At 40.2% G+C, this 69,586-nt stretch overlaps 13 protein-coding genes across 13 annotated transcripts; 8 read left to right on the forward strand and 5 right to left on the reverse strand.

Annotated features, from left to right (window-relative positions):
• Nucleotides 1–3,806: 3,806 nt before the first annotated feature.
• On the forward strand, nt 3,807–4,289 carry K441DRAFT_676128 (uncharacterized protein; the record flags this gene model as incomplete). The annotated part of the gene is made up of 2 exons (XM_067650918.1): nt 3,807–4,125; nt 4,180–4,289. 2 exons carry the CDS (start codon nt 3,807–3,809, stop codon nt 4,287–4,289), a joined length of 429 nt encoding a protein of 142 aa, XP_067505719.1.
• A 342-nt stretch (nt 4,290–4,631) lies between these two features.
• On the reverse strand, nt 4,632–6,250 carry K441DRAFT_657595 (Thioesterase/thiol ester dehydrase-isomerase). Its single transcript, XM_067648211.1, has 3 exons — nt 5,982–6,250; nt 5,489–5,858; nt 4,632–5,329 (listed from the first exon to the last, which is right to left on the reverse strand). The coding sequence occupies exons 1-3, from the start codon at nt 6,099–6,101 to the stop codon at nt 4,839–4,841; spliced, it is 981 nt and encodes a 326-aa protein (XP_067505720.1). The 5' UTR covers nt 6,102–6,250; the 3' UTR covers nt 4,632–4,838.
• Nucleotides 6,251–7,302: 1,052 nt separating this feature from the next.
• Nucleotides 7,303–10,393, reverse strand: K441DRAFT_56938 (kinase-like protein). The gene is made up of 2 exons (XM_067643860.1): nt 8,988–10,393; nt 7,303–8,935 (listed from the first exon to the last, which is right to left on the reverse strand). Exons 1-2 carry the CDS (start codon nt 10,238–10,240, stop codon nt 7,522–7,524), a joined length of 2,667 nt encoding a protein of 888 aa, XP_067505721.1. The 5' UTR covers nt 10,241–10,393; the 3' UTR covers nt 7,303–7,521.
• A 158-nt stretch (nt 10,394–10,551) lies between these two features.
• On the forward strand, nt 10,552–11,530 carry K441DRAFT_695209 (uncharacterized protein; the record flags this gene model as incomplete). Its single annotated transcript, XM_067652793.1, has 2 exons — nt 10,552–10,639; nt 10,735–11,530. The coding sequence occupies exons 1-2, from the start codon at nt 10,560–10,562 to the stop codon at nt 11,528–11,530; spliced, it is 876 nt and encodes a 291-aa protein (XP_067505722.1). The 5' UTR covers nt 10,552–10,559.
• Nucleotides 11,531–12,642: 1,112 nt separating this feature from the next.
• K441DRAFT_553466 (nuclear localization protein) lies at nt 12,643–14,337 on the forward strand (the record flags this gene model as incomplete). Its single annotated transcript, XM_067643183.1, has 3 exons — nt 12,643–12,688; nt 12,742–13,732; nt 13,782–14,337. The coding sequence occupies 3 exons, from the start codon at nt 12,643–12,645 to the stop codon at nt 14,335–14,337; spliced, it is 1,593 nt and encodes a 530-aa protein (XP_067505723.1).
• A 698-nt stretch (nt 14,338–15,035) lies between these two features.
• Nucleotides 15,036–16,995, forward strand: K441DRAFT_553805 (uncharacterized protein; the record flags this gene model as incomplete). The annotated part of the gene is made up of 6 exons (XM_067643198.1): nt 15,036–15,114; nt 15,170–15,262; nt 15,318–15,472; nt 15,521–15,659; nt 15,725–16,353; nt 16,435–16,995. 6 exons carry the CDS (start codon nt 15,036–15,038, stop codon nt 16,993–16,995), a joined length of 1,656 nt encoding a protein of 551 aa, XP_067505724.1.
• Nucleotides 16,996–18,509: 1,514 nt separating this feature from the next.
• On the forward strand, nt 18,510–20,023 carry K441DRAFT_553288 (uncharacterized protein; the record flags this gene model as incomplete). Its single annotated transcript, XM_067643180.1, has 3 exons — nt 18,510–18,851; nt 19,046–19,327; nt 19,400–20,023. Coding segments are annotated over 3 exons (1,248 nt in total), but the record flags the coding sequence as incomplete, so codon positions are not given.
• Nucleotides 20,024–21,565: 1,542 nt separating this feature from the next.
• On the reverse strand, nt 21,566–23,965 carry K441DRAFT_57073 (glycoside hydrolase family 13 protein). The gene is made up of 8 exons (XM_067643939.1): nt 23,369–23,965; nt 23,078–23,303; nt 22,644–23,016; nt 22,556–22,579; nt 22,480–22,500; nt 22,189–22,408; nt 21,853–22,117; nt 21,566–21,759 (listed from the first exon to the last, which is right to left on the reverse strand). Exons 1-8 carry the CDS (start codon nt 23,718–23,720, stop codon nt 21,729–21,731), a joined length of 1,512 nt encoding a protein of 503 aa, XP_067505726.1. The 5' UTR covers nt 23,721–23,965; the 3' UTR covers nt 21,566–21,728.
• Nucleotides 23,966–24,455: 490 nt separating this feature from the next.
• K441DRAFT_686167 (uncharacterized protein) lies at nt 24,456–25,388 on the forward strand (the record flags this gene model as incomplete). Its single annotated transcript, XM_067651964.1, has 2 exons — nt 24,456–24,497; nt 24,726–25,388. The coding sequence occupies 2 exons, from the start codon at nt 24,456–24,458 to the stop codon at nt 25,386–25,388; spliced, it is 705 nt and encodes a 234-aa protein (XP_067505727.1).
• A 1,746-nt stretch (nt 25,389–27,134) lies between these two features.
• K441DRAFT_487817 (uncharacterized protein) lies at nt 27,135–27,311 on the reverse strand (the record flags this gene model as incomplete). The annotated part of the gene is made up of 1 exon (XM_067641955.1): nt 27,135–27,311. A coding segment is annotated over one exon (177 nt), but the record flags the coding sequence as incomplete, so codon positions are not given.
• Nucleotides 27,312–27,857: 546 nt separating this feature from the next.
• Nucleotides 27,858–28,541, forward strand: K441DRAFT_715167 (uncharacterized protein). The gene has a single exon (XM_067653967.1). It carries the CDS (start codon nt 28,030–28,032, stop codon nt 28,345–28,347), a length of 318 nt encoding a protein of 105 aa, XP_067505729.1. The 5' UTR covers nt 27,858–28,029; the 3' UTR covers nt 28,348–28,541.
• Nucleotides 28,542–32,443: 3,902 nt separating this feature from the next.
• K441DRAFT_676136 (carbohydrate-binding module family 13 protein) lies at nt 32,444–32,955 on the forward strand (the record flags this gene model as incomplete). The annotated part of the gene is made up of 2 exons (XM_067650919.1): nt 32,444–32,885; nt 32,945–32,955. 2 exons carry the CDS (start codon nt 32,444–32,446, stop codon nt 32,953–32,955), a joined length of 453 nt encoding a protein of 150 aa, XP_067505730.1.
• Nucleotides 32,956–33,446: 491 nt separating this feature from the next.
• On the reverse strand, nt 33,447–33,656 carry K441DRAFT_657611 (uncharacterized protein). Its single transcript, XM_067648212.1, has one exon. The coding sequence runs from the start codon at nt 33,638–33,640 to the stop codon at nt 33,452–33,454; it is 189 nt and encodes a 62-aa protein (XP_067505731.1). The 5' UTR covers nt 33,641–33,656; the 3' UTR covers nt 33,447–33,451.
• Nucleotides 33,657–69,586: the final 35,930 nt, after the last annotated feature.

Genomic DNA, 69,586 nt, shown 5'->3' on the forward strand with positions numbered 1-69,586 from the left:
AGCCACTTTCTTATATTCCCTTTACGGGTAATAAAGAATAAGCTTTATACGGTAGAACTTAGGATACTATAAATAGGAACGATCGCCGTTATATTGCGGAAAGTACGATATAACTTAAGGCCTTACTCTTAGCCAACGCTTATAAGTAGAGTAATTAAAATAGAGTAGAAAATTAAGGAAAGTAACGTCCTCTACCCTATCTAGGCGGCGCTTATATTTCTTATAGTTGGATAGTCCGCACCCTCTTAGTTGCCCATTATTAAGCTTATACGTAGCGCTTTAATTATCCTCCTAGTAGTAGTCTAAAGTTACTATATTCCTAAAGCCTTCGTAAAGGGGAATATTAAGAAGTAGATAGTATACCTCCTACGCTAACTAATCGCGTTTAGTAATAAGCTTATTTATAAACCTAGCCACGACCAAACTAAAGGTATAAAGGCTATTGGCATGCGGCTGTACTAATTAAAGTAACTCCTAGTAGAAAGTTAACTTCTTCTCTTCCTTGCTACAATACTTACCTATATAGTTAACTATTATTAATACACTTATAGCGGGTAACGTATTAATATTCGCCATCTTATTATTACGCTATAGACAGAACGTCTAGTGATATGGATTTTAATCCTTTAATATAGCGGCCTTATTACGGAGAGAGCGTAGAAAGTAAAAGCGGCACTCCTTTACTCTAGTAGAGCCTTTTTTTAATCTTAAGTAGTAAGATTCGGTGTAATTATGGTGCCGTTAAAATCGATTAAGGTAGGTAGTAAGAAGCTTACTAGTATTAAGCTGTTTTTTATAGCTAAGAGTAGAAGGATATTGGAGATTAGGAGGCCTAGATCGATTAAAATTAATTACGGATATAAAAGTAGCCTAATACTTAGTAAAAGCCGCCCTTAATTTAATAGCTAATAGATCTGGCTTTGGGGCTATTAAACTCTATAAAAAGCTATATATATAGCCGCTACCTCATACCTACCACTTATATTAGGACTAAAAGTTAGTGCTATTAAATAGGCCTATAAGCATGTGCTTCCTAAATAGATTAAAGCGGTAATATAGCTAGTAAGTAGTAATATACGGATTATTATTAAGATTCTAAAAAGTAATCCGGTAGCGCTAAGCCTTATTAGCAGCCTTATATTTATTAAATAGAGGCATATAAGAGTGTAGATTATACTAATATAGATTAATAGCGCTAAGTGTAAAGAATAGAGACCCGCTCTTAATATTCTTAGTATAAGCCGTAAGCTTATTTCTCTTCTGCCTCTAGTAAGGTCTAGTGCCCTTAAGGTTCCGTATATACTGTATAATCTTATTTAGCAACTAGCTACCCCTATTACTATTTATAAGATTACTAAGCTTATCTAAAAATAGACTATTTTTATCTAATCGGCTATAGAGGAAGCGGGTGGCGTTAAGGGCTTGCTCTCTTATAATCCAATTAAACACATAGTAGTGAAATAAGGGGTGGCGGCCAAACCGACTATCCTAATACTTAAGTATATGCTTAGCGTACGCAGCTAGGGTAACCATATAGCTTCGTGGTATATTAAAATTGGCTTTACTATAAGGAAATAGAGTAGGAAAGGCGCTACGCATAATAAAACTAGCTAATTATTTAGAGAGAGGTGTCTGTTGCATAGTAGGAACCTCTAGGCCCGCTTATAGGTCTTATTAGTATTAAACCTCATAACCCAAAAGCTCCAATTTATTAAGGTTAGGCACTAGATTAGGAACTAAAATATCTAGTATATTATTATTAAATTCGCCGTCTAGTATATTACTGCTAAGCTTAGTAGGTAAAGGATTAACAGCAAAACGTTGTATAGGAGCAGTAGGGTAAGCCGTTAGGCTACTAAAATTAGACTCTAACTTATTAATATAAGGTAGCTAATCTAATATAGAGCTATTTTTGGGTAAGCTAGTAAGCTAAATACTATATATTTTAACGTCACGATAATTAGGATAATTAACCTTTAGAAAGTAAAGCTACTATACTATAGTAGAGCGCCTTACAGTATACCGCTTAGTAAACCGCTGACTTAGGTATTTACTACCCTCTACTGCCGTAGGCCTCACGACCAGTATATTAAGTTTAGTAGGTAGCCATAGCAGCTACCTCTAGGTCTTTAGTATGTTCTAGCTAAAGCAGCAGATATAGCTAGTATAGCGATATTACTAGCCGCGTATACACACGACTTGCAGATAAACGTATACACGCGTAATTAGAAGCTCCTCTACCGCGGTAAGTATAGGTAGGAAGCTAGGAATAGGCCCCAAATTAAGCCCATTACTTTTACCAAATAGGGGGGAAAGGGTTAAATATTTAAGGCTATCAGCGTCCTTAATATAGGCTTTATATATACCTATATTATCACCCTCTATAGCTAGGCCCATTTAGAACCACCGCTCCTTATAACGGCTGCACGTCTCTATATATTTAGCCTATAGTATACTCCTAAACTTCTTAATTCGCTCCCAATTAACAGCCGAAACGGGTAGTGGTGTGGCCGTAGTTGGAGTAGGTATTGGCGGTAGAGTAGGTATAGAAGCTAGTTCCGGCAAGGACATATTTAGGCTATCTAGAGTGCCTCTTCTACTGCACGGAGCTTTATCTATAGTATATAGCGGAGGAGTAGGCAAGTGAGCTTTACCCCGCCGATTAAGAATGCAATACTCCCGTTATATTACCCTAATTATCTTCCGCCGTTAAGCTATTTTAGGGGTATCTTAGCTATTCTGGCCGCAAGGCAGGAAGGCGTTCTCAGTATTATTTTTAGGTAGAGTAGTTTGCTAGCGCCTTATAGGACGATTCTTAGTAGTAGAACCTAACTCTATAAGAGCTCTCCGCTTATTTAAATTATATTTAGAGGCCTAGAAAAGTAAGCAGAAGTAGAAGTAGTATATAGGGAATACGCGCCTTTAACTGACATAACTGGCACAGCTTTAAAAGCTTTTTTAAAGGGCCATCTTTAACAAAGTTAAGGCGGGGCTTATAGATACAGCACTTACTGCACTTAATTACAGTAAGGTCTGCCATATTTACGGCATATATAGTGGTATTAATAGAGATATCAACAAAGACGTCAACAAAAAGGTACGTGTATAATATTTTAATGTTCTAATATTTTGAAGTTCGTCACGTGAATTCTGCCACGACTTACCGTCCGCAAGTTTTTTTGAACCAATCAGAAGCTGGCTTGGCAAAGTTTGAATTCTAGGACCCGAAAATATAGACCACTCGTACCTCGGGTCAATAAGCACCGACGACTATATGACCACGCCAGGGGTCGCAGATGGAACTGTTTTCTTTGTTAGAAGAGTTTTTAAACACCATCTTTGGACGAGATACATACTCTCTTGATTTCCGCCACTACATTGCGTAGATCGTAGTCAAGCACCTTGCCATGGGCCACCTATTGTCACTGTTAGTTCTCTAAACACCATCCAACTGCAGCAAGATGCTCCTTACGTGGCCTAGAATCATCATCTTTTTAGATGATTGGATCATTAGATTTCGAATGTGTATTGGCAAACAAAATAGTGGGTTTGCAGGGGTTTGAAAATTGGAATCTAGGTGCCTAGCTGAAACTACAGAGCGTAAAAAGTTTTTACGACGTGACGTATTTCAACAGCTACTCGCCTCTCCTGGTACCTACACACGAACAACTTCCAGCGCAAATTCTACCCCCAGCTACAGCTTCCATCTAACGCCCACAAATCTTTCTCCGACTCTTTCTCCGACGCCTTCTCCCATTCTACCTCCAACTCTAGCTCAAGTCCAAGCTCTGTCACGAACATAGAGAATGGCATCGCAATCCTCCAAGCGACCCTCTGAAGAACCCCACTACACGCAAGGTCCTGCTAAACGGCTTCACCGAGCTACCCCCGAACCACTACTAGGTCTCCCGGCTCCTGCAAATGCACCTTCCATAACGCCGCCATCTACTCCGCCCTCCAGCTCCTCCGATACTCCTGCGACTAACATTTCGTCTCCCGTATGCCCTGCAACGCCAGAGACGCCATCAAAGGCCGCCGATCAGTGGGTGCCAACAACAGAAGAGGTTTCTAAGATGAGTTTAGAAGAGATTCATGCGTATATGAGGTTAAGGGGTTGGGAAATCCGTATGCGAAGCGCCTCCTCTTAGTTGTCATGGGTGTATACTAACAGTATAATAGACATATGGGATTTTTTCCTAGATGACAGTTCTCCAGATATTGAATACGAAGATGCTCTATACCAACAGGGGTTGGGTAAGGATAGCGGTGGGGAACTCCTGGAGTCTTAAGTATTGTTAATGGTTTATCTGTTTGCTATATAAAGAGATATATAGTAATAGGCATTAGGAGTCACTCACACTACAAGGGCCGTATGGATTAATAAGCACTATGTCCTTGTTGTAATAATTCCGTTATGGCAATTGGGTCCTTATATATCTAGACTATCCCAGTAATACCGTATACTGTGGGTTCCGAGCAGGAAAAAAAACGAAAGTGGGTACACGCCGCTACGCAAGAGTCGTGGATTCGGGGACAGAAGTGTTTTCGGATGAGACCCGCTTGGTGTTCTTCGCGTTTTCTAGCGGGCCCAATTCTCGGAAATGTTTGGTGTGGAGAAGGGTGAAAGAGAAGCCGATGGGAAGAAATTTGGCAGAATACCTTTGCTCTGCTCGCAAATAATCATTTTTTGCCCCAAGCAACACCTATACCAGAAGACTGACATGCTGTTACTGGTGCCGTTGAAGCAGTAGACCACCACCAACATATCAAACTATAGAGCATACCATACCACTGCTTGGATATACAGAAGTCTCGCAACTTTAGCGCCCCACAGCTCCTTACAACATCGCCGGCACATTCCCAATAGCCTTCCCCTTCACCTCTCCTAACAGCCTCCCCTTCGCACCGTCCACACACCTCACCAGCGCCCTCCCATTACTCAAGCACACCTTCCCGCCGTCGACCCTCGTGACGAATCTCACTTCCTCAAACCCATGCTTATCCGCCCCGCCCATCTTCCACATCTCGGTGACCAGCTTATCCCCCGGCTTGACGGGGCTCGCGAAGCGGGCCTGGAACTCCTTGATGTTAGCCGGGTCGCTGCCGCCGAGACATTGCAGGACACCGTGGGCGGTGCAGTTCCACGAGAACAGGCCGTGGATGATGGGGCCGCCGAAGCCCATCTTGGCGCCGGGCTCCGGCGTCGCGTGCAGCGGGTTGTAGTCGCCGTTGAGGCGGTACAGCAGCGCGGTTTCCGGCGTCGTCTGGAACGCGTAGGTCGCGTCCGGCTGCTTGCCTTGCGGCGGCGGGTAGTTTACTGTTTTGGGGCCTGGGATGATGGTCGTGTTAGCGTGTGCGTCCAGTTCAGTCCAGTCCAGTATAGTCCACTCAACCTCTCCCCTCTCCTCCCCCCTTAACCCCCAACCCGCTCATCCAGCGAACGCAGAAAGCGAAGAGGAATACAGCACATAGAACCAGCGCAACCTACCATTCGGCCCACCCCAGCCCCCCTGCCCAACATAAAACCCGCTCCCAACCGCCCGCGAGTAGACCTCGCCGCTCTGCGCATCCACAAGCGTCTGCTCCGTCTCGACCACCGTCCCCGGTTTGCCCTTGTCGTACACGCCGATGACTTTGCTCCGGATCTCGAAGCGGCGGCCCTCGGACGACACGGGCAGCGGCTTGAGGAACGTGATGCGCCGCTCGCCGTCCAGCGCGCCGCGCGTGTCGAACTTGGGCACCCCCGCGATCGGCGTGCTATTCGAGCGCGCGTAGAAGTCGACTACTTCTTGGTCCGTGTGCTTGAACGGTAGGATGATGGGGTAGGTCGGGAACGCCGCGAACGACGGGTGCAGTTCCTGCCGCGGACCCGGGTCGTCAGCGTCTTGTGCGTCTAGCTAGTGGGGGCTGGCTGACGGGGGAAGGCTCGGGCTCGGGCGAGGAGAGGACTGGGGAGGGATGGGGGAGATTCCTGGGCTTACGTAGAGGAAGTGCAGCTCGTCAGATGTGCAGCCGATGCTGGCGGCGAAGAGGAGGAGGTCACGCTTCAGCCATGTTACTGGGAAGGTGGGGAATTCGAAGCCGGCGCCTGGTCCGCTCATTTTTAATTCCAATTGCGTGAAAGATGCGATGAAAACACTAGATGGTAGTATACGTATGTATAGAAATTCGAAAGGAGAACTAAAAAGACTATATACAGTGTAAATAAGTAATCCAGCGCGGGGAAACTTAATCCGGGGTTAAGAAGCTGAGGGCCGAGGGATGGAGCTTTGTGGGCTTGCCGAGGTCTACCTTTGTGATGCCAGGTTTGCCGGCTCGAGCTTCATGTTTGAAGCTTCAAGTGTCTTCTAGTTGAAGTGGTGGCATATCTAACTGTAAATAAGTGTTTGATGTTACATTTAAGGCCATGGCCATCCCGGTAGAGCTCTGGAGAGCTTCTCAATTAGTAGAATCAACAATGTTGGTTGGAGAATTCCGTCTTAACAAGTCATTATGCAAAACACTAAAGCTTTTGCTTTGACCGCCGTTTTTGCTCCTCAGTCCTCCATCTAGCTCAAATAGTTTTTCTTAAGAGTCTATGCTCGGTAGGGGTTAAGGTAAATCCATTGGACGGGTACATATAATGAGACTTAATAAAAATGTCTAAACTTCATTCGCCTTAAGCGGCAGACCTGATCCTTGCTGCATAAGCCCTGTACAATCCTGGGGTTGATGTAGAGTCATCGGCAGTTCAAGGCTATTGATTCCAAGTTAAATATGAAGATCAAAAGCAAAATAACCATGATATCATAGAGTACCATTTATTCATTGCAATATTTACAGATTCCCCCATCCTGATTAACCATTTAAGCAAGACGTGATGGCATGCGTACGTATGAATATGCTTGGAACACATGCACAAAGTGTAACAGCGAAATGGGCGCGAAAAAAAGGAGACCCTCATGCCCCATCCTATCCCGCCCACGCAATGCAATTCGTAGGGAAAACATGAAAACGCCGAAAAACCGAGAAAAACCAACTGATATGGCAATGCGATCCTCCATGAACCAGATGTGATGCAAAGCTCGGAATCAGTCACTACCATTGGCGCTGTGAAGGAAAAGACACATGTAGAGAAGGTAAAGAAGGGCTGCTTACAAGCCAGCCATGGATCTCCGAGCTCAAAGTAAACCACCCAAATCAATACTTACATGTTGCTTCCTGTCTCGCGAATTTCGTAGAAGATATATACCCTTCGAGGCGAAGGCCGGTCGTTTGCCACTGCTGATCTTGGATCTTCATCGCATCCAGATAAAGGGATTGTACATCGACCGAGAACCCAGGGTATCCAGAAAGAAAAGGTTAGCAATAATGAAACCTTCCAACTTCATTACAGCAAGAAAAAGGAAAAATAAATCGGATCGTCGAATCGTTATCAATGTCCGCAGCGAAATAAACTTTTGCCGACGCAAGAAAACGCCGTGAATACGATGAGATATGCGAGTGCAAGTGGGCTCCGAGTATCAATTTGCCATTGTCTGCTTAAGCATCGTGCTTGAAAATACTGTCGTCATGTACAACACCGCTCATCCGATCTCCTCTGTTAGCGAATGGCTTCTCCCAGTCGGCGTCCTCCTCTTTGTCGTCCTCGTCCATACGCTCGAGGTCGTTGTCTCTGTTTTTGAAATGCTGGTCCATGGCGCTCTCATCAACGAAGGTGAAGCCGGCAAAGTTGGCCTGCATGGTGGGAGACAGTGGCGTTGAAGCGGGGTTGACGCCCGATGCGAGGGCGGCGGCACGCGCGTTCAATGACCCGCTGCCGTTCAAAGCGTTGGTAAACTCCGGGTCGAAGTTGGACACGTCAAGCTCCGATTTGAGTTTTGGCTTAAAGGGCGGGACCACGTTCTTCTTTGTAAGCGCATCCCAGTCAATATCGGCGAAAAACGGGTGCGCCTTGAGCTCCTCCGCGTCGCGCGTCGCGCCCAACCGATGCTTCGGATTCCGGTTGAGGAGACCTTTGACGAAGTTCCTGCCCTCGGTGCTGAGTGCGTCCCGTGGGAATCTAACCTTGCCGAATGCGATGTTCTTGTACATCTGCTGCGTGTCTTCCGCGTAGAAGGGACTCCATCCGCAACACATCTCAAACACCAAAACACCAAGAGACCAGAAATCCACCATCTTGGTATAGCCGTGTTCGTCCAAAAGGACTTCTGGCGCCAGATACTCAGTTGTACCGCAGAACGTGTTGGTTGTTGCATTCTCCGTTAGGTTGGCCTTCGACAAGCCAAAATCACATAGAGCGATATGCCCCTTCGCATCAAGCAAGATGTTCTCTGGCTTGAGGTCTCGGTAGACAATGTTGTGTTCGTGAAGATGTTGAAGGGCCAAGATCAATTCGGCGATGTAGAACTTGGCCCGAGCTTCGTGGAAACGGCCCTCCTTCTGAAGATGCCAGAAAAGTTCCCCGCCAGACATGTAATCCGTAACTAGGTATAAATCCGTAGGTGTTTGAAACGAAAACTTCAGGCCAACAATAAATGGCGAGTCGGCCATGGCTGTACGCACGAGAATATTCCGCTCGCCAAGAGTATGTGCAACTTCCTTCTTCTGCACAATCACCTTCTTCGAAAGGACTTTCATGGCATATATGCGGCGTGTATCTCTCTTCCGTACCTGGAAAACTTGGCCAAATGTACCCTTTCCGATAAGCTTGAGAATTTCAAAGTCTTCCGGTCCGTAATGCTTCTTGTCCGTCTTCTGGAAATTGATTCGCAAATGGATCTCGCCCGTTACGTAGTCTTCCTCGCCATCACGCGGTTCGAGTGTGAACCACCCATCATAGGGCTTCTCGTATTCAACTAGATTCGGACAGAAACGGACATGGCCCAGAAATGCTTCTTGATTAGATCGATCGTAGATGGATATATCGATCTCGGAGTGGTCACCAACAACATCACTGATATAATCGTTAGCGTAGCTTTGACGAACGTATGAAAATATGAACATACAATATTGCATCATGCTCCCATTTCGGATCGGTCACTTGTTTCAGTTGACCGTTCTCTTTGGGATCTGAGCTTATACCGCTGTTGCTGCTTTGCCTACTCCTCATAGGGATTGCCATGGACCTGCCATAATCGCTGTCGGTGCGTTTCATCATAACCGCACTATTACCACGTCCTAACCCATCACCCAACTTTTTCGGTGATTCTTCATTCCTCGGACCTTCTGATATGTATTCTGCCCATTGGAATTGACATACGACGTAGGGATCTACGCTTGGACGCAAGCCTCGGCCTTCGGATATCGAGACGGAAAGTTTGCCTTTTGGAGGACCGACCGTGGCACCGCTCGTCTCTTTGGGTTTTCCGTTGGATGTTTGCGAGGATTGTGATAGATTTGAAGGAGGCACTTTTCCTTCTTGCGAACGTGTTCTCGGCGTTTGCGGAGGGGTGGCCTGATCTCGCGATGGCGAATTATCGCCTTCAGTTAGCTTCTTGACTTTTCCAGCCGACCTTGAAGCCGACGAATGCCTCGAAGCAGAAAGTGGAGTAATGATAGGACTAGGAGGGGTGGTCGAAGGAAGACGAGAAGCTGGATTCGAGATATGTGCAGCAGGAACAGAGGATGTCGTAACAACAGCTGAGAGAGGGGTTGCCACTGAATATGTATGTCTACGTGCTCTGGGTGGGGGAAGTTCTAGGATGCCTTTCTTGTCTTGTGCAGAAAGTGCACGAGTCGGAGAGGCATGGCTGGAACCGCTTGCGGTTTTCTCGTCCTTGCTAACCTTGCGCATGGACGAGGACGATGATGTCGGAGGGGTCGGGTATGAAAAAGAAGGTATGGGATATGCAGAGGGAAGTCGCTGTGGTGCAGGGCTCAAGCGCTCATGGGGAAGCAGTGGCGGAGATTCGTAATCACCGCTCAAAACTAAGCTGGGAGAGCATGGAGCGGTGAGCAGTGCATCAACACTGAGATTGAGGCTTTCGTGATGCTCCTGCCCTGTACTCCCAGCTTCTGCTCCGTGTGCAACGGGTGTGGACTGTGCGGGGGAGAGGCTGCTCGTAGACTTCGGACTGGGACGTAGAGAATCACGAACCTGACCAAAGTAACTGTGAATTATGCCCGGCAGGCGTTTGTCGGTCAAGTCCGGACGTGGCGTGGCGGCGCCGGGTGGAGTGGAGCTGTTGGAGCCGATCTGGTCTTGGACTTCGTCGTCACTGGCTCTATTGGGCGGACGAAGGGAGTTAGCAAAAGGCATGATGAAAGCAAGCTGCGAGCAGCTGCGAAAGAGGATGTCGAGGATGTGGAGAGTGAGGGTGTAGAGGGTGTGGAGGGTATAAAGGATATAGAGGGTGTCGAGCACGGTTATCTATTTCAGGAAAGTCGAATGACACCCGCGAAAGCCTTCTGGACTTTGGTCGCTCGCTTGTTGGGCGATCGAAGCGAGGCGTTTTAGAAGGCTTTTGCGATCCAAGATTTCCCCTCAACCCTGGTCCCCCTCTTTACCGACATACATAGACATCGTGGAGGTGAGACGCAAGAAAATCAGGATTCGGGCACGAGCTTACCTCTGCATCATGGCCTGCCGGAGCAGGTCCGCTGCAGTATGTGGATTAACCCCACCGTGGGCCGTCATGGCGGATGCAGCTCCAAGCCAGTAAGTGGGGAGCAGACGGAGTGAGGGAGGGATTGGAGCGATGGTAGCTGCTGTGCCAGATGAGCGCACTGAGGCTGTTGAGAGGGTTGGGACAGCGCTCGAGGACTTCCACGAGGGAAAAGGCCGCCGGGGCCTCGAATTGCCTTCGCCTGGGCGCGAGGTGCTGGTGTTGGTGCTGGTGCTCAGGCGACGACGGGGCACAGAAGGCCTGGGAGCTACGCCGGTGTCGGTAGTCGAGAATCCAGTGGCAGTGGAAGGTCGACCATCGGTGACGGTGCCGGTGCCGGTGCCACTGGTGCTGTGGTAGTGCTGGTGGTGCTGGTGCTGGTGAGGGAAGGTGAAGGCAGAGTTGTAGCTGAGAGAAGATGGGACGAGATTTGTCGCAGAGCGTCGGGCGCAGGCGTCCTTGATGGAGCGAGCGTCTTTGTTGCAGCCAGGACTGGCACTTCGCAGCGTCATGTTTTGCTCGGCTGGTGGACGACTCTTAAAGCACGACAAGCGCGATGCCGCAAAAACCAAAAACAATGCAACGCGCCCTATTGGCCCCGGGTGCAGAACGGTGCAAAAAGTCTGCTCCCAGAACTTTCTCGGGCCAGTTCTCGCAGTGGCCGCTCTGGTCGCTCTGGTCGCTCTGGTCGCTCTGGTCGCTCACTCAACGTAGCTCACGTCCCTTTGGTCCGCAGCCAGCAAACACAGCCGGGCTTTGCGATCGACTGCCGCTTTGGGGAGTCCCGCTGGTTGGGCTGTTTGGGCGTGATGGCGTCTCACACCTGGTCAGCCTGGGGCGGCCTCTCGTCGACGAGGATAAGGAAAAAACTCAGAAAGCACGAGCAAGGGAGATGCAGCTGGATGCAGGATGCCAAAGTGAAGCCCTTTTTGACTCGACATTGACTCCTCACCCTCTTACTTGCCCCCAACGCGCCCCAGCCGTATATCTTTCCAAGACCGTTCACCGCTCCTACTGACAGTTGCCACTGGTCTACAGCTGCCAAACCACTTCTCGCTCTCCACAACCCCGTTGCCGCTTAATCTTCTTCCGCACATGAAGCGATTATTCCGCAGTGCTCGAACCATGGCTCCCACCCGTCAATGGCTCCGATCCGCCAACGTTGGCCGATATTCTGCCTTGCATTCCCGCCGCGGCTTCTCTAAACCGCCACCCACACCATCCTGCCCTGATTTGATATTGTCGTGATTGATGTTTTCCTTCGTCGCCTCTTCGTGCTGTGCCCACACAGGGCAGAAGACGGCCACTGTGCTACCCTCTGCCGTCATCAGAGCTGATGCGGCCTCATATCTACCCTCAGCTGTACACTATTGCGGGTGACGAAGCTGATGCTGACCGGATTCAAGTGGTACAAAACCGTCATTGGAGGTTATGTGCTATAGATACAAAGTTGGCCTTGGCAGTCATGCCGTTGGTCGACTCAATCTGCTTTGGTAGATCTGCCCTAGGCGGTTGGGAGGAAGCCCCAGCCCCCGCTCTGAACGGGATGAGGTGGGAAGAGAGGAAAGTTCGCAAAACAGGCAGCTTGAGCATGACCCGGATTTTTCTGCATTGCACCTGACAGCCTAACAGCCTGACTTGGACTGTGCAACTTTGTGGACCCCGGGGATTTCCGCCCAGGTGCCATTCAGCATTTCAGCATTTCAGCATTTCAGCATTTCAATATTGCAATATTGCAGCATTCAAGTTAACACATGCAAGGGTCGAGCATGTGATAGACCAAGCCTAAGCCTTATTACGTGTATAAGCCTCTCGCCTGAATAAGTCAGTCACGAGAATGGGCTTCTCACGTGCTCCCTCGTCAAATAATAAATTGCTCCATTCGTTAGCTAAGCTCTCAACTGCCCCGTACACATCTAGCGCCTTGGCAACTCTTGCCTTACGAAAGTCGCATCTGTCTATTCACGTCTTAGCTGCGCACCGCGAACTGCCCCAGTGCATGCCCTGATATCTACACCGACATCCAAACACAGCAAGCACCACTCGTCTCCTAACAATGGCGCGCAGACCACGCGCTGCTGCGCTTCGCAGTACGCCCATCCGTTCAAACTCTAACCCTTGCGTTGAGAATCTTTCCTAATTTCATTCATCTCAGGAACCCCAACACCTCCACAGAATTCAGACGACGATATGGCTGACGCTCCGGAGTCGCATCCCGAGACACCAGCTCAAGAGGAAGATGCAGACACCCCCGCGCAAGACTCAGAAGCCGGACCAGCGCCCTCCGAGCCCTCCTCTCCGCCAGTCGTCCAACAGTTTCCGCGTAAAAGACGTCTAGGTCGGCCGCCAAAGAACAGGCCACCAGATTGGAACATTCCGGATCCAAATGCTGATGCTGCTTCAGAAGGCGGAACGCCTCAGAAGCGTCGACGAGGCCGACCTTCAACCGGAGGATTTAGAGGTCGACCCAGGGGAGGACCATCCCATGTCACTAGAGTTCCTATCGACAAAGAAGGCAACATGATGGAAGTCATCGATGACGAGGTGGCTCTTCCTGAGGATCCCGAAGGAGAGGCGAAAGTCGATAAGCTGGGAAACCTACAAGGCGGACGAGACTACCGTGTGCGAGTATTTACTATCACAGGGCGAGGCGATAGGCTGTACATGTTGTCCACCGAGCCTGCAAGATGTACTGGTTTCAGGGACAGTTACCTTTTCTTCACAAAGCACATGCAACTCTTCAAGATCATCATCGACGATTCCGAGAAGAAGGACCTAATCACTCGAGAAATCATCCCACACTCCTACAAGGGTCGTGCTATTGGCGTTGTTACTGCTCGATCCGTCTTCCGAGAGTTCGGTGCGCGAATCATTGTCGGCGGGAAGAGGGTCATCGACGATTATTATGTCACCGCAGCACGGGAACGAGGAGACATCGAAGGAGAAATTGCAGATCCCAATGATAGGCTTCCACCTCCAGGGGAGCCGTACAACAAGAACCAATACGTTGCGTGGCATGGAGCAAGCAGCGTTTATCATACGGGAGTCCCGAGTGTGCCTTTGGCAAATGGCAAAGTAGTGCCAGGAAAGCGTAAGATTAATATTACGTCAGCTAATTGGCAGTTTGAGCATGCTCGTGCTGCAAGGTGAGATTCCTTCGCAACCGTGTTTGCATTTGGTGCTAATTTCTCCCAGTCGATTTAATTCTACTCTTGCCACAACTAGACGTCAGAATTTAGACGGTGTGTATGATCCTCACACAAACATGATGTGTTATCCAAAAATAACGCAACCTACTCATGTGCTATGGGAGGAAATTCTTGCGGTGCCATACGAACTAGCTGAAGAACGCGAAACGCGACTTCTCACCAATGGCATGGCTGAGCTCACAAATGGCGTGCAAGAAGTTAGCCTCGAGCACTCCACGGTTGAGGAACATAGGAGCGACGCAATCTTCACGCCCGTCCCTCCTATTGTATCCCGCAACTTCTTGGTGGTAGATACCTACTTCACCTCCCCTTCCCTTTCTGGTCTGGGTATCCCTGGCCCTGATGGAGACTTTCATGACACCGGAGTCAACGGTTTAGCAAATGTTCCGGACGACGTCCTAGCCGAACTACCTGTAGAATGTCGACAAGCCTTTAATGAAGCGAAGCGGAGGGAGACGGAATGGAAATCCCAATGGCACACCGAGACTATCGATGGGGCACGAGCCAAGTTGAAGATTGGGTTTTCGGGGGTTCCGGTTTGAATGAAATTAATTTTTATTTCGTTTGCTCTAACTGCCTTAGCATCAGAACATCTGCAGAACGAAAGGCGGCGTTTCAGGTGAATAACGGTTATCACCCGGTTACAGTATAACAATCCCGCATCACTTTGGAGCTGGCAAAGGTTATCTTGGTATTTCATGGTGGATGGCATGGAGCGTACCACCGATCTAAAATAGGCTATAGGGTTCTGACCTTTCCTCCGAAGTATGTATTATTCGGCAGAATATTTTAATCCTGCTAGAGTGAGTAATTGAGGACCTTTTTACTTCTTGCGTTCTTGCCGTAGCCTTTGTGGTTGTGCTCTCGTCATCTTTATAAAACTGCGTCTTTCATTAGACCCTTTTGATCCGAAGTGTCGGTATTTTAGGTCACCACGTTGGCAGGGTGGTTGGCTGAGACCACGTGGATAACAAAGGAATATTTCAAGCCTCTTCTACCTAATTCCCAGTTCTCAACAATGCGATACACTCCATTCCCACAAAAGATTTTGTGAACAAAGGACTTTAGCAATAATGAGATCTTCTGACCCGAAACTTCGTCTCTCCAGTCGAACACCAGATAAACCACCCGACACATCGGCCAAGTCTGCAAACGCAACTCATTGGTCCAAGGACACGGAGTAGGGTCAACCCACCGAAAACAGGAGCCTCATACCTTGAGATAATTAAATATCCACAATATGGGCAGCACGAACTTCACTCCTCCGGCTTGCGCACCGCCTTTGCTTGAAGAATCAAACTATGGCTTCACTGGTGGCCGTATGCTTCCTTCCTCCTGCCAGTTGAGGATATACTCGACTAACTTGAGCTCCAGACATTCCTGGTCGATATTGTGGTGTAGGCGTAAACCAGGACGGAACAAGATGCTGCTTCCCATGCCCGATTGGAGAATGGGTTTATCCTCCAGGTAAGTGCCCGCTTGCATAGCTGTTATGCGATTCTATATTCACCACTCTTTACAGATTGGTCCTCCCAACTCAAAGTTCCAAACTTTCTCAGTACTTTTTCCCTCGTTCTTTGTATATTTTTACTACTCTCGTTTGCCATTTTACCGCCAGAGAAAAGCCATCGACATTACCTTAGCGTCGGGCTGCTATTTCCAGTGCTATTTATATCTGTACGTCAAGCAAAGTATTTTCAAACCACGTCTAATACGTCAAACCAGTTATCTTTTGTCATCCCTGCTAGTACTGATCCAGGGTTGTGCTTTGACGACATTACACCGAATGACATGCACTCAAGCCTTTCGTGTGCTTGGACTGGGGCTTTTGTTGCCATCGGAGGCCTTGGGTCTGTGATATGGGGTCTGTGGCTCCTTTGTACTTTGGAACCAAAACTGTCTCGTAACTGACAAATCGTAACCATATAGTATTCCTCCGCAGTCTCTGGCTCCACATCCGCATCTTCTGGGACCATGACCCTGGTGAAGCTTTCAAATGCGGCTCCATAGCCGCCGGAATCATCCTCCCAGCTGTTTTCATGACGGCTCTTCTAGCCACAACCGGCGTCAGCTACCGTATGGGCCAGACCTGCTTGCCAAATCACCCGCACGCCATTGTCAGCTTCTGGATCTGGCTGGTCGGCTTCGCCATTGCGGGCTTCATCCTGCAAAGCTTCACAACAGGCTTCTGCGTCTTGGTATACTTCCGCAGCCTGAGGCGCGAGAAAGAGCGCAGCGTTCAAGGCTCGCTCAACAAGGCGAGCACAAACGAGAAGGTGCGGACGTGGCAGAACGTGAAATATCTGCTTTTATTGCAATGGCGGAATATCCTGGTCAGCGTACTGGCCATCATCGGATCCGTATCCTTCTTCATCGTGTTCTGGAGCCAAGACGCGAAACTGGGCGCTATCTTCAACGACCCACACGACATTATCCCAGTGAAGGTATGGATTACATGCTTAACGCTCAGCGAGGGTGATAAGTTGGAATGCCTGCAGTACGTAGGGAACTTTACCGTCTCAAAAACGACCATGCTCACCTCTCTAATCCTCGCTTCAGTAAGTCCCCCTTTACCATTTCCGCCCCCACCCCCTAAAGGAGATTCCTCGGTCTCCCCAACTAACCCTCTCTCCCCCTAGCTCGTCGGCATCGAAATCTTCATCCTCCTCGCCCGCACCTCCATGTTCAGCGCCTGGCGCGACCTCCTCTCCCGCGCCTTCCGCCGCCACCGCATCGCAGACCCGCTCCTCCTCACCTCCCTCGAAACCTCGCCCTCCAACCTACCCTCCAAACCGCATCCCTTAACCTCAATCACCACCTCGCCCCCTTACCCCTCCCCATCCCCCGACACCTCTGCACCCGCCACTCGCTCGCCCACCCACGCCCGCTTCCGCTTCCTCGGCCCCAAATCCTCCACGTGCCCGCTGCCGCACGCAGACGCAGCGGCTGGCGAAACCACCACGTCGCCCACGCCGCCGCACGCGCACATCTCGACGCCGGCGCCGGGGTCGTTTACGTGGTTGTCTTCGTACGGGGTTGGTAGTGAACAGACGCTGCGGCGCGCTCCGAGTGCAGGGACACGGTCATCTCCAGGGAGGGGCGGGCTGAGGATGAATCCGGTGGGGAGGGTGGAGGGGGGTTGGGAGGTTGAGGAGGAGATGGGGTGGGAGGGGAGGGGGAGTGGTGGTGGGGGAGTGTAGGTAGAGAGTGGAGGTGGGTATATGAGCGATTTATTTTATAGATTTGCTTCTTGTAGGGATGTTATAGTTTTTGTCTTGGTTGATCAACCAGACGGTATTCCAGAATGGCTTTCGGAGCTTTGATATCTCTATCGGCATGCTCGTGCTCCTGTATTGTCTGATTTAATAGAGACCGCACAGGAACATCTACTTTGTTACATCTTTCACAGCGCATTCCAAATTACGGGAACACCCACCACTCACCGTCCAGCCAAATCGGCAACTCCAAAATCTTGCTGGAATACCTTTGCATACCACCAACCTATTTTGCGCTGGGTGTTCTGACGCCACCCCAACTCAGTGTGTCCAAGAGTCAGCGTCGCTGACAGCGTCGTTGACAGCGTCGTTGCCAAGAGGCTGATAACGTGAGCAGTCAGCGAGCTTATAGGGTTGTGACAGTCAGTCAGCTGTAAGACTGCAGCTAGCTAACAGCTCGCTGCCTTGGTGGTAAGATTTGGTAGTAAGCTAAAGCCTTTGGTAGAAGTTGAGGATATTCGGATCTTCGGCTGGATCCGGTCAGGGTAGGCGAAAATCTAATCTTATCTCGATACGATATCTATCACATGTCGGGGGGGGGTCATTTGGCGCGGTTACGACCCGGGTTAATACGAGGTTAGGGCCACCCCTGCTGATAACGCTCGTGAACCCCGCATGAGGTCGCGCAGCGACCGCCCCTGAGGTACCCTCGCACGCGATTTTGGGCGAAAAGGTACATAATTTAAGATTGATCGGTAACTACTCGTCCAGGGTTAGGGCGCCAAGCCCGAAACGGCCTAGCATACGCGAGGTCTTGGCGCTCTAGATAACTTCACTCTCAATCAAGCTCTTCAACCTTAAATATCTTAACGCTTAATTAATAAGCAAAAATTAAGTAAGCTAGAGCTTTATATTAGCTATATACATTATATACTAACTTATATACTAGATTTATAATCCTATAGCTCTTCTAGAGCTTTAAAAATGCCTCTTAAGTAGGTAACTTTTTAAGTTATATAATTTATATATATTTTTAGAAAAAAAGGCCTCTTATACTATATTTTCAAATTTAAAGAGATTTCTTTTTTTTCCTTTTCCGGTTTTATATTATACCGCTTACTATTTTCTTAGTTATTTTAAGATATTGGCTTAAATTGATAATTTAAATTTAAATTTTAAGGAAATTTATTTCTCGGGTTTCTACTATAGCAATTATTTAATATATAGCCTCTTACCTTATTAACTTATAGTTTTTCCTATTTACTTTTATTTTTCTTCTTATTTTTTTTAAGAATTATTTTAAAATTTAGGTATTAAATCCATTAGTGCTACTACTCTTACTACTACTAAAAAGGTAATATACTAAAAAAGATAGCTATTAAAAATGCCGTTAAAGGTATATATTTTTCCTAGTAGTATAATAAAACCTTATAGGAAATACTACGGTAAACTTATTAATCCATTCACTAACCAGAGATGCACCAGCTAACGTCCACCAGGGTCAAATCATTGCCGCAAACTCCTATCAGATCACTCTACTCACCGGTGAGGACGGTCAAGTCGCGGTAAAGCTCTATGTTGTCGCCCTCATCTACTTGGTAGCCTCCCTTTTCTGGTGGCTCCTTTTTCGCAAACTCAAGTCGATCTATGTTCTCGCTCTTCCTTTCCTATTCTATGGTGTTGCGTTTTTTGTCGTCGGGATTGCCCCCTACACCCAGAGTCTTGGGGCAAGGGGCTGGATATATAACATTGCCACGGGCTTCTACGCTTTCGCATCTGCTAGCGGGTCGTTCTTTTTTACGCTCAATTTTGGAACTGAAGGCAAGGCCACAAGATCTAAAGTCTGGCTATTTTTGGCACTCTGGAAGGTTTCCGGATCTGCATCGTTGTTCACCCCTTAAGACATGAATTTCGTTCCCTCTATGGGCAGATGGATCCATTGATGCAGATCTGGAGGCCTCTCGACAGGCCCTAAATGACCAAGCTTTGCAAGAAATGTGCTGACTTGAAACTTATAGGAGGAACACCAACGGAGACTTGGGCCCTCAGAGCTTGCCTCATCCAAGGAACCCAACAGATCTATGTCGCATTGCTGTGGTACTGGGGCTCATCGTTGACGAGGCTATCCACAGCCGGTATCAGGGCCAGCAGCCTCTTGACGTCGACCCGGACCATAACTGCCATTACAACACCAATTGCAGTATTTTTGTGGGCGGTGGGGCTGATCCTTTTTTTCGGCCTTCCAAAATACTACCGTCAAACCCCCGGAAAGGTGCCATCATTTTACACGGCGTTACTCCACAGGAAGGTCGTTCTTGTACGTTCCCATATCCCCATTCCAAGGCTCCGAAATTGTCAAAACTAACATCAAACCTCCCCCGTTCATTAGTGGTTCTTTGTCATGGTCCTTATCCAAAACTACTGGCTCTCGGCCCCCTACGGCCGAAACTGGCGATATCTCTGGTCGAGCCAGCACGCACCCATCTGGGCTGTTGTGCTCCTCCTCCTCTTCTTCATCGTCATCTGGGCTCTCGCACTCTTCATCCTGGGCATCCTTTCCAAACGACACTCGTGGATCTTGCCCATCTTCGCCATCGGCCTTGGCGCCCCCCGCTGGGCGCAGATTCTCTGGGCCACCTCCAACATCGGCCTCTATGTGCCCCTGGGCAGCCGCGTTACTGGTGCGCTGCTCGGAAGGTGCCTGTGGCTCTGGCTGGGTGTGCTGGATGCGCTGCAGGGGGTTGGCTTTGGCATGATTCTTCTGCAGACCTTGACGAGGTTTCACGTCGCGTTTACACTTGTTGCGGCGCAGGTGATCGGGTCGGTGGCGACGATCCTGGCGAAGGCGACGGCACCAAATAGTACTAGTCTTGTCGCTGTGTTTCCGAACTTCGCGCTCGGCCTGGAGAGCGGACTGCGGAAGCCGTGGTTTTGGGTCACGCTGATTTTGCAGTTGCTCATTTGTGCGGGGTACTTCAAGGTTTTCAGGAAGGAGCAGCTGTTTAAGCCGTGAAGGCACAGTAAACGATCCATTATTGTGAAGTGGCTGCTAGGTGTAGGGGCATGGGGTCATTTGGGGGAAGGGAATCTGGGAGGAATGTTGCATAATTAAATTGACTTGGAAGGAATAGGGATGGGTATATCAAGGAGGGTCATGGGAATACATACGGATATGCGCAGAAACATCTAGAGAACGTGTTATGGCAACTGAATGTAGTACTGTAATACATTACTCTCCATCTGGCAGTATTGCATCGCCTTTTCGAGGCTGAACGCAATGATTTAAGGGATGTCGCGTGGCTGGCCGGTGTCATAGGAGAATCATAGGAGAATCCCATTTCCATCAAACTGGTTCGGCTGTTCGTGTAGATACGTCCGGCCATTTCACAAGGTGCGTCGCCCTATACTTATAATGGACGGTAGACCAAGACGACAAGTGTCCAGGCTTGCAAATCATTCAACCCAACTCAATTGACACCTCGAGTTGGTTGAATTGAAAGCTTTGTAAGCAGAGGGCTCAATTGATTGAATTGATTGAATCAATATTGCAACGGTTGCAACTAAATCCAACTGGTGTAGTAGTTAGTAACTATCATGAGTCTTGGCATGGTGATGATGCAGGAGGACCTACCTCGCGACGCCTAGGTCGTTTTCCACCGGCGTTCCTTTCGCCCGGCCATCAACATAGCCTATCGCGAGTCTTGGCATGGTGTTGAGTCACCTTCCTGCCGTGTATGTCCTGTTCCTTCCTTCTGTGGGCGCTTTAACTGCCCATCTACTATATCAATTATGCCTTCCTTGTCCCACGATCCTACCGCCATTGAAGCCCCAATTATGTCGGGTCGTAGTCGTGCGCGATTGGCAGTGAGGAGCAAGCCCGTGAGGCTAAATATACGTTCGGGGTCTGCCGGCATTGGTGGAATCGTCAGTAAATCGAGAGCCATGCGAGCGAGTCGTTGATAGTGAGTTCTTTTCAGTCTAGCTTGCCAATAGGCAATCGCATCGGTTAGGGCGAATCTGGTAGTAAAACTCTGCTTACCTGCAAGACTTTGGCGCCGATATGATGGTGTAAATAACGGGTGATGCTCGGATAAACTTTTTTTGGTGAGGAACACTAACAAAAATAAGGTTTAGGGCATTACTGCATATGAACTTCAGTATATTTCTATATAATATCAAAAGCTTCAATATTTTTCAATCAACTCAATTCAATCAGGACCTCCAGATTGAATGCGTTGCCAAGACCGCGAGCTCTCAGTTGATTGAATTGATTGAGTCTTGGCATTCAATTCAATTCAATATTGAAGCCTCGTTGAATGATTTGCAAGCCTGCAAGTGTCAGGGTAGGATTGTGTTACAGCTCTTGAGTGACAAGAGATATGATGAGATATGAAGAGATATTTTGCACTGCATATTAAGAACGTAGTATTGAAGAAGTAAATAGAAGGCTAGAACTAAAATATTGCCTAGGGCTATATTAGAATGGTTGCTAGGTAATCCTCCATCCCAAATCGCGCAATTCAAACCATTTCTATTAAAAATGTCCAGGGGCCGCTGTCCTGTCGGGATGAAGTCGAGGTCACAAATTCACGGGACCGATTAGCGGGTATGACTTTGTAGAGCTGAACTGAAAGTGTAGTATCTCCGCCGGCGCAGACACCATCCTCTACTTACACATCAGGGCGGTTTCGTCATAAACATCTCCACCTCTCAACCGATTAATTTTCCTCCTTGTAAATATCGTCGTCACTATTCGCAACACGCACATATCAGCTAATGCACCACAAGCCACACACATTCCAACCCCCTAAAGTAAAGAAATAAAAAATTGCATGTACTTACAACACCAACCCATCCAGCACATCTCTCCTCTCCGCATTACGATTAACCCACAAGGCCACGCTCCTCGGTCCAACAGGAAACGTGCCCCACCCCATCCGATCGATGACGACTTCCCCCCAAGCCCCGCGCAGGACATCAGTCCAGCGTTCACCAGCGTGGTGGGCACCAACATTCATGCGTTTGTAGGCATAGGTGTGGGCGTTTGTCATAAGGACGGCGAGCCCAGCGTGCGAGGAGTGGGAGGGGTGCCCGGCGCGGGTAAATCCTTCAACATTATTTAGTTCAGGGGCAAGGAAGAGGTGGATTAGTGTGAAAGGGATAAAGGACGGGGTGTACCGATGCAGTGTGCCTGATCGAAATAGTCTGTCTGATGTCCGTACGCGTAGAGTGTCCTGGCAAGGACGATTTGGGCGAGTTTACCGCCACAGGAAGGCGGCGTGGCTCTGGGGCCTTTCATACCGTAGAGGTCGCCGTAGAAGACACAGGGGTAGCCGGAGTGGGCACGGAGGAGTATCAAGGTGTAGCCTAATGGGATGAAGTAGGGGTCTAGAGCTGTCTGGACGATCATTAAGGGGGACAGTCAGACTTTCGGTGCGAGGTTTAGACAGAGCATAGGGAGCTGCAGACCTCGAGAGAGCCTCCTTCTTGCTGTACTTGGATTAGACCTGGCTGGACGAGGAACAATCAGAGTGGGGATACTTGCCGTATCGTGGTTCCTGACAAACGTCTGTTTTGGCAATCAGCCCCACAACCTGTTCAGTAGAAGTGGACAGGGTTCAATGAAGACAAACCACGGCATTGGCGGGTCTATGCAGCGCCAAAGTTCCATCAAAGATCTTTCTCAGATCGCCTCTTCGAGCCATCGAAATACGCGACATGTTACCGACAAGCCTCACATCAAATAGAGATATTCGATTTCCCATCCTCTTAATATACCCACTTAGCACCTCGAGATCATCTCTCCAATACTCTCCAACAAGAAACCAATTGGTGCCCACGGTCTGGTCAAGGTGCCGGATGAAGTCCCTCAGAAAGTCTTCCGAGTAATGCTTAATGGCATCGAACCTGATACCTCCAAGACTCAACTCTTTGCCAATCCACTCACCCCATTTCAACACGTCATCTCTGACCTCTGGCTGAGAAAAGTCGACATCGGCGAACATCCTGACAAGCTCTTAGCTGATACATTCGTTCGTCAGAAATGTTCCAGGGTTGAGACACGCACAGATAATCATAATTCCCCAATTCATCATCAACGTCCTTCGACCAGCCTTTCTTGTCTCTTCCGAGAAACTTATAGATAGCATTCGTTTGAGTCTTGGCATCGTAATCCGTCGCGGTGAAATGGTTCCAGTTATACTTCATAGAGCTGTATGTGCCACCACGGCCTTTGAAGTCAAAGCCCGTCCAAGCTTCGATCTCCTGGGGCTTTCCAGTTTCTTTCCTCCGATCTGGCAAGTCGGAACAAATCAGCGGGCCCGATTCCCCCGAATATGTTTGGGGTCAATGCACGTACCCTTCGGATCGACCTTCACAGCAAGACAGCGCTCCGTGTAGTCCGCTGCGGCCTTGTGATTTAGCACCGCATCCCAGAGTATTCCCACACCATGAGCGTTAGCGGTATGAACCATCTCAACCAGCTCCGCTTTGGTTCCCCATTTGGTGCCTCGAGAGTCTTTCTGCTCAAACTCGCCCAGATCGTAGAGATCGTAGGTGTCGTAGCCGTTACTTCCGTGCCAGCCAGCTTTGCAGCCGGGCGGGATCCACATGTTGTCGACACCGATAGCCTTTAGGCTTGGTATGGCATCTCGTAATCGCTGCCAATGCTTTTGGTCTTTTGGGACGAACCACTCGAAGCCTTGGAACATGGTGCCATTCTTCGGGCATGGCTCATCTTGCAATCGAAATGAGACTAGTCAGCAAGCCTGTCGCAGACCAGGAGGAACTGTTTACAGCCGGGGACATGTCTTCCGAGAAATACGGTGCGTGAAAGAGGCAAACCTTTCATCGACAAGTGGGCAGTGTTCCACTTCTTTACCGCTCTGGAGATCATACTTGCTTATGCAAATGCCGAAGAAGAGGGGAAAAGTGCGCTTGGGAATTCGGGATAGAAATTGAACAAGCTGAGAGATGGAGAATCATATGCTTATCTCAGCAAGCGACTCAACCAAGACAGTAAATCTCACTAGTACTTAACTAGTATAGCCTTACCAGACCCCTACCAGTGTAATAGAATTAGGGTTAGTTAATAATGCAGTGTCCTCTATCAAAACAATACACCCCTATAGGCCCACTAATATAGCTCTATATTTTATAGCTCTATTTTAGGGCTATAAAACGAGCTCTTATTTATATAATTTAGGGTTATTTTAGTAGAGTTATCCCTTAACCTGCCGGAATGCGTCCTACCGTTATCGATAAGGACTAGCCAATCAGATCAACCAAATCGAATCATCGTAGGAGTAAAATCGGGCAGCGGCCATGGCTTCGGTGGTGGCTTTTTAGCATATCGATTTGGCTGAACGTTATACTGAGTCGGTTGGACAAGGCCTATATTATTGGAAGTACGATTGGAAGGCATTGTTAATAATAATTAGCTATACATGTTATTTTCATTCTGGTGTTCAAGCACGGACCAGCTTCCGGTAGGACGCCGGCGGGTTAAGGGATAGGATAACGGGACTAGCTCAGTTACAGTAAGAATGTCCCCCACAAAATCTAACACTTTTCGATGAAGGATCTTGGTTAACTTCAACCCCTCACGGCGTTCGAAAACTTCATGCTAAGTCTTCTTTCGCATTCTCACCTTCATGGCTGTACTCTTTTTTCTCAACACGATTACCGTCGTCCTCTCCCTACTCTTGTCGGCTCAGAGCCGTTCTTTCTATCAGGTACAGCACTTGGCCCAGCAACCACTGCCGTCCCCGCAATTAACTATCAACTCAATCCCTTACCCAACTCGCGCACACTGGATGCGCTGTGCCACTGCCGCCCTGGCCGAGCTCTCCCCGTCTCCATGCCCTTTTTCTGCCTTCGCCTCTGTTATTGTAAACCATACGGATCCTTCCTCGCTGGGCGACCTTATATGCATCGGAATAAACTCAGCATCCGCCCTTGGAAATCCCACCCTACACGGCGAAATCGCCACCATAAACAACTGCTCTGAAATTTTACAAGCCTCACCGTTTGGGTTAAGCCCCGCCGAGGCGGTGGTGGCATTTCGTAGCCTGAGCTTGTACACCACGGCTGAGGCCTGTCCAATGTGCGCGGGCGCTATCCGGTGGGCTAGTTTCAGGGAGTACATATACGGAACAAGCATCACCACGCTAATTAAGTTGGGTTGGGGACAAATTCGAGTATCGAGCATAGAGATTTTTGAAAAGAGCTTTGATTTACCATATCAAACAACCTTGCTCGGCAACGTCCTAGCGAATGAAACGGATCCCTATTTTTCATGGCAATTCAACCCCGAGGCAAGTTGTCCTCAGGGATGTGTGAGAGGAAATTCGAATCGCTGCATCAGGCATATGATGTAACGGGTTTACAAGTAGCCGTTGACATCGATTCAAACTCAGCAAATGCGAAATATCTTCTTTGGGTATTCAATTTCACCGTGACCGTCAACTGCGAAGCCAGCCTTCCCGACAGAACTGTCATGCATGTGCCTCCCTAAATAACACTCACCAATAAACTCATAAACTGGTCCATCATGTGGACGATGGGTGGCTGTTAAAGTTGGGGGGCATGGAATTTCGCATAGGACGACGGGGTTGAACCACCATACAGAATGGCAATGGTGTCGTTTAATTTACTCCCTTTTGGGGAAAGTCCGAAGTCGCTTTTCGAGGTCGTAAACAAGTGCCGGTCCAACAAACTGTATCCAGATACATTTCGAAACCAAGACCAATCACGATGAGGTGATTGAGTGGACAAGCGGCGCCACAAGTCCTTCTGGCTCCAGGTTAACCCTCGAAGTTCAGGTTTCATTTTGAATCCAAATTGATGCACATGCTTCCAATACCTCTTCGAGCGCTGAATAAGTCCGCAGAGGATGGCCATTAATATATAGCCCTTCGGTCGGTGCTGCGCAGGTCAAACATTGAACATATTGGAATAACAAATGCGTGTAGTCTCTCGGCGTTCGGCTTCTCCAATGCATCAGACGCTCGATATGTAGATTGAGAGAATATCTGGGATTGCAGCATTCTCCAGAGATATGGAATAGCAGAGACTTCGACACCACCGTTGTCATCACAGGATAGATTCCAGTCATTGTCGGCCCGAACGTCTTTCTCAATGACCGAAGATACGAAGTCGATTTGGAACCCTTCAAGGCAAAGAACTTCGTCTGATTCGTCTGTTGGGAGGGTAATCCTGCTTCGACCGCCTGCCCGAAATTGTGAGAAAATGCCAAGCGTTCTTTCCAGCTTTGGCAGCTCTTGACTATAGTCTGGCACCCAGCTGGGGAGATCAGGCTGAGATAACTGCCAACTCCTGTAACACCGACTTGCAAATGATAGAATGTCGAGACTGCTGGTGAGATATGTTCCAGGCCGTAAATGGAATGAAAACCTGCCTAACAGACTTGGGATAATCTGGGGTGATCGAGAGCGGCAGCCGTTCCATCATGGCGAGCTCAGATACAAGTCCGATGATGGCAAGTAGATTGTCTAGGAGATCCGTTGCGTGAAATTTACTAGTCAAGCCGGCCAAATCGAGAAAAGTAAGGCGCTCTCGCCGCTTACTCAGAGTGACACGAAACCAGGCGAATGGAATGCTCCAAGTTCTAGTAAAACCCACGACTGCTCGAAGACTGCAACGAATGAATTCCACAGCAGCAAGAGACTCCCACCTCTCCCGGCTTCCGGTTTGACAGATGATAACGTTGGGATTGCTGCCAACTTCCTGTAAAACCCACACGAAAGAACCACGCATGACGGGCGAGAAAATGATTGAGATTCCAGAATGCCTCTAGCGTGTGGGGAGGACTCCATCTCCCTTGCTTCATGGACCTTAGGAATTCCAAGAAAAAAGCCTTAGAGTCCGAGAACCTTAGCCGATTATGATCCACGACTGAATGGCTGTGTCCATTCAGTTATAGGTACCTCAGGATAGGCAAGCAGGAACTCGGCCCAGAATTGTCGTAAACTCTCGACTGATCGACACTTTTCAATAAGTAAAGTGTCTAATAGCAAACTAATTTTGTTTGCTAGCATTTCTGTGAAAAGTAAAATATCGTGCATCATGGCTATTCCGTCGAAATCGGGATCCAGAGGAGCATCCAGCCAGACAAGGACTCGTGCTGCTGCCTCGTAGATAACACGCATGAAGCTGACTTGACGGGAACGCTCGGCTATATTCCCTTGATTAATGCAGATCGCATCAGCCCAAAGAAATCGTGGTTCATTACGATAGCGAAGTTCCACGAGGCCGCTATGAAATGACTTCGTGACATTGTACCTTATCGTAGGTGCGGGAAGACGTTCAAGGTCTCTGAGAGGGACTTCCTGGCCCTTGTAATATATCTTATTCTTGTAAAGGATGGTACTTTCATCCAAATGCCGTACAGTCATGCCCGCCGTGTTCTTCGGATCGCCCCAGGCAGTATAAGATTGCTTTATTTATGGTGGGCCATACTTACCAAACCGCCAACGCCTAAAATTCGCGTAAACACGGAGCTCGCATCCAGACTTGCTATTAAGCAAGCTGGCTTGACAGCTTGCTTGGCTTGCTTGATTGGTAATCAAGCAAGCCAGCAAGCCGAAGGGCCTGATTTGGGCAAGCCAGCAAGCCAGAGGAGGGCCTGCTTGCTTGCTTGCTTGCCCGCTTGATAGGAAATATATATATATGATTTTGGTAGAGACCTAAAGTTCGTGATAGACTTTTGGTGTTGTAGTTAAAGATTTCTGAGTATGCAAATAGAGCAAACAGGACTATTTAGGTAACCACTAAGCCTAATTGACTTGTTTTTCTGCTAAGCTCTCGACGCGTCCATACTCTAGGAAGTCTTCCTTACTATACCCCCCCAATAACGTTACCAATTTACTTGTTCTCTTTTATTCCTTTTATCAGCCATGCCTCAGGACCTTACCGAAGCAAATCTAAACGCGACAGCCGAGCCTACACCGACAATTACACTATCTGAAGACGTCGCGCCTGATAACAATTCCTCTACGGATGAGATCAATAATGAGACCAATTACAACGGTATCGACTGGGACCGACTTAAAGCCTACCAGCGGCCATATAAAGCTTTGGAAAGGAACCCCAGCTTTATCTACAAGTACGGATATCGGCTTTAACATCGTGTCAGTAAGCGAATATATTGGGAGTGCGCGTATTGTCATCAGCACTCTATACCAGGTGGCCGATTTGATATTACCACAGCTACATCTGCTTCTAAGAGACACCTTGCAGAAAATAAAGCAGGCCACGGATACGACAAGCACGGCGAGATTACATTTGAGACAAAGAAGCGCAAGGCAACAGTTCTAGAACTTCTTCACGATAGGCATACAATTTCTCAGGGACTTGCAAATGAGTTTATTGGCGGTTTTAACGCAAAGCGCTTTAAGCAATCAGTAATTGAATGGATAACCGCAAACAATCACCCTCTACGAGAGGTTGAAACACCTGCTTTCCGCAGTATGATAGCTGCCGCGAATCCTGACGCCGAGAGCTGTATTTGGAAGAACCATCAATNAATTCGCGTCCATGTAATGGCCGACTACAAAGCCTACCAACCAGCCGTNTGCGATGAACTTGCGAACGCCCGCTCAAAGCTTCACTTCTCATTTGATGGCTGGACTACACGCAGCGGTAAGCACTCACTTACTGGCGTCTGCGTTCATCATCTTAATCGCGAGGGCAGAGTTGTCGACTACTTGATCGCTCTACCAGAGCAACTCGGTCGCCATACTGGAATCAACTACGCCGCAGTAATCGGCGACGTTCTGGCTCATTTCAAAGTTACCAAAGAGAGCCTTGGCTATTTTGTCACTGACAACGCTGGAAACAATAACACCTGCTTAGATCATCTAGCTACCATCTTCAATTTTAGAAAGGACGATCGGCGTATTCGGTGCGCGGCTCATACACTTAATCTCGTCGCTCAGTCAATTATGTTCGGAAAAGATAAAGACGCGTACGAGAACGATCAAGAGAACGTACCGGTGAGTCAGTGAGTTAATATCATCTTCTTGCTTGCTTACTGACTTCTACTGCATAGGACGAAGAACGTTTCCTCGAAGAATGGCGAAAAGAAGGCCCCCTCGGCGTCCTCATCGACATCCTTAATTCCATTAATACACCGCAGCTTCATCAACTATTTGAATCCTACCAAAAGGCTGAGCAAGAGGCCTTGCCGAGCCCCGATTTTAAAATACTAGAAGTGGTGAAGCCAGTCAAGACTAGGTGGAATAGTTATCACGACGCCTTCCTGCGAGCCGTCGTCCTCCGCGGTCCGATTGACTCAATCGCACAATATATGATTGATAAATATGAGAAGGAAGCAGCTCCTCTACGCGCCAGACGAAAGAAGGTCCCTCCACCACCGCCCGTCGTGGCAGCCGGCGCCTTGAACGATTACGACTGGGGTGTTATTAATAACTACATTGAGATCCTATCACCAATTCGAGACGCTACAAAGATGCTTGAAGCCAGAGGCAGGTCGGGCCTGCATGGAGCGATTTGGGAGGTCATTCCTACACTCGATTGGCTGCTCAAGCTTTTTGAAGAGAAGAAGGATCGCGTAGTTAACGCGACTCTGGATGACTACCCAGATCAAGACGCAATTGAGGATCACTACGCGATCAACCTCAATCGCGGCTGGCTAAAGCTGCAGAAGTATTTTGAGAAGCTTGATGACACACCCGTCTACTACGCAGCTGTTCTACTACATCCTCGGTACAAGCTCTTCTGCCAAAATGCATGGGCAGATCACCCGGAGTGGTTAATCAAAGGTGACGCGTCCTTTAAGAAACTTTGGCTTCAATATATAGAGCGACCGAGTCCTTCCTCAAATACTCCATCAGCTCATCTACCGTCAAGACGCGCGCACGCGTCGTCAGCCAGAGACGATTATATTCGTGCCAACACCAGCCGCGTGGCTCAAAGCTCTATCAACGCGTCGGACGAATACGAAGCTTGGAAGACTCTGCCGCCACTACCAGACGATCACCCACTGGCGAACGACCCCATACTCTACTGGTGGCAAGAGCGAACGACCCGGCCGAAGCTCGCACAGATGGCTCTTGATATATTGACTATACCGGCTACAAGCGACGACTGCGAACGGGCGTTCAGTGAAGCCGGTGATCTACTAGAGCCACGTCGCTCGAAGCTTCGCCCTGATATCATTGCTGCCTTACAGTGTAATCGCAGCTATTCAAGAATGGGCTTCAAAAAATCTAGTAGATAAGGTAGTAAGTTCACCGCGATTAGTATAACTAGTAGCTAACCGTTGGAGTCACCAGCAGGATCTTCCTCCCTACCAAAGCCTTCCTACTACAGCCTTCCTACTACAGCCTTCCTCACCACCATGCCAAGCCTCGCGATAGACGCCCTCGGCCACGCGAGCTTCCTTATTACGTTATCTCTACATAATCTTATATTACAATGACTGCGAATCGGGGCTGCGGAGGAGCTTTTTAGCCAAATCGGTGGCTCAGGCTTAATTTTGTATATTACTCTAAAATTTCTATATAAAATCAAACAAGCCTTCAAGCAAGCCAAGCAAGCCGACTGTTTGACCTATCAAGCCAAGCAAGCCAGCTTTAGGTGTGAAAAGTTTCAAGCCAGCAAGCTAAGGCTTTCCGGCTTGGCTTGCTTGCTTAATAGCAAGTCTGGACTCGCATCTCTGCATTTTTACACAAGATTTTAACCATCTATATTTATTCAAATTTCTACATCCAGTATATGAATAAAGCTTAAGTTTATTTAGTAGGCGGAGTTTATATCTTAATTTCTAATATTCTAGTAATAAACTTTTTCCTACGCGTCTACCGTAGTACAGTCTCTCTACTATAACTTAAATACTACTTCTCTAACGCCCAATGACACCAATAAATTATGAAGAATCGCGCGCGTGCACAATCACTAGGCCTAGAACGCTGCAGGAGGGACTGTGTTCCGCTCTGCTTTCGTCCCTCTGCACTGTGCTTGCTTCTACAACAATCTCCTCGGCACTCAATCTGTACGGCATCGCCGATCCATTATATGACCAGGCAATTAAATTATCGAATGACATTGCTGCAAGAAAGCCAAGGCATAATAAAAGACAGTATGCGTTGCATCCGCTATTCCAGGTTAGCTATGGGCCTTCATGGCACCCTGTGGCGTAAGAATCATCGATCAATCAATCACTTCGCATTGTAGCTCCAACTCAGGGCATGACATACAGCTATGTCTACGCAGCAGACTCCTCCGAAGGGATATAAGCATATCACGCCGCCTTCGAGCTTGGCAGATGCGCCTTTAGCGCCTCCGCGAACACGAGAAAGCCGTCGCTCAAGCTCCCTAACTCATCTCCTTGAGCGTTGGGGAAAGTGCTTGAACAGTTGAAACGGGTAACGCAAGCTGCATGACGTCGTTTTCGTCTCACTGGAAGGCTCGACGATCACGTCAACAGTACATGCATGAATAGCCAATAGCTGAAAGGGCCGGAAATAGTAGGTGCATCCTATGCCGCCTTTTATCATTATGCCTTCTAGCAACCATATCATTCGACATTTGAAATTGTAAGCTTTGCAGTGTGTAGGTATTAAATGAACGACTTGATTGTAAATGTAGCTCTAGAGTATCTATATATACACGAACAAAGGTGGGTCACTAGTACCCCTTAATCTTATCCTCAATATAGCCGTAATTGACATTTTAGGCTAATTAAATGTAACCATTACGGTCCACAGTACGTGATACAGCAGTGTTTTTGACGTAGTACTGGTAGTCGGTTACAGAAATGCCTAGACAGGCTATTTAATAGATCGGCGATGCCGTACAGATTAGGTGCAGAGGAGATTAATATATGAGAAGTACAGCTGTATGTATGTATGTATTCTGTTATGGCCATGCACCGCCTAGGGTATGGGCTGTTACTAGGCGTTAACTAAATACTTCCTGCCACTGCCGCACCAGCTCCAGTTCAGAAGCCAACTGTGAGAACTGCTCATCCATTGTTTAAGACTATGCTCAACCAAGGAAATAAAGAAGAGTAATACGTTACCGTCGAAGTATTGAACATCGTGATTTAGAGGCGAGCATTTTGGAAGCCTCATGTCCATTCCAGCGCTTCTTAATCGCCGACGCACTAGTAGAGACACGTGTGGAGAAGGCTCGCAGTGTGTCCGGTTAGGGAGTAGAGGATGGAACTATCCGTCTTCTCCACTCACACTCCATTCCATCCATCCTCTCCAACTTCTCCACTCTATCCAGTGTAACGTCAGTTGCAGTATATATAACCTGTCCTGCACCTACCATGGCGAACTCCTTTTTTCTTTCCCCCCAACAGCGCTCTAGCTCTTCAACTCCAAGACTCTCCCTGTTACGTTAACGCCCCCTCCCTATCTACACTATATTCCGCAGAACTGCAACGATGAGCGCACTTCAAGAAGGCGTCTATTTCATTCGCAATCGGAAGACCAAGACCTTGGTCACCGCTGATTTGTCCACGCCAAACCCGAAGCTCGTGGGTTCCAAGTTTAGCTTTGACGATATCAACCAGCAGCTTTTCAGTTTAAAGAAGATCGGGCAGGATAATACCTACCTCATTACGCACGTCAACACTGGCCGCGTTGTAGACCTCTATGGGGGCATTGCGGCCGACGAAACTCCGATTATTACCTTTCCAGCCCACTACGGGGCGAACCAGCAATGGGAAATATCGACTAGTAGTAACGCGTACAAGATCAAGAGCAAGAGTTCAGGCAAGCTTGTCGACTTGTTCGGATCGAATGAGAAAGATGGTACCGCTATCATTAACTATATTGACGTCGGCGGCGAGAATCAGTTATGGGAATTCAAAAGGGTCGGCTCATGTAAGTTCATCACACCACCTATTTGCGAATATCCTGCGATGGTACTGACACCCATGGAGACGTTTCTTAGATGAAATTTGATTGGGAAGGGAAACTGGGGACATGCAGGGGCAATGTTGCGTTACTTGAAAATTCCAATTTGTTATGCAGTCACCTTCTGGCTACACTCCTTGACTGCTCCGTTATTACAAACACCTGTCGTCTCTCGCTTAATACATCCATCAACCTAAAAGTAGACTCTCACGTATGTATGTATGTATGCAAGTTCTATTATAGCCATGCACCCAGAGGGTATGGGCCGTTACTATACGCCAGCTAAATACATCCTGCTACACTACACTTCCTCCAATTCAGAAGCTAACTGAGAACTGCTCATCCATTGCCTAACTCCATGCTCAACTAAGGAAATAAAGGAAAGCGATACGTTACCGTCGAAAGGAAAGTAGGTCGGATGTAGAGGCGGGCCTGGGTAAATAGTTTCAGGGTCTCCTGTCCGCAGGGCATTTCCAGCGTCGTGCGCGTCTTAATCGGTGACGCACTGGCGGTGTGTGGGGCAGCGTGGTCGATTAAGCGGCCAGTCCGTAGACTAACCGTCGCCCGATTGATCGCCCAAATTTTAGCTGCCCAATCCAGTCAGTCCATGAAGTTATCCGTCTTAATCCGGACTGGATCCGACCGATAGAGCTCTTAGCACCTCTAGATACGCGTAAAAGAGGGGTAGAAGGATGCGTTCGCGTTGTTTTCAGTCTGTGCATGGTCCGTGCATTCACATTTCCCCCCTAAATTACCCCTAAACTATACCTAAAAAGGCTGAGAACTAAGCTATACAACCCTATCCGCCGTCCGTAGACGTTTGCAATTGGGCTTTATTAATTAGGCCAATCCGACGGCTCTACTATGGTATCAGGCCGATATTTTGTGGGTGGGGCGTAAGCAGCAAGGGCCCCTATAAGTGTACCCATAATTTAATACTCCAATTATATACCCTATTTATATATATTAAAAAACTAACTCTTTATTATTTTCTTAGCTTAAACCTTTTAAATTTTATTAGTAATTATCTATAATAGAGCCCTCTACGCTATAATATTTATCTTATTCTTCTTTAAAGCACCTTACTTATAATAAAGGCATCTAAGTTTAAATATTAAGGAGTATTAGGTGGAAATATAAGGCTATTACTCTTTATCTTAGAATCTTCGGATTAATATAAAGGAGGCTTAGGAGTAGGTTACTAAGGAATAGCTTAATTCACTAATAGATAGTATAAGGGAGCGCTGTTTAGCTATAATTAAGGCCTAAGGGGGGTTTATAAAGTTCTAAAATAAAATATAAGCCACTTCCACCCCTGTAGACGCTCGGTGCACTAGCTCCACCTATAAAATATCGGCCTAATACTATAGTAGACGGCCAGATCGGCCTCTTAATTACTATAGTATTAGGCTAATATTTTGTGGGTAGAGCTAGTGCACTAAGCGTCTATAGGGGTAAAAGTGGCTTGTATTTTATTTCAGAACTTTATGAACCCCCCTTAGGCCTTAATTATAGCTAAATAGCGCTCCCTTATACTATCTATTAGTAAATTAAGCTATTCCTTAGTAACCTACTCCTAAGCCTCCTTTATATTAATCTAAAGATTCTAAAATAAAGAGTAATAGCCTTATATTTCCACCTAATACTCCTTAATATTTAAACTTGGATACCTTTATCGTAAGTAAGGTGCTTTAAAGAAGAATAAGATAAATATTACAGCGTAGAGGGCTCTATTATAGATAATTACTAATAAAATTTAAAAGGTTTAAGCTAAGAAAATAATAAAGAGTTAGTTTTTTAATATATATAAATAGGGTATACAATTAGAGTATTAAATTGTGGGTATACTTATAGGGGCCCTTGCTGCTTACGCCCCACCCATAAAATATCGGCCTGATACCATAGTAAACCTTAACGATCTAGACGTCGGGCAACTAACCACGCTGGTGTGGGGGAGGCTCGCACTAGATTCAATTAGGAGGCGGGCGAGGGCATCCTAAGGAGTAATCGTTCGTTACGGTCGGCTTCTGCGTTTACGGCATCTTGCTCACTCGGATGTAGACGTCCCGTGTCCTTCGCGAATTGAATTGTTGCTTTAACCACGCTGATATGTGACTTCCAGTGCTCAAGTGGTCCATCGATGTTCGTGCCTCCTTGTCTGCCTAAATAGCCTCCCAGCGCATACGATAGATCCCCGAATCGGTCTCCATGCTGCTGTCTCAACCTCGCTCTCTGCTGCCCCCACCTTTTACACGAGAAAAGGAAGTGCGATATTGATTCTATACTCCCGCAGTCGCGGACCGCCGAGCCAGAAGCGTTGATCTTATAGAGATACTCAGGGGTCCCAATGATATTTATATCCATTGCTTCTTAACGATATATTCATTCGTAAGCAAGTGATAAGGATTGGATATTTTGAAATCCTTATGAATATATTTTATTATTCTTAATTAACGTCTAATGCGGTCCTAATTAAGGTCTATATAGACTACTGCTGTAATATACAAGGGGGTAACATTAATGCCTCAGACGCCCCCCCTGCTAGTATGGTATATAAAATAACCTGGCCCTGCTATATTACTTGGGGCTTATATAACGGCTCATATAAATGCTTCTAAACCGAAGCTTGTAAAATGCTATCTTACAAAGATACTAAGCTAAAGAAAAGGAAAAGGGGTCGCTAGGACCGATGTAAACAAATATATAGGGTAAGCCGCTAAGGCGCTAGCTTTGGGCGGGCTAATCGCAGGTTGGCAGAATATAGCAGAATTTGGCAGGTAACGTGCGATAGCGCCGTTACATTACCCCCATCTTTAAAAGAAAGCCTACCCTTAGGCTTAGTTAGAAATAGGGTAGCACTAGGCTTATAAACGTAGGATTATAAAATATAAGGTAAGGAGATAAAGGGGGCATAAGTACGTCCAGACTAAGTATAAAGGCGATTATGGGCTAAGTGGAAACACTAGGCCAGAAAGAATAGCCGCTAAAAGTCTTAGTATGGATTTAACTAATTAGACAACTTTAACCGGCGGTTAAAGTTCCTTAACATCTGAAATTTTATAGTACTAGCAGAAAAACGGCAGAATATGGCAGAATTTAGCAGGCAGCTGTATTAGTGTTAGCGACTTAGTCAATCGAGACATAAGTACGGCAAAAGGGTCGCGCAAGCCTGTACGATTAGATTGTCTATAAACGAGAATCTAAAGCTAGGGAAAGAAAAGGAGAAGAAGAGCAGCGCCGTTCAGTATTTTATAAGATCTGCGTCACGTAATCGCAATATACGGCAATCTGTGGCAATCTGTGGCAACTTGCCGGTGCGAAGTTCTGCCAAGTTCTGCCAAGTTCTGCCAGTGCCGTAACAATTAGGGCTTTAGGGCGTTTTTATCCCTATATTCTTCCAGTAACTTATTATCTTTATTATACTAGCATTTTATTTATTTATCTAGGTACTTTAGGGGTCTAGGCGCCTTAGGGTATTAGTTATAGAACTCTTTAAGCTTCTGGGGGTAGCCTATAAAGTTCTATATAGGGTACTAGGTTGGGTTAAGATCGTAGCCCTTCTATTAGATATGGTATTTTAGCGTTCCCCATACTATCTTATAGGCTAGTATTTTATTAACCTCCTATTTATTATTACCGTTTACTTAAACTAGTAGGGGAGGCTTATTCTTTTATCTAGGTAATAGGTCGTTTATAGCTTTCTATAACTTATCTAATAAGAAAATAGGGTAAACCCTAATTAAATCTAGGAGCTTTATCTTATATAAATTGCCTATCTTTTTAAGAACCTTATACGGTCCTACTATCTAGTAGTCCAGCTTATAGCTAGGTTATTTAGTCTTCTAATTCCTTATTATAACCTAAACTATATCGCTAGGGGCAAAATCAGGCTCTTAATGGTGTTTATTTGCCTACTATTCTATTAACCTTTAAGCTTTTTTTAGGTTCTTACGGGCTACCATTTAGGCTTCCTCTAATCGTTTAGTATACTGTTAGGCCTTAGTATAGAATAGCTTCTCTTATACAGTCTAGGGTTCTTCTAGCCTTTTCTAGTTAAAGCTTATATAGGGTAAGTATCCTATTTCTAGCTAAATTAGGGCAAACCCTATAGAGTTATAGGGTAAGGTTACTTACGCGTAGTTTATTAAGGGTAGTAATTTAGACCAGTTATTTTAAAAATAGTTAATAAAGGGTCTAAGCCTTTAGTCTAGGTACTAATTTACAATCTCTATCTAATTGTCTATTTAGGGGTAATAAGCTATAAAAAGCTTTAGCTTAATGCCTAGGATTTAGGTAAACTTATTCCAAAAGGCCAATATAAACTATAGCCTATAATTAGATATAATAGTATCTAGTAGTCTATAAATTTAATAGACGTAATAGATATATAGCCGGGCTACCTCTTTAGCATTAATGTTTTTATAATAGGGAATTAAAAATGGGCGTTTACTAAAGCGGTTAACTATAACCATAACTATATTATATCCGTTATAGTCCCTAAGTAGTTTATAAAAGTTTATAAAGATATACTATTAAGGGCGCTCTAGTATTAGAAGTGGCTTAAGTAATCTTAAAGTCTTATCTTATAGGATTATAGCTCTTTAGTAGTCTTCGCAGTTCTATATATATTAATTAATATCTATAACTATTTTTAGCTAGTAGTAGCGGTAGTTAATGATTTTATAGGTTTTATTCTTGCCTAGGTGTGCTATAGAGACTTAGTAATAAGCTTTATAGATTAGTTTAGTCTATAGGTTATTAACGTTAGGGACTATAAGCCGCTTCTAATATAGGAGCAATTCTTCCTCCGTCTTAAAATTGGGGTCTCCTTTTATAGCTTATTCGCGAAGGGCCCTTAAGGCATTAGCTATATAGTTTACAGTTAAAAGGTAGTTAATTAGCCCTATTAGCTTATCTAAGGACTCCTTTATTAGTGCTAGCTCGTTTTACTAAAAGTCTAGCTCCTTAAGGATCCGTAGGTTAAGCTATTCTAGATAAAAGAGGGCGCGCGTCTAATATTGGGTCTTTAGCTTATCCTAGGGTCCTATATCTTATTCTCTTTAGGTTAGGGTATTAGCCTTAGAGTTTTACTTACTAGAATAATATATAATCGTAAAGAAGAATTAGGAGAGTATTTTAGCCTACTAAGCTTATTATCTAGTAAGCTACTTTATAATTATAAAGTACTTTAGGGCTTTATAATCTGTATATATTTTAATCTAGGAGTTTATACCTTTAAGCTCTACGCATTATTAAAAGAGTAATTAAATAATAGCTAGTATTTCTTTATTATATACTTTATAGTTATACTTAACCGGGTTTATTATCTTTATAAAAAAAAGCTATAGGGTACTATTCGCTGTCTAGATATAACTATAATAGGATTCCCGCTATAACTCTATTAGAGGCGTTTATTTCTAGTATTAATTTAAGGTCCAGATTATAGTAATAAAGGATTAGAAAAGAAATAAGCCGATTTTTTTTATCTCTTTAAAGGCTTCTATATAGCTATTATTAAAGATAAAAGGCGTATCCTTCCTAGTTAGTTATATAAGAGGTTTTACTATAATTTTATAGTTATGGATAAACTAGTGGTAGAAGTTATAAAAGCTAAAAAAGGGTTAGATTCCTTTTACTATATAAGGGGGCTTCTAGTTATAGATTACCTTTACCTTCTTAGGGTTAACCTTAATTCCTTTTATAGTTATAATAAACCTAAGGTATTTTATACGTTTTACCCTAAACTCGCATTTCTTAATATTAACTTATAAGCCTGCGTTCTATAGTCTTTCTAAAACCTTCTTAACATAAACTTAATACTTAAGTTCGTTGTCTAAGTATATAAAAATGTCGTCTAGGTATACCGTGCAGAATTTATTAAGGTAATTAAAAAGAACGTTATTTATATACCTTTAGTACATAGCCAGTCCGTTTATTAGTCTAAAAAAAAGAACTTTATATTTATAGGAACTATAATAGATATAGAATATTATTAAATCTTTAAATATAGGGTTTATCCTAATTTAGTAGAAAGCTTAGCGGATATTAAGTTTAGTAAAGATCTTTACCTAGCTTAGGCGTATAAGGGTCTCGTTAATTAAAGAAATAAAATACCGGTCCTTTTAAGTAATAGTATTTAGCTTTTAATAGTTAATACAAAAACAAAGGCCTTTATTAGGCTTTTTTATAAATAAGATAGGGGAAGTAAAAGGGGCTTAACTTAGCTTAATAAACCCTTTATCTAGATTGTTAATTAAGTACTGCTTTATTGCTTTTAGCTTATCTATTAATTAATAGTAGAGGGGGCTATAGCCTAGCGAGTTATTAGCTTTTAATTAAATCTTATAATTATATATCTGGTAGGGGGGTAACTTATTTAAGGCCGCCTTTAAGAATATATTCTTATAGTTTATATAAATGGTAAAAAGGAGGCGTTTAACTAGTTCCTCGTCGGTTTCCTTAGCTAGCCCTTCCTCTCTATTATTAATAATTTGGTTAATCTTATATAGGCTTATTATAAAGACCTTATTATCCTTTTAGTATATATTAAAGTAAAACGCTATAGCGCTAATTACGGTAATATTTACGGTAGGGGGGTTACTTAATAATAGGGGCGTATATAACTTTAGGGACTTCTAGGGTACTAGTGTTATTATTACTCCTTTTAACTCCTGTTATATCTTTTAGAGGTTATCCCTTATATCCTATTAATACGTTCTTTTCTATACCGGTTAAAATTATATAATTTAGACGTCATCTATATTACTATCTATCCCGCTTTTATATATAGAGTCCTCTTTAAATATAGCGCTTTAGGAGAGTATCTTTATTAGTATAAAGTTTTTTCTAGCTTTATAGCAGGCGTTTTTTTAGGTAAAGGCTAGGTTATAGGCCTAGATATCCTACAAATAGGTAGAGTTAACCTTTACGGCTAGTATCTTATAGTTAGTTTAGATCTCCCTAATAAAAGAGGGTAATTTTAGTCTATCCTCCGGCTAGACAAACCGCCTTTATTATATGTTTAACTAAATATTAAAATAGGACATCTATTTTTATTTAAGGATTATATTATAGGACCCTAGGTCTAGAATATAAAAGGGGATACTATATTAGCATTATCTATTAAGAGCAATATATAACTTTAAGATATAGGTAACGGGCTAACTAGCTTAGCTATTATAGCCTTTTACCTAGATAGGCTTCTCTAGTTAGATAGCTTCTATATTTAGAAACTTAGCAATATTATTTATATACGTAGTATTTATAAAGGTAAAGCTATTTACTCTAGTATTAATAAGGGCGGTTATATTAACTTTATATCCATTTTAAGATATTATATATAGAACTATAAAATACTTTCCATCTATTAACTAACTAAAATTAATCTCTTTAAGATTAATAGGGTACCCTAGGGGGGAGTCTTTCCCTAGGGTTCTTCTTTTCCTAACTTATTAAACGTTTCTCCTTCCTCTATCTCCTTAATATTGCCTATATCCTTTAGCTCTAGGTAGGATAAGATAAAATAACCTTACTTATTGCAGTTGTAGTATATAGCTAAGGTAGGGTTAATTAGAGTATTATAATAAATACTAGTTAATAGCGTAGTATGTAACTAGTTAATAGCGTAGTATATAACTAGTTAATAGCGTAGTATGTAACTAGTTAATAGCGTAGTATATAACTAGTTAATAGCGTAGTATATAACTAGTTAATAGCGTAGTATGTTAACTAGTTAATAGCGTAGTATGTAACTAGTTAATAGCGTAGTATATAACTAGTTAATAGCGTAGTATGTAACTAGTTAATAGCGTAGTATGTAACTAGTTAATAGCGTAGTAATGTAACTAGTTAATAGCGTAGTATATAACTAGTTAATAGCGTAGTATATAACTAGTTAATTAGCGTAGTATATAACTAGTAATAGCGTAGTATGTAACTAGTTAATAGCGTAGTATATAACTAGTTAATAGCGTAGTATATAACTAGTTAATAGCGTAGTATGTAACTAGTTAATAGCGTAGTATGTAACTAGTTAATAGCGTAGTATGTAACTAGTTAATAGCGTAGTATATACTAGTTAATAGCGTAGTATATAACTAGTTAATAGCGTAGTATATAACTAGTTAATAGCGTAGTATGTAAACTAGTTAATAGCGTAGTATGTAACTAGTTAATAGCGTAGTATTATAACTAGTTAATAGCGTAGTATATAACTAGTTAATAGCGTAGTATATAACTAGTTAATTAGCGTAGTATGTAACTAGTTAATAGCGTAGTATATAACTAGTTAATAGCGTAGTATATAACTAGTTAGGCGAGGCTTACTAGTATATAGTTATAACCGCCTTTAGTATAAAAGTAGTTATAACTTATCTTTCTACTCTAGCTCTTATAGGTATAGCTAGTAAGTTCTAATTATTATAGAGTTACTTCTACTAATTAGGGTAGGCGTTAATCCGTTTTAGTTCTAAGTCTAATAATAGGTAATAAGCTACGAGTTTTTTTATAGGTTAGTAGGTTATTTAAGGTTACAGCGGTCTTTTCTTATAGCTGGATTATTAGCTTATTATATAGGTCTAATTAGTAGTTCTTAAGGGGAACCTAGCCTTCTNCTATAAGNTATANGAATTAAGTNTANAATTTAGTAAAGGGTTAGTTTAGTTTTATTATTAGGCGATTATAGTTATAATAGGCATTCCGTACTTTGTTTAGGTTAACATAAATAGCCGCTAGGTGCCGTATTATCTTATTAATAGATATAAATTAGATAGGGAAGTCGTCCTTAAACTTAGCTTAAAGGTGCCGTTAGGCATCCCTAGTGGTTTAACTAAAGAGGTAGAGTATTTTAGCTTCTTTAGAAAGGAAATAGTTATAGTTAATACGGAGCTTTCCTTATACTTAAATCCTCTAATTCTTAAAGGTAGGATCTATCCTATTAGATAGTAGTAGGGGGTTAAAAAGCTTAACGGACTTTAATTACTTTATTATTATATCTGTACTCCCTAGTATATTATATTTAGTGGAGTAAACAGGTTAGCTAGGGCTTTAAGAAGGGGAAGCTAGGCTATTTTATAGGGCCGTAAGGCTTTCTAGGATCTCTTATAGGGTCTCTTATATATTTCTTGCTTTAAGATAATTAGCTTTTTAGCTGGCTATAAGGGCGCGAATCTACTTACGTACGTCTATAATAATATTATTATCTTCGATTTCTAATCCTAATTAGATCTTAGGTTCCTCTTAGGTAGAGGCAACTCTCTTAAATAAGCTTGCTTTAGGTACCATCGTTAGCTTCTTAAGGTTTATTAGTATTATACGCTTTAGTTTTGATTTTAGGGGTATAGGTCTAGTCCTATTTAGCTTATAAGGTAGGATATTATCTAGGCCTTCCTAGGCAATATAGAGTTGTTTTAATATCTAAGTATAGCGCGTTAATACGTTATTGTAGATAAAGTTTCTTTAGGGTAGGATATTATTAAGGCCTTCCTAGGTAAGGTAGGGTAAGCTTAGTATAATATAACGGCTTATATAAATACTTTTAAACCAAAGCTTGTAAAATACTATCTTATAAAGATACTAAGTTAAAGAAAGGGAAAAGGGGTTGCTAGGACCGATGTAAATAAATATATAAGGTAAGCCGCTAAGGCGCTAGCTTTGGGCGGGCCAATTATAAGTTAGTAGAATATGGTAGAATTTAACAGGTAACGTACGATAGCGCCGTTACAGCTCGCTTATTTTCCTCTCTATACTAGTAGGGGGGCGTCTAAGCTTTTTATGTTACCCCCTTATAGGTATAAAAAACCTCTAAGGGAGACGTAAGTGGTAATACAGTATATCTCCTCTAGGTAGCACGCCCGTTATAATAGGCTTATATAATTACTTCTAAACCGAAGCTTATAGATTACTACTATATAAGAATACTAAGCTAAGGAGAAGAAGAAGATTAGTAGAGACTAGTAAGGTATAAAGGGGCCGCTAAGGCGTTAGTAGTAAGCGAGCTAATAGTGATTTTCTATTCTGGAGATGGAAAATCCTAATTAGTCGGCTCTACGGAGGTCTCTAATAAAAGTTCTTATACCTTCCTAATTAGGAAGTTTTAAACTAGCGTACGCGCAAGCATAGGTGCGTATTTTACAGCCTACGTAGCGTATACTAGAGCCTACCCAGTGTATATTAAGGCACGCAAACTTTAAAGATTAATTTACTAGCCTAATACTATATATAATAAAAATTCTTTATTAGATTTTCAATTTATACTTAGTAAGATAATATATAAAAATATAAAAAGTGGTAATAAGTATTATTATTCCTAAAACTTCCTAATTAGGAAGGTGTAAGAACTTTTGTTACGGACCTCCGTATAAGTAGTAGGTAATACTATTATATTACCCCCCCCTCCTAAAAAAGCTTACCCTTAGGCTTTATCTAAGTTCTTTATTATTATTTAAATTATTATAGTTATCTAGCCTCTTCCTAGCATTTAATCTAGCTATTTAGCTTACGTAGTGGTCTAGAGAAGTTTAGGTAGGCTAAGTAGAAATCTTATAGCTTATAAGGAGAGTACTTAAAATCTAATAGAGGGTACTATTTTAGATCTTTGTTATGACCTACCTAGCCTATATAGTATTTTAAGGTACTATGGTCCTTTTTAACTGCTAACATCTCCCTATCTTCTTATTCCTCGTTCTTTATAATCTAAATTAGTAATAGGGGGTCATTATACTATCTAGGCAATAGGTTGTTTATGGCCTTCTATAGTTAGTTTAGAGAAAAGATAGGGTAGATCTTTATTAACTCTAGTAGCTTAACCTTAAAAAAGTGCCCTATCTTCTTAAGGATCTTATAGGGGCTATTACGGCTTATATAAATACCTCTAAACTAAAGCTTATAGAATGCTGTATTATAAAGATACTAAGCTAAGGAGAAGGGAAAGGGGGTTGCTAGGACTAATGTAAATAAATATATAAGGTAAGCTGCTGTTATAAAACCCCACCATAGGGGCCTCTATAAGAGAGCCCCGTAATCTTATATATACCTTACGTATAGCTTATATCAGCTACGCGTAGGTATATCACCTCCTTACGCCCTTAACCCTTACAATTAATCGCGTAACGTCTTATAGACTCCTCAAATATATACGCTTTATAGCTGCTGCCCCCATCCCATAACATTACGTTACGCCTTTTTTACTACTAATGCTTAGCCTATAACTAATTCTACGTCTCTGTAATACTATAGGCGCTGCTAGAAATAGCGTATCTATAAATTACCTTACTTTATACTTTTAGGGAACCCATAATAGTAAGACAATATCCTTTATTAGCTACTATATTAAACCTAAAGAATAATTTAATATTTATACTTAATGTTACGGACGCTTTAAGTACGATATTATAACTACTTAGAAGGGAGTTAAAAGAAGCTAGTTAGTTAATTTAAGTATAGTCCAGAATGGAGCTAATAGAGCTATATAACGAGGAATAGTAACTAAGGTTATATAATATTATACGTAGTATACGCAGTATATAAAGGGAACGTACGTATAATATATATAACACATACCTTACGTATAAAGGGGATTTCTTAGGAGTACGGTTATGTATTTAAAGGACCATAGTCCCTACCTAGATAGTTCTCTCCTTTATAGTAAATCTTAGAATATAATTAGAGTTAATCTATTAGGCAACTACTCCACTAGTTATTATTACGTTATTAACTTCTTATTTACCTATATACCTAGCCTATTAATAAGTCTACCGTAGTTCCTACTATAAGGCTTGTTATATATTTACTACTAAGGTTATAGTATTAATAAAGTTAAACAATATGCCACTAAAAGCAGCAGCTACGACGGCGTCTACAGCGGCGACTACCTTAGGATTAGGTAATAACACTAGTATAATAGATACTAACTCGTAACTAGTTACTATTAAACAGCTATAAAAAATAGTTAATTAATTAATAAATAACAATAAGATATTTAAAGAAAGGATTAACGGGATCGGAGCGGCTAAGGTTAAATTATCCTTAATTAAGCGATTCTTAGGAGAGAAGTTAAAGCTTAAAGGATTCCTTACGTAAATGCACTTTAAGGTTACGTAAGAAGGAGTTAAACTAGGAACGCCTATAGATTAAGTTACTTACGTAGGATTATTCTTAACGGGAAAAGCACTTAAGTGGTTTAAACCTTACCTTACGGAGGTATAGGAATACGGTATAACGACTACTAACTATAAGGTACGGTATATATTCTTAAGTTAAAACAGGTTTATAGAACGCTTAACGTAAATATTTAAAGACTTAGAGGTAACTACTACGGTAGAAAGAAAGCTTTAAAACCTAATATAAAGGACTTTAACAATTAAATATATAACGTAGTTTTAAATATTAGTAATATAGGTTAAATAAAACAATAAAGCGCTTATAGCATAGTATAAATAAGGACTTAAGGCAAAAGTTTAGGACGTAATTATCCTAATAAAAGATGCGGATACTCTTAGGGAGTTAATTAATTAAGTAATTAAGATCGACAATAGGATCTACTAAAGAGAGTAGGCTAAGAAGGGCTAGGATAGAGTTTTATAGTTATATAAGGCGCAGAACACGTATTAATAAAGTTAAAGTTAAAAACTATAGTATAGCGCAGAGCTAATGGACCTAAGTAGTACTAAAAAATCTAAGAAATAGAGTAAGAAATTATAAAAACCTAGAGGATAAGAATTAAGTAATTAAAGGTCTAAGGAGTAGAGGCTAAACTAAGGATCTTAGTAGTAGAAGATGTTTAGGCGGACTCTATAATAGGAAAAATAGTTTAAAGAGGGAGCTTATATAAATTACGGAAAATAGGGTTATTACGTTAAAGACTATAGAAGTAGTTAGAGTTACTATATAGTAAAAGGAATAAGACTAGTAGAAGATATACACGTATAAAGGGATAATAATATACTGCAAGGAATAAAAGAATATTTAATTAACAGTTTCGCGTTCTGTTATAATAACGTATGCTAAATTTATAAGGACGCTAAGTATGGCGCAAGCTATTAGCTACGAGAGCTAAAATTATTTAAAATTAGGGGAACTAACGAACTAGTTCGTAGATCGGACATTAAGGACGATAAATTTAATATAGGTAAAATATTCTATAATAATAAGGCAATAAAGGTAGCTTATTAGGAGTATATAGACCTCTAAGATATTATATAAGAGGTAAAGGATAATTCCACTATAGAATAAGGAATATTAGTAGGGATTAAGACCCTACTAAATATAATGTCTATCGCCTTATAAGACATAAGAGAAGTAAAATAGCGAACTACTTTAGCACTTAATAAAGACAAAAGGCCAAAAGCTTAAGATTCTTAAGATGAGATAGGGCAAGCTTAAGAACCTATAATAGACAATAACCAATAGAGCAGAGCAACGGCTTAGTTTAGTGATATATAAATGAGCTTAGGACGAAGTTTCCTAAAGATATAAGATTCTTAAGACGAGATAAGTAAGATTTAAGACTTTTAAGATAAGATAAGAATACTATAGAAGCCTAGTTAAACTAAGGCTAGAGCTAAGCTTAAGATAGAAGCAAGCTTAGGATTAAGAATCCTATAGAACTAAGATTTTTAGACATAAATAAGGACTATTAAATAAACTAAGATTAAGAAGTAAGAAGACTTTAAGGATTTATCTACAAGATATAAACCAAAAGAAACTATAGAGGAATTTAGATAAAGAATTATTGTATAGTAAGAATAGAAACTAGATAAGAGATCTAGTATACTAGGGCGTATAAGGGATAGAGTACCCATATAAAGAATTATTAATAGGCCTAGGGCAGGTATACTAAGAGCTAAGTAGCTTACTAAACTGGAAGATAAAGAGGATCTAGGGATCCCTACTAGATTTAAAGAACAATATATAAAGGGCTGTTACGATATAGTAATAAGAAGATACTTCCTTACGGATAAGCCGTATATACTTTAGCAGCTATACTAAAAGTAGTATAGGCAACAATATAATAATAAGTAGGAAGATTTTTATATATAGTTAGATAAACGAGTTATATAGAACCACCTAATTATAGAAAAGGCCATAACTTATATTAAAGGAGCCTTAATTATAATATTAAAGGATTTAAAGGAATAATTAGAGGACTAAAGAAGCAAGAGACGTATTATAGTACCTACGAATAAAGCCGTAACGTTTAGATTAATACGGTAAAGGTTTAAACTTAAAGATAAAGATAAGTTAAGAGTTAACCTAAAGCACCTAGCATACTATACGTTATTATAGATTGTATACGTGGACGATATATATAAGATATATAAAAATCCAAAAGAAAAGAATCGGAAGTACTCTATAAGGATATATTAGGCGCTAGACAAGTAATAGTATAGGAATGCTAAGTATATATACAGTTAGTATTTAATAGAAGTTTAAGAGTTAGAGGACTTAATACTTTAACTAGGAAGATTCCTTATAAAAGAATGCTTAGATAAATAATAGTGGTAGGAATGCCTAGAGAATACGTATTTATAGTATATAGAAGATAAGAAATAAACTAGGTATTAGCTAAAGGACAAGCTAAGTATAACAGGATTAAATAGCTAATAGTTAGGAAAAGTAGAGGCCTATAGGACTAAAGGGAGCTAGTAGTAGAGCCTTAAACCCTTAAAGGAATTTAAGAATAACACTTAAATTTATAAATTAATTGGTAAGATTAGCAGATTAAAGCACTAATAGATAGTGGAGTAATACGGAACTATATCTTACTAGTAGCAGTTAAGAGAATAGGATTACCTTATAGATAAAAAGAATAGCCTTATTTATTAGTTACGATTTTAGGAGATCTAATAGCCTATAGAGGAGGGATTATTAACCTTAAAATAGGACCTATTTAGATAACTATTAAAGGAAAACAAATTAAAATGTCTTTTAATATCCTACTATTAGGACGGGATAAGGTAGTGCTAGAAATACCTTAGTTATAAGAATATAATCTAAAGATCGATTAGATTATAGGTTATGTTAATATTAAAAATACTCAATAATATAAGATGCGATAGTAAACTAAGTTAGTATAATACTAAGTTAGAGCGATATATAAAGAGACTAAGCGAGGCTTAAGTTATATATTAAAGAGATACTATAAGTATAGCAAAAAACTATAGAGTCTAAAAAGTAAAAAGCTAGCAGATTATATAGCATAAGACTATAAGATAAAATTAGAACTAGGAATAAGTTTAAGGTTTTTTTAATTTATAAGCTTACTAAAGAAGAATTAAGAGCACTTAAAGAGTTTATCTAAGAAAACTTATAAAAGGGATACATTAGGCTATCGCAGTTATTAGTAGGTTATCCAGTACTATTCGTACTAAAGAAGAACGGAAAACTTAGGTTATGCATTAACTATAGGTAGTTAAATAGCATTACTTAAAAGGATAGGTATCCTTTACCCTTAATTAGCGAAATCTAAGATTAGATAGGCAACGCGTAAATCTTTATAAAGATAGATCTAAGATAGGTATACCATTAGATTAGAATTAAGGAGGGAGATAAATAAAAGGCAGCCTTTAGGTTAAGAGAAGGACTATATAAACTATTAGTTATNCAATTNNGATTAATAAATANACTAGTAANNTTTTAGAAANGNATTAATAGTGTATTAGNAGAATACCTTAATAAGTTTATTATGGTATACCTTAATAATATTATTATCTACTTAATAACTAAGGAAGAATACGGGGAATACGTTAAATAGGTTTTAAAGAGACTATAAGAAGAACAGATACTAGTAACAATTAAGAAATACGAGTTCTTTATAAGGAAAACCGATTTTATTAAATTTATTATTAAACTAGGTTATATTAGTATAGACTTAAAGAAGATTAAAGCTATAGTAAGTTAGTAAGAACTAGAGAATATAATGTAGTTAAGGTTATTCCTAGGGTTTTATAACTACTATAAGAGGTTTATAGTATAGTAGTTAAAGAATATTAAACCGTTTACTAGGCTTATAAAAAAAGAGGAACTATAAAAATAGGGAGATAAATAAAAGAGGTTGTTTAAGGAACTTAAGGAGTTATTTACTTAGGAACTAATCCTTAAAATCTATTAACTAGGACTAGATATAGTTATAGAAACAAACGTATTAGATAATATACTAGGAGTATATTTGCTATAGAAGTATAAGGACGTATAGCATCTAATAGCATATTATAGCCGAAAATAACACTACTAAAGTTAAACTATAACGTCTATAACAAAGAGTTGTTAGGGATAGTTATAGCACTTAAGGAATAGAGAGCATTTTTATAAGGCGTAGAGAAACTATTTATAGTTAAGACGGATTATAAGAACCTAACGGGGTTCCTAATAACAAAAGAACTTAGGGATCGTTCGGTTGCAACTTCATATTGAATATAGAGGCTCCATATTGTAACCGAAATGGAGCTCAAATCTAAATATAAGGTGGTCGTTCGGTAGATCTAACGACTTTTGAATATAGAGCTCCTCCATATCGGTAAGCGTGGCAAACTTGCAAGCTATACCGTATACAGTAGTTAAAATGGAGCTCTTGGCACCGTTTTAATATATTGCCTCGAGCTCCTGCCCCATATTCCATATTAATTCTGGAGCTCTTATATACACGCTAAAGTGACAACTCTACACACCCCAATTGCGATACTACTATCGCATTTGCAAGCTTTATATAAATATTATTATCTTAACCTTCGTAATCGCGATAAAAGTGTAGAAAATATCAATTTAGGAAAGGGCGTTGGCCGAGGAGGAGGCTCTATTACTACACCAGGGTAGGGAGTCGCGATAAAGGCCTGGTAGCAGAAGGGGTCACTCAAATCGCGATGAGACATTGTGCGAAGTCGAATCTGGAGCCTCATATGGAGGCTTACCGAACGATCGACTCAATTACAGATTCAACTGAGCCACGGTAGTAGCCGCCACTAATTACAAAATGGGCGACACTAAAAGGCGCACAGATGGAACAGATTATGATGTAGACCTCATTTGCAACCGAACGATCCCTTAATTACAGATAAGTTAGATAGGTAGAGATACTTATAGAATACTATTTTAAGATTTAGTATACTAAAGGAACCAAGAATGCAAGAGCAGACGCACTTAGTAAAAAGGCTAAACTACAAAATAATAAGAAGCTATTAGGAGCAATACTATATAGAAATAAGGATGAACGGATTAGATATAATTACCCTAAACTAGTAGCAACTTAAGAGGATAATAAACTAGAAAGAATTTATAAGACACTAAAGAGCTTTTAGGTATAAAGAATTCTAAAAGCATAACTAGAAGATCCATAGATGGATATATATAAGAATTAAAAAGTAAAGTATATCCTAAAAAGCATAGCAGAATATTTCGTGGAAGATTTTTATAAGGGAATAACTTAAGGACATAATGGAGTAACAGGCTTAGTGTTAAGACTTTAGAAAGAATACATTATTAACAGAATCTAAAATATTGTAAGAAAAGTAATAAAGGAATATCTAGATTGCTAAAGGAATAAACTAACGAGGTATAAGCTATATAGAGGGCTATAACCTATTAAAATACTAGAGAGACTATAGGAGGTTATATTATAGGACTTTATTATTAAGTTACTAAAGTTAAAAGATCCTATTACTAAACAAGAGTATAACGCGATCTTAGTAATAGTGGATAAGTTAACTAAATAGGGCTACTTTATAGTATGCACAAAAGAAATCTTAGTAGAGGATATTACTAAAATCTATATTAAAGAAGTGTTCGTAAGATATAGAGTACTAAGTAAAATTATATTGAATAGAGATTTAAGATTCGTAGTAGTATTCTAGGAAGTATTCTTAGTAGAATAAGTAGTTAAAGCAGTAACTTCTACTATATATTATCCGCAAACGGACGGCTAAATAAAAAGATTAAATTAAATGCTAGAATAGTATCTAAGACATTATATTAATTATACACAAAATAATTAGGTATTATTATTACTAGTTATATAGTTTATATACAATATAATACTATAAGAAGGAATAGGTATATTATTATTTAAAGTAAATTACGGATATAAGCTAAGAATATTATTATTACTATAGTAAGCAAAGAAAATAAGTAGCATAGCTAAAGAAAGAATAAAGATATTAATAAATCTTTATATAGACCTTATAGAATTAGTAAANAANGTATAANANAGAANAAAAAAGTANTATAATNCTAAGAGATCTAAGGGACTAGATCTTAAGGAGGGAGATAAAGTATAGCTACTATACAAAAATTTTAAGAGTTAANNACTAAGNAANAAGTTAGACTANNTTAGACTANGACCTTTTAAAATNANNTANAGGATTTNACNNGTTACGTTTAAGTTAAACCTACTAGCTAAAATAAAGATCTACCCTATATAGTATATTATAATATTAGAGCTAGTATACGGAAATATTAAACTACTAGTTTATAAGGCAGACACGTATAGAGGATAAGGAGAAAACAAATAGTAAGTTTTAAAGATTATTAGTTATAAGGACATTAATAATAAAGTATAGTATAAGGTTAAGTAAATAGGCTATAATAAAACTACCTAAAAACCACTAGAAAAAAAAACGCTATAAAAAAGGTATAGAAGTATTAGAGGAGATTAGGTTAGGTAGTATTAATAAAGAAAGATTACTAAAGAATAAGTTACTTAAGAGGGACCTAGGAAGAGCAGTTACTAAACTACTTAGATCTATTTCCTCTATGGTTAAAAGAAAATCTATTCTTTTATTACTAAGTTCCTATAAACCTTACTTTATAAGTTTTTACTCCTTAAAACGAACCTTTTTATAAACCTTTTTAAGACGAAGTAACTAAGCGGACGCCGCAATAGAGGCTTTAAGGGCCTTTTACTCTATATTATAAGAACGTTTTAACTTAGTAAGGGCTTAAAACAGTTTACTATTTAGCCGTATAGCAGTAGATTAAATATAAGACCCTAAAATAAATTAGTTAAGGAACTAGATAACTATTAAGAGTAATAAAATATATATATTTAGTATTAAAGATAGAGCAAATATTATAGGACGAATAAATATTTACTTTAGTGCACTTTAAATAAGAGGATAGTTGTCGTAAGGATGGGCTCGCCAATGTAATATAAACTAGCCCCTTTTTTAAGTAGCAAAAATACGGAGATAGTATAATCTTACTAAGAGATAATATCGCAGCAATAATATGAGTATAACGTTGCGCTTATAAAGAGGAAGGAGCCTTAGGTATAATAAGCAATAATATTAACCAAATTAATTAAATATATATTATACCTCTAGTAAACGACTTAGAGATATTTAAAATCTTTAAGGATAAAGATAAAGAGAAGGGAGATGGTATTACGGACGCTTTAAGTATAATATTATAACTACTTAAAAGGAAGTCAAAAGAAGCTAATTAGTTAATTTAGGCATAGTTTAAAATAGAGCCGATAGAGCTATATAATAAGGAATAGTAACTAAGGTTATATAACTGTCGGGATTATATTACGTGTGGTTATATAATCACGTGTCGCCGCGGCACTAGCGTAGCGAGGAGCCTTAAGCTCCTCGCCCTTCCTTACCCTTTCTTAGAAGAATATATAACAAACAACTATTATACTATCTACGAACTGTAGCTATGTGATATTACCTTGTATAACCAACACTAATTAGTAGTTAACTTTACTGTTATACTACAGAACAGCTAGGTATTCCACTAAGAAGAGATAAGCCATTATACCAGTGCTACTCGTGCTAGAGGAAGCTATCTTTTAAGGTTAGAACTGGTCCTAAACCTTAAATAGAACTCTTCCACAAATCTAAGGATTTAAAGGCTAGAACTAGTCCTAAGCCTTTTTAAGATTACGGATTCTTTCGTCTATTACGCAGAATAACATACTTTATAAGTCTTTACGATTTAAGGCTAGAACTAGTCCTAAGCCCTATAATCGCAAATATACGTCACAAACGCGTACCAAACAACACTTCCCTTCCTCCGAAAACATGGCTACAGCCATTCTAAACGACTGGAGAGACTCCTTACTACTAGGGGTAGCTATATACGCGAAACTTATCGATAAAGATTAGGATGAATTTACTATTAATATAATAACTTATACCGTAAAACAAGTTAACGGCTTTCTCTTACACCGTATTTTATTTTACCGAAGTAAATACTATACCAATTTACAGCTATGAAAATATTTTAGGGAGGATTTTATAGGATAGACTGCCGACACCTGGGCACTTAGTAATATTTATATTATTTAAGATTTTCGAGACTTCCTTCGGGAGAATAGAGTATTTGTCCCTATAGATAGGGGTAATATTAGAGACAATATTTAGAAGTAAGTTCTTAACGCAAAAGAAGAACATAAATAGACTTTACAAGAGATTAAGCACTAAAAGAAGTTTAACTCTTAAGGGAATCCTAATAACGGATAGCTATAAGCAACACTACAGACAACCTCAGGCTATTAAACACCTTAAGTTCCTCAGGCTGCCGTATCTCAACCTATGCCTTAAGCTCCGTCCTACTAGCAACCTCTGCAGTAATCTCCGCAAGAACCTCCATAAGAACCTCCGCAGCAACCACAGCAGCCGCAGTAATCTCCGCAAGAGCCTCCGCAAGAACCACCGCAACAACCTCCGCAGTAATATCCGCAGCAATATCCGTAGCAACCTCCGTAGCAACTTCCGCAAAAGCTTCCGCAAAAGCCTCCGCAACAACCCAGATCTACAAATAGTATCTTTAATTAGCAGCAACAGTTATCTATTCCTCTATAAATATTTAATAAGCTTTAGAAGATTTAGCGTAGAGGATTCTAAGATTTCTATAGTTCCTAAGGTAGCTATAAAGGTGGCTACCAGCGTGATCTAGATAGGAAGTTCTTATAGAGGGTACTGTAAAGGATAGGTGAAGAGAGAGTAATATAGGGGGGGGGCAGTTAAACTAATACAGTTACGCCGGCAACGCTATAAGCATAAAGAAAAAACTACCAGTATTTACGGCAGCTATAAACCTGGTAACTGTTACAACTAATATGCCTACGGAACCGACCCTATACTACACTGGCACCACACTACCATATAATAACGACTATAAGTACCGCACTATACTGCTATATACCATCGACAAACCAATAGCGCCGCTATGCCTGCTATTACGATACTGACCGCGCTAATATACCTACAATCTACTAACCGAACAATCGTGCTAATATGCCTGCGATCTACCGACCAACCGAATAATCGTGCCTATACGCCTACGATTAACCGACCGACTGGTAGACAAGCTCTATACTTAACCACTATTACTACCGCCGCTAGTACCGTACTACTACCTAAATAGACTTTTGCTGCCTATAATCTACTAATTAACTAATAAACGAGCCTATACTTAACCACTATTATTACTGTCGCTAGTACCGTACTACTACCTAGATAGACCGTTGCTATACTTGCAGCTAATTCTAATTTAACTATTGCTGCTCTGCCCGCAGCTTACCGATATTTTACTACCCCCACCCGTAGCCAATCTTTAACCTTTACTACTTTACCTACAGCTAAACCAACACCTTACTACCTTGCTAGCTTTCTACAGCGCTATAAGTATAAAGAAGAATTGCCAGAAGCTTCTTATAGAGCTTAGTGAGGTAGATAACGGTTCTGGGGCACGCTACCTACGACGTTCTATAGACCCTAATTCCAACCAGCCAATTAGGATTTTCCATCCCCGGGATGGAAAATCGCTATTGGCTCGCTTACTACTAGCGCCTTAGCGGCCTTCGCAAGATATCTACCTACTACTTCCGAACGATTCTTTCTCCTTTCTCTTCTTCTCCTTAGTTTAGTATTTTCACTAAATAGCAATCTATAAGCTTTAGTTTAAAGGTATTTATACAAGCCACCACAGGAGGCAAATTTTAGGACAGCGAGACTTATATTATAATGGCAATAGTAAGTAAGGAGGATTAATACTTGTTACGCTAGTTAAGCGGTATTTTATATATAGATGGCAACCATAAAAGAAGAGTTGCTAGTGTTGGGATTGTATCACGTATGGTTATATAATCACGTGTTACCGCGGCACTAGCGTAGCGAGGAGCCTTAAGCTCCTCGCCCTTTTTTACCCTTTCTTAGAAGAATATACAACGAACAACTATCATACTATCTACGAACTGTAGCTATGTAATATCACCTTGTATAACTAATAATAACGTTATACGCAGTATATATAGTATATAAAGGGAACGTATATATAATATGTATAATACGTACCTTACGTATAAAGGGGATTTCTTAGGAGTATGGTTATATATTTAAAGGACTACAGTCCCTACCTAGATAGTTCTCTTCTTTATAGTAAATCTTAAAATATAATTAGAGTTAATCTATTAGGCAACTACTCTACTAGTTATTATTATATTATTAACTTCTTATTTACCTATATACCTAGCCTATTAATAAGTCCACCGTAGTTCCTGCTATAATATTACGGACGCTTTAAGTACAATATTACAACTATTAGGAGAGGAGTCGGAAGAAGCTAGTTAGTTAATTTAAGCACGGTCTAGGATAGAGCCGATAGAACTATATAACAAGGAATAGTAGCTAAGGTTATATAATGTAATCTATATAATCTATATAATCTGTATAATCCGCAATAAAGTAAATAGAGTATATGTATATTATATATAAGAAGGATTTTATAGGAGTACGGTTGTGTATTTAAGGACCCTTAATCCCTACCTAGATAGTTCCTTCCTTATAATAATTCTCAGAATATAATTAAAGTTAATCTGTTAGGCAACCACTCTACTAGTTATTATTACATTATTAACTTTAATTTATATTACCTATACACTTAGCCTAATAACGAGCTTATTATAGTACCTGCTATAAGGTTCCGTTATATAATTATTACCTAGTTACGGTATTAAATATAGAAAGTTAAATAACATGCCACTAAAAGCAGCTACTATAACGCTATTAACGGCGGCAACTACTTTAAGGTCAGGAGGCGATACTAGTATAGTAGGTACTAGCTCGCAGCAACCTATAACGGTTAGATAGTTATAAGAGATAGTTAACTAGTTAATAATAAATAATGCAGCGCTAGAAGAAAGGGTTAATAAGATAGGAGCAGTAAAGATTAAGCTACTATTAATTAAGAGATACTTAGGAGAAAGATTAAAGCTTAAAGGATTTCTTATATAAATATACTTTAAGGTTATATAAGAAGGGGCAAAGCTACTAATACCTATGGATTGAATAGCTTATGCGGGATTATTCCTATTAGGAAGGGCACTTAAGTAGTTTAAGCTTTACCTTACGGAAATATAAGTAAATAGGATAATAACCACCAATTAAAAGGTGTGGTTTATATTCTTAAGCTAGGAAGGGTTTATAGAGCGACTTATATAAATATTTAGAGACCTAGAGGCAGTAACTACGACAGAAAGAAAACTCTAAGATATTATATAAAGAACCTTAGTAATTAAGTATATAACGCAGTTCTAGACGCTAGCGATATAAGTTAAGTGGAATAATAAGGCGCTTATAGCATAGTATAAATAGGGACTTAAGGCTAAAGTCTAGGACGCGATTATTCTAATAGAAGATACGGACACCCTAAGAGAGCTAATAGATTAGGCGATTAAGATTAATAATAGGATCTACTAAAGGGAATAGGCTAAGAGAGGTTAGGATAGAGTTTTATAGTTATATAAGGCGTAGAGTATATAATAACTAAAGCTAAGTTAGAAACTATGGTATAGCGTAGAGCTAATAGACCTAAGTAGTACTAAAAAAGCCTATAAAAGATAGAGTAAGAAACTATAAAAACCTAGAGATTAAGGATCTAGTAATTATAGGACTAAGGAGTAGAGGCTAAACTAGGAATCTTAGTAGTAGAAGACATTTAGGCAGACTCTATAACAAAGTTAATAGTTTAAAAACGGAGCTTATATAAATTATAGAAAATAAGGTCACTTTATAAGGGATTATAAAGATAGTTAGAGTTACTATACAATAAAGGGAACTAGACTAATAGTAGAAGACATATATATATTATTTGTTCATTGCTTAACGTCTGATACGGATCCTATGTGGCCCACGCAGACTACTCCGTACACAGGGGAAACTTATAAATTTATAAGAAGAAAACCCCTAATATGTTATATATATAGAGGGATAATAGTATACTACGAGGAATAAAGGAATGTTTAATTAGAAGTTTTACGTTTTGTTATAATAACGTATACTAAATTTATAAAGACGCTAAGTATAGCGTAAGCTATTAGCTATAGGAGTCAAAATCCTTAGAATATAGGGAAACTAATAAACTAGTTCGCAGATTAGATATTAAGGATAATAAATTTAATATAGGCGAAACATTCTATAATAATAAGGTAATAAAGGCAGCTTACTAGGAGTATATAGACCTTAGAGATGTTATAAAAGAGATAGAGGATAATTCCACTATAGAATAGGGAATATTAGTAGGGATTAAGACCCCACTAGATACGATGTCTATTACTTTATAAGATGTAAGAGAAGTAGGATAATAAACCACTTCGGCACTTAATAAAGGCAAAAGGCTAAAGGCTTAAGATTCTTAAGATGAGATAAGAGATGACTAAGATTCTTAAAAAGAGATAAGATAAGCTTAAGGACCCACAATAAATAGCAACCGATAGAGTAGAGTAGTAGCTTAATTTAAAGATATATAAATGAGCTTGGGATAAAGTTTCCTACAGGTATAAGACTCTTAAGATAAGATATGAACACCTAAGCCTAGTTAGACTAAGGTAGGAGTAAAGCTTAAGACAGAAGCAAGCTTAGGATTAAGAATCCTATAGGACTAAGATTTTAAGACATAAATAAGGACCATTAATAAGATTAAGAAGTAAGAAGACTTTAAGGATTTACTTATAAGACGCGAAAGGAAAGAAACTATAGAGGAATTTAGAGCAAGAATTACCTTATAGTAAGATTAGAAACTAGATAAGAGGTCTAGCATATTAGGTTATATAAGGGACAGAGTACTTATATAAAGAATTACTAATAGGCCTAGGGCAGGTATACTAAGAGCTAAGTGGCTTATTAAACTAGAATAAGAAGAGAATCTAGGGATTTTAACTAGGTTTAAAGAATAATATACTAAAGGCTATTATAATATAGTAATAAGAAGATACTTCCTTACGGACAAGCCATATATACTTAAAGGGTTATACTAAAAGTAGTATAGATAACAATATAATAACAAGTAGGAAGATTTCTATATATAGTTAGACGAAAAAGTTGTCTAAGACTACCTAATTATAGAAAAGGCTATAAGTTATATTAAAGGAGCCTTAATTATAATATTAAAAGATCTAGAGAAGTAATTAGAGGACTAGAGAAGTAAGAGGCAAATCTTAGTACCTATAAACAAAGTTGTAACGCTTAGATTAATATAAAATAGGTTTAAACTTAAAAATAAAAATAAGCTAAGAGTTAACCTAAGACACTAAGCATATTATATATTAGTATAGATTATATATATAGATAATACGTATAATATATATAAAGTACTAAAAAATAAAAACCGGAAGTACCTAGTAAGGATATATTAGGCACTAGATAAGGCGAAATACTAAAACGCTAAATATATATATAGTTGGTACCTAGTAGAAGTATAAGGCTAAGGGGACTTAGTACTTTAGTTAGGAAGATTCCTTACGGAAGAATGCCTAGACGGATAATAGTAGTGGGAATGCCTAGAGAATATGTGTCTATAGTATATTAAAGATAAAAAGTAAACTAAGTATTAGCTAAAAGTGGACTAAGTATAAATAGGATTAAGCAGCTAATAGTTAGGAAAAGTAGAGGCCTATAGGACTAGAGGGAACTAGTAGTAAAGCCTTAGACCCTTAAAGAAATTTAAGGATGATACCTAAATTTATAAGTTAAGTGGTAAGATTAATAGTTTAAAGTATTAATAGATAGTGGAGTAATAAGGAACTATATCTTATTAATAGTAGTAGAAAGAATGGGAATACTATATAGGAAAAAGAGCACCCTTACCTATTAGTTATAATTTTAGAAGATCTAATAGCCTATAGAGGAGGGATTATTAACCTTAAAACAGGACCTATTTAGTTAACCATTAAAGGGAGATAAATTAAGATATCTTTCGATATATTACTATTAGGAAATAATAAGGCAGTATTAGGAATGCCTTAGTTATAGAAATACAATCTAAGAATTAATTAGGTTATAGGTTAGGTTAATATTAGGGATACTTAATAACGTAAGATGCGATAATAAGCTAAGTTAGTATAGTACTAAGTAGGAGCGACCTACGAAGAAACGGAAAAAGGATTAAGCTATATACTAAAGAAATACTATAAGTATAGTAAGAAACTATAGTCACTAGAAAGTAAAAAGCTATTAGAGTATATAGTATAGGACTATAAGATAGAATTAAAACTAGGAATAAGTCTAAGGTTTTTTCTAATCTATAAGCTTACTAAAGAAGAAGGTAGAGCATTAAAAGAGTTTGTTTAAAAAAACCTATAAAAGGGATATATTAAACTATCGCAGTTATTAGCGGGTTATCCAGTACTGTTTATACTAAAGAAGAATAGTAAACTAAGACTGTATATTAACTACAGATAGTTAAATAGTATTACTAGAAAGGATAGATATTCTTTACCCTTAATTAGCGAGATCTAAGATAGGCGTACTATTAGATTAGGATTAAGGAAGGTAATAAATAGAAGGCAGCCTTTAGGTTAAAGGGAGGACTATATAAACTATTAGTTATACAATTTGGGCTTATAAATGCACCAGTAACGTTCTAAAAGTGTATTAATAATATATTAGGAGAATACTTAGATAAATTTATTATAGTATACCTTAATAATATTATTATCTACTTAATAACTAAGGAAGAGTATGGAGAATATATTAAATAGGTCTTAAAGAGACTATAAGAGGAACAGATGCTAGTAGTAATTAAAAAATATAAGTTCTTTACTAGGAAGACCGATTTTATTAAATTTATTATTAAACTAGGCTAACTTAGTATAGATCTAAAAAAGATTAAGGCTATAGTGAATTAGTAGGAACTAGAGAACGTTATATAGTTAAGATCGTTTCTAGGGTTTTGCAATTACTGTAGAAGGTTTATAGCGTAATAGTTAAAGGATATTAAACCATTTATATAACTAATAAAGAAAGAGGAACTATAGGTATAGGAAGAGAAATAAAGAGAGTTATTTAAGATAGTTAAAGAATTATTTACCTAGGAGCTAGTTCTTAAGATCTATTAACTAGGACTAGAAACGGTTATAAAAATAGATATATTAAACTATATACTAGGGGCGTGCTTTATATAAAAATACTAAGACAAATAGCACCTAGTGGCATATTATAGTTGGAAGATAATACTACTAGAGTTAAACTATAATATCTATAACAAGGAGTTATTAGGTATAGTTACAGCACTAAAAAAATAAAGAGCATTCTTATAAGGTATAGAGAAACTATTTATAGTTAAGATAGATTATAAGAACCTAATAGGATTCTTAATAATAAAGGAACTTAACTAAAGATAGGTTAAATAGGTAGAGATACTTATAGAATACTATTTTAAGATCTAGTATACTAAAGGTACAGATAATACACGAGTAGATGCTTTAAGTTAAAAAAAACTAAACTATAGAATGATGAGAAGCCATTAGGGGCTTTACTGCGAAAAGATATAGACGGATTAATTAGATATAATTATCCTAAAATTACAGTAACTTAGAAAGAAAGAATTTATAAGTTACTAGAAAGCTTTTAAGAATAAAGAATTCTAAAAGTATAGCTAGAAGATCTATAGATAGATATATATATAAATTAAGAAGTAAAGTATATCCTAAGAAGCATAGCGGAGTAATTTATGGAAGATTTCTATAAGGGAATAACTTAAGGATATAATGGAGCTACGGGCCTAGTATTAAGACTCTAAGAGGAGTATATTATTAATAGAATCTAGGGCTTAGCATAAAAAGTTATAAAGGAATATTTAGATTGCTAAAGAAATAAACTAATAAGGTATAAGCTATATAGAGGGCTATAACCTATTAAGATACTAGAGAGACTATAGGAGGTTATATTATAGGACTTTATTATTAAGTTACTAAAGTTAAGAAATCCTATTACCGGATAAGATTATAATATAATCTTAGTAATAGTAAACAAGCTTATAAAGTAGGGATACTTTATAGCATATATAGAAGAAATATTAGCAGAAGATGTTGCTAGAATTTATATAAAAGAAGTATTTGTAAGATATAGAGCACTAAGTAAAATTATATTGGATAAAGATCTAAGATTTATAGTAGTATTTTAGGAGGTATTCTTAGCGGAATAAGGAATTAGAGCAGTAACTTTTACTATATATTATCCGCAGATAGACGGTTAAACGGAAAGACTAAATTAGACACTAAAATAGTATATTAATCACGCATAGAATAATTGGGCATTATTATTACTAGTTATATAGTTTACATATAATATAACACCATAAAAAGGGATAGGCATATTACTATTTAAGGCAAATTATAGGTATAAGCTAAGAATATCGTTATTACTATAGTAAGCGAAGAAAATAAGTAGTATAGCTAAAGAAAGAATAAAGATACTAATAAATCTTTATATAGACCTTATAGAAATAGTAAAAACAGTATAATAGAGAATGAAAAAGTACTATAATGCTAAGAGATCTAAGGGACTAGATCTTAAGGAGGGAGATAAAGTATAGCTACTATTACGGACGCTTTAAGTACAATGTTGTAACTACTAGGAGAGGAGTTAAAAGAAGCTAGTTGGTTAATTTAGGTACAGTTTAGGATAGAGCCGATAGAGCTATATAATAAGGAATAGTAGCTAAGGTTATATAACGTAATTTATATAATCTATAAGATCTACGGGATCCGTAATAGAGTAGATAGAGTATATATACCTTACATACTAAGGGGATTTCTTAGAAGTACGGTTATGTATTTAAAGGACTATAGTCCCTACCTAGATAGTTCTCTCCTTTATAGTAAATCTTAGAATATAATTAGAGTTAATCTATTAGGTAACCACTCCACCAGTTATATTTATATTATTAACTATTCTATACCTATATACCCAGCCTATTAATAAGCCCACCGTAGTACCTGCTATAAGGTTCCGTTATATATTCACTACTAAGGTTATAGTAAAAGAAGTTAAATAATATACTACTAAAAGCAGCCACTATAACGCTATTAACGGCGGCAACTACTTTAAGGTTAGGAAACGATACTAGTATAATAGACACTAACTTATAGCAACCTATAACGGTCAGACAGTTATAAAAGATAATTAACTAGTTAATAGAAAATAATATAATATTAGAAAATAGGATTAACGGGATAGGAGCAGCAAAGATTAAGTTACTATTAATTAAGAGATTCTTAGGGGAGAAATCGAAACTTAAAGGATTTCTTATATAAATATACTTTAAAGTTACATAAAAAGGAGCGAAGCTACTAACACCTATAGATTAAATAGCGTACGCGGGACTGTTCTTATTAGAAAGAGCACTTAAGTAGTTTAAGCCTTACCTTACGGAAATATAGGTAAACGGAATAACAACCACTAATTAAGAAGTGCGGTTTATATTCTTAAACTAAAAAGGATTTATAGAGCGACTTACGCAAATATTTAGAGACCTAGAATTAATAACTATAGCGAAGAGAAAACTTTAAGATATTACGTAATAAACCTTAGTAATTAAGTATATAACGCAGTTTTAAACATTAGCTATATAAGTAGAGTAGAATAATAGGGCGCTTATAATACAGTATAAACAGGGACTTAAGGCTAAAGTTTAGGACGTAATTATCCTAATAGAAGATGCGGAAACTCTTAGAGATTTAATTAATTAAGTAATTAAGATCAATAATAGGATCTATTAGAGAGAATAGGCTAAAAAAGGTTAGGATAGAGTTCTATAGTTATATAAGGCGCAGAGTACGCAATAACTAAAGCTAAGTTAAAAACTATAGTATAGCGCAAAGCTAATAGACCTAAGCGATACTAAAGAATCTAAAAAGTAAAATAAGAAATTATGGAAACTTAGAGGATAAGGATTAAGTAATTAAAGGTCTAAGGAGTAAAGGCTAAACTAGGAATTTTAATAGCAGAAGACGTTTAGGCGGACTCTATAATAAGAAAAATAGTTTAAAAAAGGAGCCTATATAAATTACAGAAAATAGGGTTACTATATTAGAGACTATAAGAGTAGTTAGAGTTATTACACAGTAAAAGGGACGAGACTAGTAAATAATATACATATATAGAGGGATAATAATGTACTGTAAGGAATAAAAGAGTGTTTAATTAAAAGTATTGCATTTTATTATAATAATATATACTAAATTTATAAAGACGCTAAATATAGCGCAAGCTATTGGCCATAGGAGCTAAAATTATTAAAGTTTAGAGGAACTAATAAACTAGTTTATAGATCGGATATTAAGGATAATAAGTTTAATATAGGTAAAATATTTAGTAATAATAAGGTAATAAAGGTAGCTTACTAGGAGTATATAGACCTTAAAGATATTATAAAAGAGGTAGAGGATAATTCTACTATAGAATAGGGAATATTAGTAGGGATCAAAACCCCACTAGATATAATGTCTATCACTTTATAAAACACAAGAGAAGTAGGATAGTAAACTACTTCGGCACTTAATAAAGGCAAAAGGCCAAAAACTTAAGATTCTTAAGACGAGATGCGAGACAACTAAGATTCTTAAGATAAGATAAGGTAAGCTTAAGGACCTATAACGGACGATAACCAATAGAGCAGAGTAATAGCTTAGTTTAGTAATATATAAATAAGCTTAGGACGAAGTTTCCTACAGGTATAAGATTCTTAAGATAAGATAAATAAGATTTAAGACTTTTAAGACGAGATAAAAATACTAAGTAAGCCTAGTTAAACTAAGGCTAAAGTAAAGCTTAAGATAAAAGCAAGCTTAGGATTAAGAATCTTATAGGACTAAGATTTTTAAACACAAATAAGGACTATTAAAGAACACAACACTAAAATTAAGAAGTAAGAAAACTTTAAGGATCTACTCGTAAGGCAAAACTCAAAGGAAACTATAACAGAATTTAGAGAATAAATTATTATATAGTAATAACAGAAGCTAGATTAAAGGACTAATATACTAGGTTATACTAAGAATAGAGCACCTATATAAAGAATTACTAATAGGCCTAGGGCAGGCATACTAAGAGCTAAGTGGCTTACTAAACTGGAAAACGAAGAGGATTTTAAGATCCCTACTAAGTTCGAAGAACAATACACTAAAGGTTATTACGACGTAGTAATAAAAAGATACTTCCTTATGGATAAGCCGTATATACTCTAGTAGCTGTACTAAAAGTAGTATAGGCAAAGGCATAATGACGAGTAGGAAGATTTCTATATGTAATTAAATAAGAAAGTTATTTAAGACTACCCGATTATAGAGAAGGCTATAAGTTATATTAAAGGAGCCTTAATTATAATGTTAAGAGATCTAGAGAAATAATTAGAGGACTAGAGAAGTAAAAGGTAAATCTTAGTACCTATAAATAAAGTTATAACGTTTAGATTAATAAGACAGAGGTTTAAACTTAAGGATAAAGATAAGCTAAGAGTTAACCTAAAGCACTAGGCATACTATACGTTATCGTAGATCGCATATATAAATAATACGTGTAATGTAACGGCGCTATTGCACGTTACCTACCAAATTCTACTATATTCTACCAACCTACGATTGGCCCGCCCAAAGCTAGCGCCTTAGCGGCTTACCCTATATATTTATTTACATCAGTCCTAGCAACCCCTTTTTCTTTTCTTTAGCTTAGTATCTTTATAAGATAGTATTCTATAAGCTTTAGTTTAAAGGTATTTATACAAGCCGTTATATTATACTAAGCTTACCCTATCTTGCCTAGGAAGGCCTTAATAATATCCCACCCTAAAGAAACTTCGTCTGTAACGACGCATTAACGCGCTATACTTAGATACTAAAATAACTCTATATTACTTAGGAAGGCCTAGATAATATCTTATCTTATAAGCTAGATAGGACTAGACCTATACCCCTAGAATTAAAACTAAAGCATATAATTGTGACGGTTTACACAAATGCCTCTGAACTAAAGCTTGTGGATTGCTATTTAGTAAAGATACTAAGCTAAGGAGAAGAAGGAGAAGGGGAATCGTTTAAGGGCAGTAGGTAGGTATGTCGCGAGGGCCGCCAAGGCGCTAGTGGTAAGTAAGCTAATAGCGATTTTCTATGCCGGGCATAGAAAATCCTAATTGGTTAAATGTAGCAGGTGACGCGCACTAGCACCATTATATTACCCCCCCCCTCTTAAAAAAGCCTGCCCTTAGGCGTTATCCGAGTTCCTTATTATTGTTTAGATTATTATAATTATCTAACCCCTCTTCCTAGCACTTAATCCAGCTATCTAACTTGCTTAGTAGTCTAGGGAGGTTTAGGTGGGCTAGGTAGAAGTCTTATAGTTTATAGGGGGAGTACTTAAAATCAGATGCAGGATACCATTTTAGGTCTTCGTCGTGGCTAACCTAGCTTATATAGTACTTCAAGACACTACGGACCTTCTTAACTGCTAGGATTTCTTTAACTTCCTATTCCTTATCCTCTACAATCTAAATTGGTGGTGGAGGGTTGTTATACTATCTAGGCAGTAGGTCGTTCGCAGCCTTTTATAATCAGTCTAGGGAGAAAACAGGGTAGATCTTCATTGAATCTGGTAGTTCGACCCTAAAGGAGTGTCCTACCTTCTCCAAAATCTGGTATAAATCAGCCATTTAGTGGTCTAACTTACGGCTTGGCCTCTGGGTTTTCCAATTCTTTATTAACACCTATACCTTATCTCCTACTTAGAAGTCTACTTCGTAACGATACTGATTTACATCAGCCTCTTTCTTCTCTTACGCCTTTTTTATAATTATTTAAGCAGTCTCCTAGGCCCTATGCATTCTCTCGGTAAATGCCTAGGCCTCTTTATAGCTAAGGCGTTCGCGAGCCGTAGTGGGTTTGGTAGGCCTATCCTAATTAAAGAATATTTGTGGTGTGTACCCGTTAAGCAGTTTAAATGGCGATATCCCTATACTATTATAGGGGAGCGTAAGCTGCGCGTAGTCTATTATAGGCAGTAACTCCAACTAGTTATCCTAATAGTAGTTTACAAAGGGACGTAGTTGCTAGTCAAGGTACTAATTTATAATCTTAGTTTAGCCGTCAGTCTAAGGGTAGAATACGGTAGAGAGCTTAATCTTAATCCTAAGGATACGGCAGAATTCGTTCTAGAAGTCCAATATAAACTAGGGACCATAGTTAGAAATAATTAATTTAGGAGCGCCGTAGAATTAATAGATATTATTAACGTAAAGGCAAGCTATATCCTTCGCAGTTATAGTCTTAAAGCAAGGGAGGGAGACGAATTACTTATATAGTCGGTTAATTACTATAAAGGCCGCGTTATGGCCATGGGCGTCCTTTAGAAACGACTTAAAGTCCATTATAATATGTTGCTAAGGGCGTTCTAGAACCGGCAATGGATGTAACTACCCAGGAGTTCAATCCCTAGGGGCATCCGCGCGTTTATAGGCGTGGCAGTTTCTAATAAATTATTTTATATTAGATAGGAGTCCTCACCAATAGTAACGGGGCGCTAGTAGTTAGTGGGTCTTATCCCAACTAGGGTGCGCCGTTAAGACTTAACAGTGGGCCTCACGGATTAGCTCTGTCCGTAGGTTATTAATATCCGGAACTATAAGCCGTTCTTAGTATAAGAGTAGTCCTTCTTTTATTTCCAAATTAGGGTTACCTTTTAAGGCCTAGTCGCGGAGGGCCTTTAGGGATTTGACCATGCAATTTGCAGTTAAGATGCGGTTAATTAATCCCATTAGCTCGTCTAAGAACTCTCCTTCCGTAGGTGCTAGCTTATTCTCTTTAGAGCTTAGTTCCTTAAGGATGTGTAGGTTAAGCTGTTTAGGACGGAGGAGGGTACGTGTCTGATATTACGCCTTTAGCTTATCCTAGGGGCCTACGTCCTGTTCTCTCTGGGTTAAAGTATTAGCCTTAAAGTTTTATATACCCGGGCGGTATATAATTATAAAAAAGAATTAAGAGAGTATTTTAGCCCATTAAGCCTATTAACTGGTAAGCTGCTTTATTATTATAAAATACTCTAAGGCTTTATAATTAGTATAGACCTTAATCTAAGAGTTTGTGCCTTTAAGCTCCGCGCGCTATTGGGACAATAATTAAATAATAGCTAGCATTTCTTTGTCGTGTACTTTATAGTTATACTTAGCCGGGTTTATTATCTTTAAAAAGAAAGCAATAGGGTACTATTCGCCGTCCGGATATAACTATAATAGGACTCCCGCTACGACTCCGTCGGAAGCATCCGTTTCTAGCATTAATTTAAGATCTGGGTTATAATGACGTAGGATTAGAGAAGAGATAAGCCAATTCTTTAACTCTCTAAAGGCCTCTATATAGTTATTATTAAATATAAAAGGCGTATCTTTCCGGGTAAGTCGTACAAGAGGCTTTACTACAACTCTATAGTTACGGATAAACCGGTAATAGAAATTATAAAAGCTAAGGAAGAATTAGATCCCCTTTATAGTATAAGGGGGCTTCTAGCTACGGATTGCTTTAACCTTCTTAGGGTCAACTTCGATCCTATCCATACTCATAATAAACCTAAGGTACTTTGTGCGTTTTACCCTAAATTTACATTTCTTAATATTAACTTGTAAGCCCGCATTCCGTAATCTCTCTAGGACCTTCTTAATATAAACTTTATACTCGAGTTCGTCGTTTAAGTATATAAGGATGTTATCTAGGTATACTGTATAGAACTCGTCGAGGTAGTCAAAAAGGACATCGTTTATATACCTTTAGTATATAGCCGGCCCATTTATTAACCTAAAAGGAAGGACTTTATATTTATAGGACCTATAACGGGTACGGAACGTTGTTAAATCTTTAGATACAGGGTCTATCCTAATTTGTGGAAAGCTTAGCGGATATTAAGTTTAGTAAAGATCTTTGCCTGGCTTAGACGTATAAGGGTCTCGTCAATTAAAGGAATAGGATACTAATCCTTTTAAGTGATAGCGTTTAGCTTTTAATAGTCAATATAAAAATAAAGGCCTTTATTAGGCTTTTTTATAAACAGAATAGGGGAAGTAAAAGGGGCTTGGCTAGGCTCAATAAACCCTTTTTTAAGGTTATTAATTAAGTACTGCTTTGTTGCCTTTAGCTTATCTATTAATTGTTGGTAAAGGGGGCTATATCCTAGCAAGTTATTGGCTTCCAATTAAATCTTATAGTTATACGTTTGGTGGGGGGGTAGTATATCCAAAGCTGCTTTCGAGAACGCGTCTCTGTGGCTTAAGAGGTAGGTAGGAAGGAGGCGCTTAACCAGCTCCTCGTCACTTTCCTTAGCTAGCCCTTCTTCCTTCTCGTTAATAATCCGGTTAATTTTGTATAAGCTAGTTATAAAAACCTTATTGTCCTTCTGGTATATATTAAAGTGGAACCCTATAGCACTAATGGCCGCGATATCCAACGTAGGGGGGTCACGCGATAGTAGGGGTGTACGTAATTTCCGAGGCTTCTAGGGTATCGACCTTTTTATTCCTCCCTTTAGCTCCTACTATATCTTCCGGAGGCTATCTCTCGTATCCTATTAGTAGGTCCTCTTCTATATAGGTCGGTTCTCCGCAACTTAGGCGACTTCTATATTACTATCCGTTCCGCTTCCGTACGTAGAGTTCTCTTTAACCGTAGCACTGCGGGAGAGTATTTTCATTGGCATAGGGTTCTTACCAGCTTCGCGACGGGCGTCTTTCTATGCGAAGGCTAGGTCCCGGTCCCTAATATCCTACTCGTAGGTGGGATCCGCCTCTGCGGCTAATATCCTATAGTCAGTTCGGATCTCTTTAATAAAGGAGGGTAATTTTGGTCTATCCTTCGGCTAAATAAGCTGCCTTTGTTATACGTTTAGCTAGATATTAAAATAGGATATCTACTTTTAACTAAGGATTATGTTATGGGAACCTAGGTCTAGGATATAGAAGGGTATACTATATAGGCGTCGTCTATTAAGAGAAATATATAACTTTAACACGTAGGTAACCGGCTTACCGGCTTAGCCGTTGTAGCCTTTTACTTAGACAGGCTTCTTTAGCTAGGTGGCTTTTATATTTAGGAACCTAGTAACGTTAGTTACATAGGCAGTATCTATAAAGGCAAAGCTATTTACTCCAGTGTTAATAAGGGCGGTTGTGTTAACTCTATATATATTTTAAGATACTATATATAGAACCATAAAGTATTTTCCACCTATTAACTAACTTAGATTAATCTCTTTAAGATTAATAGGGTACCCTAGGGGGGAGTCTTTCCCTAGGGTTCTTTTTTTCCTAACTTATCGGACGTTTCTTCTTCCTCTATCTCCTTAATATCGCCTATATCTTTTAGCTCCGGGCAAGATAAGGTAAAGTGTCTATCTTTTCCGCAGTTAAAGCACGTGGCT

Source organism: Cenococcum geophilum (genome assembly GCF_001692895.1).
Source record: "Cenococcum geophilum 1.58 unplaced genomic scaffold K441scaffold_14, whole genome shotgun sequence".
Classification (NCBI taxonomy): domain Eukaryota; kingdom Fungi; phylum Ascomycota; class Dothideomycetes; order Gloniales; family Gloniaceae; genus Cenococcum; species Cenococcum geophilum.

What these genes read in the sequence shown, in the direction of transcription:
- K441DRAFT_657595 (XM_067648211.1), bottom strand. Translation starts at nt 6,101, where the DNA reads ATGAGCGGACCAGGCGCCGGCTTCGAATTCCCCACCTTCCCAGTAACA. An exon ending in ACGAGCTGCACTTCCTCTAC is followed by an intron (nt 5,859 to 5,981) that starts GTAAGCCCAGGA and finishes GGTCCGCGGCAG; the next exon opens with GAACTGCACCCGTCGTTCGC. An exon ending in GGGCTGGGGTGGGCCGAATG is followed by an intron (nt 5,330 to 5,488) that starts GTAGGTTGCGCT and finishes CCATCATCCCAG; the next exon opens with GCCCCAAAACAGTAAACTAC.
- K441DRAFT_56938 (XM_067643860.1), bottom strand. Translation starts at nt 10,240, where the DNA reads ATGCCTTTTGCTAACTCCCTTCGTCCGCCCAATAGAGCCAGTGACGAC. An exon ending in TGGGAGCATGATGCAATATT is followed by an intron (nt 8,936 to 8,987) that starts GTATGTTCATAT and finishes CGATTATATCAG; the next exon opens with TGATGTTGTTGGTGACCACT.
- K441DRAFT_57073 (XM_067643939.1), bottom strand. Translation starts at nt 23,720, where the DNA reads ATGTTCCAAGGCTTCGAGTGGTTCGTCCCAAAAGACCAAAAGCATTGG. An exon ending in AAGAAGGAGGCTCTCTCGAG is followed by an intron (nt 22,409 to 22,479) that starts GTCTGCAGCTCC and finishes ATGATCGTCCAG; the next exon opens with ACAGCTCTAGACCCCTACTT. An exon ending in CGATCAGGCACACTGCATCG is followed by an intron (nt 22,118 to 22,188) that starts GTACACCCCGTC and finishes ATAATGTTGAAG; the next exon opens with GATTTACCCGCGCCGGGCAC.
- K441DRAFT_715167 (XM_067653967.1), top strand. Translation starts at nt 28,030, where the DNA reads ATGAGATCAATAATGAGACCAATTACAACGGTATCGACTGGGACCGAC.
- K441DRAFT_657611 (XM_067648212.1), bottom strand. Translation starts at nt 33,640, where the DNA reads ATGCACAGACTGAAAACAACGCGAACGCATCCTTCTACCCCTCTTTTA.